At 40.1% G+C, this 71,317-nt stretch overlaps 5 protein-coding genes and 2 long non-coding RNA genes across 13 annotated transcripts in view; all 7 read right to left on the minus strand.

Annotated features, from left to right (window-relative positions):
* enam (enamelin) overlaps positions 1–729 on the minus strand; it is a 2,955-nt gene extending 2,226 nt beyond the window's left edge. Inside the window, exons 1-2 of one of the 2 annotated variants that reach the window (XM_035789058.2) lie at positions 651–729; positions 1–58 (exon numbers count right to left, since the gene is read on the minus strand). The exon at positions 1–58 is cut by the window's left edge and continues 3 nt beyond it. In XM_035789058.2, coding sequence (XP_035644951.1) covers positions 1–51 — 51 coding nt within the window. In that variant the 5' untranslated portion in view covers positions 52–58; positions 651–729. The remainder of the gene's footprint in view (positions 59–650) is intronic. The other variant, XM_035789059.2, reaches the window with a different exon arrangement.
* Positions 730–8,875: 8,146 nt separating this feature from the next.
* Positions 8,876–13,758, minus strand: LOC118395331 (uncharacterized). 3 transcript variants are annotated; one of them, XM_035789061.2, is made up of 12 exons: positions 13,615–13,758; positions 13,179–13,246; positions 12,609–12,674; positions 12,360–12,434; positions 12,031–12,084; positions 11,855–11,926; positions 11,494–11,523; positions 10,602–10,640; positions 10,427–10,477; positions 9,614–9,703; positions 9,299–9,333; positions 8,876–9,208 (listed from the first exon to the last, which is right to left on the minus strand). In XM_035789061.2, exons 2-11 carry the CDS (start codon positions 13,230–13,232, stop codon positions 9,313–9,315), a joined length of 552 nt encoding a protein of 183 aa, XP_035644954.2. In that variant the 5' UTR covers positions 13,233–13,246; positions 13,615–13,758; the 3' UTR covers positions 8,876–9,208; positions 9,299–9,312. The 3 variants fall into 3 exon arrangements, with proteins under 3 accessions (XP_035644954.2, XP_035644955.2, XP_035644953.2); XM_035789062.2 differs by having other exon boundaries at positions 9,614–9,661; positions 13,161–13,246; XM_035789060.2 differs by having other exon boundaries at positions 13,161–13,246.
* A 7,489-nt stretch (positions 13,759–21,247) lies between these two features.
* Positions 21,248–26,330, minus strand: LOC118395332 (uncharacterized). 2 transcript variants are annotated; one of them, XM_052464381.1, is made up of 12 exons: positions 26,220–26,330; positions 25,733–25,800; positions 25,163–25,228; positions 24,914–24,988; positions 24,576–24,629; positions 24,400–24,471; positions 24,044–24,073; positions 23,166–23,204; positions 23,001–23,051; positions 22,216–22,263; positions 21,901–21,935; positions 21,248–21,810 (listed from the first exon to the last, which is right to left on the minus strand). In XM_052464381.1, exons 2-11 carry the CDS (start codon positions 25,784–25,786, stop codon positions 21,915–21,917), a joined length of 510 nt encoding a protein of 169 aa, XP_052320341.1. In that variant the 5' UTR covers positions 25,787–25,800; positions 26,220–26,330; the 3' UTR covers positions 21,248–21,810; positions 21,901–21,914. The 2 variants fall into 2 exon arrangements, with proteins under 2 accessions (XP_052320341.1, XP_052320340.1); XM_052464380.1 differs by having other exon boundaries at positions 22,216–22,305.
* A 6,576-nt stretch (positions 26,331–32,906) lies between these two features.
* On the minus strand, positions 32,907–35,925 carry scpp7 (secretory calcium-binding phosphoprotein 7). Of its 2 annotated transcripts, XR_004828010.1 has the most exons (10): positions 35,768–35,925; positions 35,566–35,630; positions 35,095–35,139; positions 34,762–34,800; positions 34,623–34,649; positions 34,255–34,314; positions 33,888–33,941; positions 33,479–33,512; positions 33,328–33,385; positions 32,907–33,146 (listed from the first exon to the last, which is right to left on the minus strand). XR_004828010.1 is itself a non-coding variant. In XM_035789532.1 (9 exons), the coding sequence occupies exons 1-8, from the start codon at positions 35,910–35,912 to the stop codon at positions 33,483–33,485; spliced, it is 465 nt and encodes a 154-aa protein (XP_035645425.1). In that variant the 5' UTR covers positions 35,913–35,925; the 3' UTR covers positions 32,907–33,146; positions 33,479–33,482. The 2 variants fall into 2 exon arrangements, 1 of the variants encoding a protein (XP_035645425.1); XM_035789532.1 differs by lacking the exon at positions 33,328–33,385.
* Positions 35,926–42,976: 7,051 nt separating this feature from the next.
* LOC118395661 (uncharacterized) lies at positions 42,977–46,778 on the minus strand. 2 transcript variants are annotated; one of them, XR_004828012.2, is made up of 5 exons: positions 46,633–46,778; positions 45,957–46,089; positions 45,502–45,573; positions 45,275–45,319; positions 42,977–45,137 (listed from the first exon to the last, which is right to left on the minus strand). It is a non-coding gene; the product is annotated as an uncharacterized LOC118395661 (long non-coding RNA). The 2 variants fall into 2 exon arrangements; XR_004828011.2 differs by lacking the exon at positions 46,633–46,778 and having other exon boundaries at positions 45,957–46,214.
* Positions 46,779–51,479: 4,701 nt separating this feature from the next.
* Positions 51,480–53,702, minus strand: LOC127907910 (uncharacterized). The gene is made up of 4 exons (XR_008065496.1): positions 53,650–53,702; positions 53,498–53,566; positions 53,249–53,293; positions 51,480–52,753 (listed from the first exon to the last, which is right to left on the minus strand). It is a non-coding gene; the product is annotated as an uncharacterized LOC127907910 (long non-coding RNA).
* Positions 53,703–63,153: 9,451 nt separating this feature from the next.
* si:dkey-22i16.7 (E3 ubiquitin-protein ligase TRIM33) overlaps positions 63,154–71,317 on the minus strand; it is a 76,633-nt gene continuing 68,469 nt past the window's right edge. The window contains exon 5 of the mRNA XM_052464387.1: positions 63,154–63,298. Coding sequence (XP_052320347.1) covers positions 63,271–63,298 — 28 coding nt within the window. The 3' untranslated portion in view covers positions 63,154–63,270. The remainder of the gene's footprint in view (positions 63,299–71,317) is intronic.

Consider the following 71,317-nt stretch of genomic DNA (forward strand, 5'->3'; position numbering starts at 1 on the left):
AGCAGCAAGGGAGAAGCCCAGCAGGCACATCAATAGCATCACAGATATCATCTTGATCCTTAAACAGAGAAAGAGGATATACGGTCAGGTCCAAAATGATTGGCACCCTTGATAAAAAATGAGCAGAAAAGACTGTGTAAAATGAATACAAATATTGTATGCTCCAAAACCCAAAAAAATGGGAAATGATATTCTTTCATACTCATACAATTGCTCAGAGTTAACAAGTAATATTGTTTTCTTGCAAAAAAGTAGCCCCATAATTAAGTGGTAATGCCCTCGAAGCCGGTGCAACAAAATCGAGGGGAAATGAATGATCTGGAAAGATTCTGTATGGAGAAATTGTAAAAAGATCCCTACCAATATGTTCTCCAATCTAAAAAAAAACATTTTAGAAAAAGGCGCCCTCATCCTCACAAGGTGAGGCATTGAAAGGTATTGAAACAAGGGTGCATTTTAATTTGAGAAAAATATTACTTGCTGAACAACATTCATTTTCAGCAGCAGTTTCTTAAATATATGCTTAAAAGTAGTCAATAATGCAACGTAAGTAGTCTGTGATATAATAATACAGCAAAACAAAAGCTTTCTCCCAAACTGTAAACGGTATACTTTTTTGTATACTGTGAAATGGAAATCTAGAATCTCACCTTTGTCTTGGTATCAGGAGCAAGTGAAGCAGTGGTCTTGATGTGGGAAAGAATGAACTACATCATTTATACTCTGGAACCACCTGCGACAACCAATCAGGTCTTTGCACCAAATGTGCATGCCACTGTTCTTTGATGAAATCTCCTTTCTCTTCAAAACTCAAGTAAGACGTGGAGTCTTAATGCCCCTATTATCTTTAATTACACACCGTGCAATTATGCTTACCACACCACACATCCCCCCCACCCCCTCCCAAGTAAACCCCAAACTTGAAAAGATTCTCAAACTAAAGTAGAGGGCATCAATCGAGTGTATCTCTCATGGTTACATTAATAAAATATCTCTTTTGGGACTTAAAAGTTCTCACAGTCGGTTAGCAATAGGGCAATTATCTCCATAAAGGCATAAGGAGTAGTGCCAAGTCAATCAAACTCAGAACAAAGGCCTTGATAGATATTGGAGCTCAAAAGCGTACACTCCTTTAACATTTTTAATTAACAGTCTGTCAACACACTGACTCGAACACACTGATGGTGCAGAGAGATATTAAACATCAATCCTTCTCTTTTGTCGTTGTTGTGAACACAGTGATATTTTTAACAGGTTTTTCCCCTCTTCATTGGTTAGGGCATGTCTGATTCACATCACAGATGCACAAGGGTATTTTGAATGTTGGATGTAAAGGTTAGGTTATCCGTGATGGTGGTGTGGACCAAATCAGATAAGAGGAGTTACATCAATGTGTGATAATCAGGTACAGTATTCTAAACATTCCACAATCCAGAACATACACACGTGCCACTTAAAGAATATGCTGAGCTGTGAGACTTCATGGAGATACGATAAGAATCTTGGCAACTTGTTGCTTTCTGCTTTTGTCTAGAGCTGAAAAATGCTATTGTGCTGAAGGAAGAGGGAGGTTGTGAAAGGGGGTGCCTTGTAGTCAAATTAAGAGGACTGCCACAGCATGTCTATAACTTTGTATCTTACTAAACATAACAGTTCTCTTCCACTTCACTGTATTTTCACACCTGGTCACAATACTCTATTTGTGGTAGGTTTTATTGGTTTCTTGCAGTCATAGACTGAATTGTACACCAATTTACAATCATATCATTAATGATAAATAATTATCAAATAGTAAAATCCTAAAATAGCAAAACACTTCTAATATAATACAGCGTTAAAATGCGCAATATGTATAACAAATACTACAAAAGCCAAGGTTTGGGGTGGCAGCTTTAGAAAATACATTGTTGAAGTTCTTACGTAGACATTTCTAAGGCCCCTGGGCTATAGAGTATGGGGTGTGCATTAATCAGTTTTGTGAAGTATGGAACGGGAGAGTTCTGATATCAATCAATCATTCAAATGTATTTATAAAGCCCTTTTTACATCAGTCGATGTCACACAGTGCTGTACAGAAACCCAACCCAAGATGTTCAAATGTTTATAGATGACCAGCAGTGTCGAATAATAATAATCACAGTAGTTGTAGAGGGTGCAACAGGTAAGCACCTCATGAGTAAATGTCAGTTGACTTTTCACAGTCGAGCATTCAGACTTAGAGACAGCAGGTGCGGTAGAAAGAGAGAATCAAAAACAGCAGGTCCGGGACAAGGTAGCACATCCGGTGAACAGGTTAGGGTTCCATAGCCGCAGGCAGAACAGTTGAAACTGGAGCAGCAGCACGACCAGGTGGACTGGGCAAGGAGTCATCAGGCCAGGTAGTCATGTGGCATGGTCCCAGGACTCAGGTCCTCCTGGAGGGGAGGGAGAGGGAGAGGGAGGGAGAGAGAGAGAATTTAGAGGGAGCATACTTAAGTTCACACAGGTGAAATACTCCAGATATAACAGACTGACTAGCCCCCGACACATAAACTGTTGCAGCATGGCCAACCAGGCAGGATATGACCCCACCCACTTTGCCAAAGCACAGCCTCCACACCACTAGAGGGATATCTTCAACTACCAACTTACTACCCTGAGACAAGGCCGAGTATAGCCCACGCAGATCTCCCCCACAGCATGAACCCGAGAGAGAGCCAAACCTGGACAGGAAGATCACGTCAGTGACTCAACCTTTCTCAAGTGACGCACCCCTCCTAGGGACGGGATGGAAGAGCACCAGTAAGCCAGTGACTCAGCCCCCATAATAAGGTTAGAGGCAGAGAATCCCGGTGGAGAGAGGGGAACCAGCCAGGCAGAGAGAGCAAGGGTGGTTCGTCGCTCCAGTGCCTTTCCATTCACCTTCACACCCCTGGGCCAGACTACACTCAATAATAGGAACGACTGAAGAGATGATTCTTCAATAAAGACTTAAAGGTCAAGACCGAGTCTACGTCTCTCACATGGCTAGGCAGACCATTCCATAAAAATTATAGGCAGACCATTCCATAAAAATTGAGCTCTATAGGAGAAAGCCCTTCCTCCAGCTGTTTGCTTGAAATTCTAGAGACAATAAGGAAGCCTGCATCTTGGGACCGTAATTGTGTGTATGGCAGGACCAAATCGGAGAGATAGGTAGGAGCAAGCCCATGTAATGCTTTGTAGGTTAGCAGAAAAACCTTGCAATCAGCCCTAGCCTTAACAGAGGGTCACCATTGATGAAGAAGGATGGTGCAGGGAGTGGGGTTTTAGAGGTGACATGCATCACTACACATTTCTTCTCCTTGAGGAGCATGTCATTGGAAGCGGTCCAGGTAATGTGCTCATCCAGTGCATTTGCATTGATGCTGGTTTCCTGGTTTCAAGAAGATTCATGTCATCAAGATATTTCCACACATGTGCAGCATTATTGATGAGGGCAAGGAAAAGGATTGGGCCAAGGGTGATCCCATGTGCGACCCCACATGTGAGGGACTCTCATTCAGATCGGGCAGCACGATTGCACACCTGTTGTCTCCTATCGGATAAAGTCACAAATCCATGGGGCTATTTCAGGCCTCACCCCCATTGACATGATCTTTTTGATGACAATAGTGTGGTTAACCCCGTCAAATCAAATCAAATCAAAGTTTATTTGTTACGTGCGACAAAAAAGGTATTAGGTGAACAATAGGTAGGTAAAGAAATAAAACAACAGTAAAAAGACAGGCTATATACAGTAGCGAGGCTATAAAAGTAGCGAGGCTACATACAGACACTGGTTAGGCAGGCTGATTGATGTAGTATGTACAGTACATGTGGATAGGATAAGTAATCCTTCTCACCCCCCCCTAAAAGATTTAGATGCACTATTGTAAAGTGGCTGTTCCACTGGATGTCATAAGGTGAATGCACCAATTTGTAAGTCGCTCTGGATAAGAGCGTCTGCTAAATGACTTAAATGTAAATGTAAATGTAAATATGTTTAAACTATGTGACTATGCATATATGATGAACAGAGAGTAGCAGTAGCGTAAAAGAGGGGATTGGCAGGTGGTGGGTGAGACACAATGCAGATAGCCCGGTTAGCCAATGTGCGGGAGCACTGGTTGGTTGGCCCAATTGAGTTAGTATGTACATGAATGTATAGTTAAAGTGACTATGCATATATGATAAACATAGAGTAGCAGCAGTGTAAAAAAGAATGGTTGGGAGGAGGCACACAATGCAAGTAGGCATTTGATTAAATGCTTTGCTGAAATCTGTGGTTATCAATAAGCAGGTCATGGGGTGGTTGACTTAGGGCTAGGGTCCTTTTTTCTCAATTTCTGCCTGACTGACATGCCCAAAGTATAATGTCTGTTGCTCAGGCCCTGAAGCCAGGATATGAATATAAGTGATACCATTGGAACGAAAACACTTTGAAGTTCATAGAAATGTTAAAAATAGTGTAGGAGCCTATAACACAATAGATATGGTAGGAGAAAATCCAAAGAAAAACCTACCAGAATTTTTTTCTTTTGAGAGCCCATGCTCTTACAATGGAAAGTATAGGGAAATAATGAAATCTGGCTCCCAGTATGCAATTCCTATGGCTTCCACAGGGTGTCTGCACTCTATGTTCAAGGTTTCAGGCTTGTTTCTTCCAAAACGAATGAGAAAGAACAGTTTTAGTACAAGGACACAGTCTTGGAAATTCGTGTTTGGGCGCGCGATTAAGACAAGATGCACCTGCTAATATCGGTTTCCTATTGAACATACTTCTTTCCGTATAAAATATTATAGTTTGATTACATTTTAGGGTGTCTGAGGAGTCAATCGAAACATATTTTGACTTGTTTTAACAAAGTTTAGCGGTAAATTCTTGGATTCCTTTCTATGCATGTTGAATGAGTGGATTACTCAAATCGATGGCGCCAACTAAACAGACTTTTTGGGATATAAAGAAGGGTTTTATCTAACAAAATAACACTACATGTTATAGCTGGGACCCTTTGGATGACAAAGCAGAGGAAGATTTTTTTTTTAAGTAAGTGAATATTTAATCACTATTTGTGAATTTATGAAACCTGTGCCGGTGGAAAAATATTTGAATGTGGGGTGCCATCCTCAAACAATCGCATGGCAGATCATGTAATGGCTACTGTAAATCGGACAGTGCAGTAAGATTAATAGGAATTTAAGCTTTCAACTGATATAAGACACTTCTATCTACCTAAATGTTTAATATCCATCATTTTAATGATTTTGTTATTTGAATTGCGCGCCCTCCAGCTTCACCGGAAGTTGTCCCATTGGCGGGACGCATAGCCCTAAGATTAAGACTTCCAAACTGTCTGTGGTCAATGTCGTTGAGTATCAGATGTCATGGGGGATTTCCATTGGAGAGCAAAGCCTTCATCAATCTTTGCAAACTGGGATGTCAGAGAGATTTGTCTTAGTTGTTTTACATGGGCAGGTCGGGATAGGGGTGAACACTACTTCTTTCCAATGCTTACGAACTAGGCCCTCCTTGAAGAGTAGTTGTGTGACATAGGGGAGTACTGATCTCGCAGGCAAAATCTTAAAACAGTTTCTGGGGGTATTAGGTCTGGGATGGGTGCTTTGCAGACCTTGATTGCTTGAAGACTTTTGTAGATATCCCACCATAATTTGCAAATAAATTTATTAAAAATCCTACAATGTGATTTTCTGGATTTTTTCCCCCTCATTTTGTCTGTCATAGTTGAAGTGTACCCATGATGAAAATTACAGGCCTCTCTCATCTTTTTTAAGTTGGAGAACTTGCACAATTGGTGGCTGACAATACTTTTTTGCCCCACTGTAAACACTTTGCAGATAATAAGATGCTATGTATCGCATAACATTTGTATATAAAAGTTGATAGAAGCATATTCTCTGAACGTTATAATTAATCGAAATCAAACCTTTGATTTGTCAATCGTGATGATCACTATAAAACTGTTGTACAAAAATGCAGTTGTATTATGACACAACAGTGGTAGGTAGGCCTGATCACCGACAACAACGAGACAGCCTATAAGGAGAAGGTCAGAGATCTGGCCGTGTGGTGCCATGACAACAACCTCTCCCTCAACGTGATCAAGACAAAGAGATGATTGTGGACCGTCATCGATGAGGCTGTAGTGGAGCAGGTTGAGAGCTTCAAGCTCCTTGGTGTCCACATCACCAACAGACTAACATGTTCCAAGCACACCAAGACAGTTGTGAAAAGGGCACGACTCAACCTATTCCCCCTCAGGAGAAATTTGGCATGGGTCCTCAGATCCTCAAAAGGTTCTACAGCAGCACCATCAAGAGATTCCTGACTGGCTGCGTCGCTGCCTGGTATGGCAACTGCTCAGCCTGCGGCCACAAGGCACTACAGAGGGTAGTGTGTACGGCCCAGTACGTCACTGGGGCCAAGCTTCCTGCCATCCAGGACCTCTATACCAGGCGGTATCAGAGGAAGAAGCTAAAAATTGTCAAAGACTCCAGCCACCCTAGTCATAGACTGTTCTCTCTGCTGACGCACTGCAAGTGGTACCGGAGCGCCAAGTCTAGGTCCGAGAGGCTTCTAAAACAGCTTCTACCCCCAAGCCTCAAGACTCCTGAACATCTAATCAAATGGCTACCCAGTTTATTTGCATTACCCCCCACCTCTTTTACGCCGCTGCTACTCTCTGTTATTATCTATGCATTGTCACTTGAATAACTCTAACTACATGTACATATTACCTCAATTACCTTGACTAACCGGTACCCCCTGTATGTGGTCTTGCTATTGTTATTTTACTGCTGCCCTTTAACTACGTGTTACTTTTATTTCTTATTCTTATTTTTTAAACTGCATTGTTGGTTAGGGGCTTGTAAGTAAGCATTTTACTGTAAGGTCTACATGCATGTGACGAATAAAATTGGATTTGATTTGTTTAGACTCAATTTCCCCACAGAGAAGAGAGAGAACCCTAGCGAGGCATGTCTCTCTTTAAGTTAGTTACCTTGACACTGTTCTTCCTTGGGTTTCAGAAAATCCCTCTAGGAGCCCAGCAGAAGCCTGGAATGTTAAGTTGTTTTATTCAGAAATCTTATTCAGTTAATTAAGGAAAATGTTCAATAGAGATGTCATTGAGACACATTTGATCAGTTTCAGTCAACAGCACTTACCATCGTCTAGTAAGTAGCCAGGCAGTGCCAGCCAACAAAAAAACCCTGTAAGTAGCGAATGTTGAATGCTACATAATGCAATAGTTTAAACCTACAGTGGGAAAATGGGAACCTGTGGATATTATGGACGTTTAGAATGTGGTCTCAGCTGCGGAACACCAGCCTCTGTTATGTTTACTCTATCTACATACTGTATGAGCAATTCTACACACATTAACAAAGTCTCAATAGATATAAATGGAATGTAAAGATTGATGTGTTCCTGTTCTGTCCCACAGCTCTTCCCATCTTAAGGCTTCATCAAGCGTGACATCCCTCAGGGTCCCGGTAAAAGCTAGTCTCAAGGTGGTGAGTAAACACTGAACTCTGACCCTTCTCGGAACATGCTGTATCAACCTTTGACTTCTCCATGAGTAGGTTTTCCTCAGAAGGGATGGAAATAGAGATGGGCTTTCCTAAACATTACCTTCTGTCTTGTCCTCCAGTTCTACCCATTCAGTTTTGAACAGGCAGCCCCTGCCGCAAGTCCGATAAGATACCATGTGATAAAAATGGTAAAACTAGGCTTATCTGCTTTTTTGGTGCATAGAGAGCAGAATTGTAGAAACTGTAGACACGCTGTTTCTTTAACTGCTTGAGCATTCAATGAATTATGTCTGATTTTTATCAGTTTGTGATAGTATCGAGTTGGTATGTAGGGAGTTTTTACCATTCAATGTGAACTCTGATAGGCTGAACAGTTGGTGGCCTGCCTGAAAGAAAGTGTTAAGTGATTGTAGTATAGTGGGTGCTGTAAACAATCCAAGACTGTAGGCAACGACTTGTGAGGTGAACAGCCATAAAGGAGTTCAAAAGATGGGGCCTGTCTCTCCTTCTATTTTGAGGAGTGGAGTGTGTTCTCACAATATACCTGTTCTTACTTGTAAGGCCCCTGGAGGGGAGGATGAGGAGAAGGATGACTAGACCAGAAAGACAATAATTATTTGTCTGCTGAGGTAAAGGGAAGGGAAATCTTAACGCTACAGCATACAAGGACATTCTAGACGATTCTGTGCTTCCAACTTTGTGACAACAGTTTGCGGAAGGCCCTTTCCTGTTTCAGCATGACAATCTCCTTGTGCAGAAAGCGAGGTCCAGAAGAGCAGGTGTCCACATACTTTTGGTCATGTTGTGCATTTGTTGGTAATGTTTCTCTTATTTGTTTATTTTGCACGATCATCTGATTGAACCTGGCTGGTAGGACCCAGAAGACCTACTTATAGTTTGCTTTTCTTACTCTACAATACACCATACATTTATGTTGATTTGGAGGACTATGCAGTGAAATGTATTTTGGAGTGACATTCTTTGCTTATTCTACAGTCAAAAAAGGCTATTATAAAGCTTAGTCCCCGCAAAAATAATGCTGGGAAATAGAATTCATTCCCTGTGATATGACTGTTCAAATTCAAAACTTTATTATATATTTTAGACTTTTATGGCCATGAAGAATAACAGTCACTGGTAACCCTTGCAGTAAAGTAAGAGGGAACTATAAACAAATGGACATTGATTGTTATTATCAACAGATGTCCATCGATCGATACTGTTCAACTGAAATGAACATGAATAAAATGAACTGTTTAATCAAATAACTTATTCTCCTCTTTAAATTCACACAATGACATTTAACAGGGAAACAACTCAATAATTGCTTGTAAAACATACTTTAATTGCCTTTACTAAAATACATGGCTTAAATTAAATGTAGCAAAGAAAAGATTGTAAGCCAGATAATGTCCACCCATACTCTCTATTGCCCACTGTAATATCAATGATGCATGCTTATTATACTAATTACAATAGCCTCCGCTAGAAACTTCAAGGGGAAAAACTCTAAAGGACAGTAGATTAACACTCTACATTGATACTCATAACCATACTACTGTAAATACCCCAATTAATATCAATAGGCCATATTGAAGTAGCAAATCATCTGGTCTTCTCTGGGTCGGCAGACTTTGTACTTCCTTCAAGCTGGTAACTAAGGGAACAGCAGGAATAATGTAATGAACAAAATATATTGTGTCTTCATTTTGTTGTCAAAGGACTTTACAGCATAATTAAGACTTACATTCAGTTTCCATTCTATGGTTGCACATGAGGTACCTGTGGACAAAGAAAAATGTCACTGTCATTCTTGGATTCCCGCTAAGCTATAGATGACATCTTGTAAAAGAGCAGGTATAAAAAATCTGAATCACTTAAACAATATGTTCAGGAAAGGAGTTGTATTTCAGTCAAAAGTTCACTGTCATTGTTGTATTTCTTATACTACAGATGACATATAGTAAAAAAGTATGTGAAAAGAAGGTAAATCTTTTCCAAATGATGTTCAGTGAAGAAGTTGTACATATAGTTATGATAGATAGAGTTCTAGCTTTCCAACCTGGCCTGTCTGCATTGGCTGCTCCTGCTCAGCTGGCTGCAAAGGATCCTGGGAATGAGGAAGTTGAGAGTTGTATGGTGGGAATGGGATCTGCAGAAAAAAGAGCACCTGTTGTCTTGGACACCAAAGCAGGGATTTCCAAACTTTGTGTCTGGGACACCTTTTGTGATAACAAATTCATGAGGGACCCTCTCATAACATCAGAACACAACTCTTACTTTAGAGTTCAATAAAAATAGCATACAAGCAGTTGTATTATGACTTCTGTAGTGCATGGCCGGACTAATCAAGTCTCAGGACCCTGGAAATAACATTTTAAAATCCCCCACTTTGCATGTTGCAGTTTTAAAGTTAATTTCCTGCAATTCTGAAAATGTTGCCTTGGGGCAGAAATAACATTTAGCAGTTTTAAAGCTTAAATTATAGTGAATTATGTTCAAAACAAACATTTAGGGGAATATAATAATTGATCACTACTGTGGATACCAATATCCCTGTGAGCCTCCCAGGCCCATATTGTGCATATAAGGCCCAAGAACATAAATTGTAGTGTAATAATATTACATTGCATTGTATTGCACCCTCTAAACTCTTTCCATTGAGAATTTGTCCAAAATGTGTTTAATCCGTTTTTGCGAGCCATATTCATTTAAAAAAATGTACTAAATAAAAATCGTATATATTTTGAGATTTGGCAGCGGACCCCCTGCAATACCCCACATTGCCCCCTGTTCAAAACCATCTGTCGTCAAGGAAACGCGTACATCTTTGCACCCATTACAATAACTAAAGGTCAAGAAAGGGATGTCCTACATTGGGTCTTTGCTGTGGCACAGTTTGTGGTTGGTATTCATTCGGGAACAGCTGTGAAAGATAAAACAAAAATATTGCAAAAATAAAGCAATTAAATACATACGTTCCAAAATCATTCCAAAAATTAATAAAACGTTTTATGACAGTTTTTTGATTGATAAATCTTTGTACTCACGTTTGGAATCTGTGGCATCTGAGGGATATTTGGCATCATCTAAAACAAAAACAAATAACTCAAACTTCCTTTAAAGACAGAATTGCTGAAATAAGATACAAATGTTTAAAACAGATTAAACACATTATTGATATTTAATCAGAGTATGATATATCCATTTCAGATGGTGTATATGTATGCTGTTTATATGTATTTATGAGTGTGTACTTAAACCATTCATTTTTGCACATGCTAAAAGTAAGGTGGGAGGTGAGTAGAAAACTAAGTGTATCATTGCAGCAAAGTATTTTTAAACTACAAATCAGATCTCTTAAACGTTCAAGAAATGTTCAAGGAGCTTTTTCATTTTGATTGGGTTTTTCCTAAAAACCTTTAGGATGACCTAAAGAAAAAGTGTGCAAGTTTAGAGAGGATATTCTCTGCTACTGGCCTGCTCTCCGTGCACCATTGCATGAGCCTGAAGCCACAGACTGGCCAAACTTGTGTTTCTGGCTTTTGACCTATTTACAGTGTTTATATGCTGTTTAATATGACATGTGGCCTATTTTAAATGATGTGCACTTCTTACATTCACCTTTTCATGTTAATTCAAATCGTTTTTATTACAATCATTTGATTGTGTTTCAATACAAATGGTAGGTCCAGGTAGTCACAAAAATGAATGCGTTTTGGTTCAAATTGGAGCAGCATTTTTTTTTTTTGTGAGTGCAGAGCGGATTTTAGCAGAGAGAGTGTTGGAAAGGACGTGGAGAGCAGGAGTTGTGCCCGAGCACCGCTCCATGAGCTATGCCCTGGATTTCAAATGGTTCAATTCTGCTCACCTACTCTGATCCAGGTCCCACTGAAATAAAATGATTGGTTGTAAAAACAAGTAAATGATATCAGGATTTACCTTTTGCTGCGCAAAGTCATAGGGGTAGTACTTTAATATGGGGGGAAAGGAAACAGAGAAACAATCATTAAACTACTGCAGTATATAGATAAAATACATTCAATGTGATCTGTGCTTGAGTAAGATATTATATGGATGGGTTCTCTTACAAAACACATACAGTATAACAACACTCATTTCCTGCTGTGCAACTTGGAACGTACCATGTCCTATCTTTAGCCACTTAAAGTCATGAGTCACCTGAACTTAAATAGAGCCTATCAAATTTCATTTAGCTGTAATTGAAGAGAGATTTCTTCACATACTACAACACCTATAATTCTGAGGAGGGATAAGTAACTCAACTTGAGACAACACTTACAATTTCTACACTCTTTCTTCCTGGGGCCTTAGGTAGGGAATATTTGATGAAGGCTTGAGAGGGATAGGACTGCTGAAAGAAAAGAAAGGGGAAAGTTAAAAGGAATGTTCAATGTGGAGGATGGTTGATATATTCAAGAAGGTGATGTATGTTTTAGTGGTATTTATAGTATTTACTGGTCCATTGATCTGGCCACCAGTAGACCATCCAGGGAATCTCTGTGGAAACACCTGTAATATAAAGTAAAACGAACAAAACACATTAGAAATAAATAAAATGACTCTACTATGTAATTAAGACAAAACTCCAGTGTAACTGCTAAAGTTCAAGATGATTACTCATCACAGTCTGAATTAAATAGACAAGTGATACGTCTAATGAAGTAAGTAATAACTTAAAGTATTGCTAAGTAGGTCATTAAGTCACTAAAGACACAATTATTTGATCATATCATTTTAGAGAGGTCTAATAGAGGTCTCATAGTGAAGATGATGTAAGAGCGTACTATTTCCATGCTGACAGGGCCGTTGAGTCCAGGCTGAGGGTAAGGATAGCCTGCTGGGTAGAGGCCTTCATTCACCTGGGGATGAAACACTTGGGTCAAAGGTCAAACAAACAAAAGTGTCCTCATAAATTCATTTCAGTACTTAATCTTCTCATGTTATGTATTGTTTCATACTATGTTGAACCACACCTAAGAAAGAAGGTGACCAACAGAATGCAGTAGAATATTACAATATGCATTTGTTCTTACTTGTGTGGGTGGTCCTGATTGCCTTGGATCCCCATAGTGGGGCAAGTAATTGAAGAAAGGTTGACGCTGTGAATATTGAACAAATACTAAATAATCACAATTTTGACGAAGCCATAGTCAATTTAAAGAAATTACAGACTGTTGACAGACACTCAGTGGAAGATGAGACGTGAATAATGTGCTCTGGACTCTTAACACCCAAATAAGTTCTTTTAATTATAGATTCTGGAAATAGATCATGATACGCTTGGAAAGTGAAGATGTCATAGAATATCAAAAGGTAATTAAATAATAGGCTAAGTGAATTGTTTTGCCTCACAGTTAGTCAAGACGATTAGCTAGCCAGTTCAAAGGATTAACAGGTAGTTAACAATTGATTATAAACTAGTTACCGTAGCGATGCCATGTCAATAACCTGTCTCCGAAAATGAAGAGGGTGTCTCCTGTTGCGTTTACATTTTTTTCCATTGTAACGCGCACCCTTGCGTGTCCACTTTCAATGTGTATTCAAATTCCTACTCTTAAGAAATACAGTAGTAAAGTTTTCCTTGCCTGTTTTTTCAAACTTACTGGAGCAGCAGATATTGAGCTGAGCAAACAAAGGCACATAATGGTGATCTTCATTTTCAAAGTAGAACCTTGCACATGAAAGAGAGGTATAATGTTAAGTTAACACCCTCCAGTGTCAAAAAGTAGTCATCTCTATTACATTAGACACATTTTAACACTGAACACCAGTGTTGAATGACTGCAACAATAACCAGTGTTGGTCTGTGTTCATTTTTAACATATTGCTTACAGAAATTCTGTGAAAGTCTTAAAAGCATAACACTTATAAAAGTCTAACAATAACTCTATAGAGACACTTTGATTGTTTCATTTATCTCTATTAAAGTTAACACTCAAAGCATTCTGTAAATTCACAAGAATAAAGAATCCCATACCATTACTTTCTACAACATCAAGAGAAAATGCATTTTGTATAAACAAGTTCTAGCCACATTACCTTTGGTGATACCAGTATAGATGAGGAATATGGAGGGTCATACAGTGCAGAGATCTATCTCTGCTTTTAAACCGTGTCAGTTGAGATTTCAGCCAACCAACATTGACCTGCTGTGACACTACATAGCGAATGAGAATGTGGCTGTCTAGTCGTGAGCTTTGGTAAATGACAGTGGTCAGATATAGTATAGTAATCATAATAGCAGAGCATGGACAATTACACTGTCTGCAATGGTGCACACTTCAGCACATTTACTTGAAAGCACATCATATCTTATCGCAAACAGAGAATATTATTTGGTACGTTTGAATTCAATCCAAATGCTGTCAGTGAATTTGATGTATCCAATGATATTGTATGATGATATTGCTTTATCCAATGATATTGTATGATGATATTGCTTTATCCAATGATATTGTATGATATTGTATAGTCTTTAAGTGTAATCTGCTTTGTTGCTGTACTCTTTGACCTTCTTTCAAAGCGTCAACTGTCGTGTTTTAATACTTTGAGAGTGTATGTAACAAGCTTTTTCATTTCCCTGTGTGAAAGTATAGTAAACAAACCATATTCAACAACAATGAATCAAAGATTTTCTGAAACAACAACACAATGCATCATCAAGTGTACTGTAAATTGATCATGTTTATTACCAATCCAATTGATAACACCATGGTGTTCGTTAGAGTCTCATCTTTGCATAGAGTGGTCATAATAGTTTTTAGGCCAAACCTTGTCTCATGGACTGACAAGCACCGCTCTAGCTCTGTCACCTTTCACATCAGATGCATAAGTGTGACACCGGTGGATGCAGTTGACCGAGACGCATCCAAATCTGGTATCTCTAGCTTAAACGGACAGATTTGTACATAACCATGTTTTGTATGGCAAGTTTGTTCTCTGTTTTGCTTTCCCGCAAGCGCCTTGTGGCTTGTCTGAAGTCGGTACAGCCGATCTGCCAACTTCTGTCTGCAGCGTCCGAACAATTTGGGCTACACACCTCTGTGGAAAGGTGAGACTCTCACAAACACGTACATGTGGGTTGTTTTGCTCTAGAACGCCCACAGGCCTCACAAGACTAGTCGGAAGGTCCCCCAGTAGCAGTTGAGAAAATGAATGGAAGCACACTGTACATTAAGACTGTTGAGTGCCAGAAGGGGTCAAATACAAATACAAAATTGGGCCGACACTTCAGAACTAACTTCCTTTCGATTATTTGGGAGGGACTATCTGTTGTTCAATGTATTGAATCTGTTGTGCGTTTGTATGGGCTAATAGCAGTTGGGCCAAAAATAATCATAATAGTGGCTGGAACGGAATCAATGGAATGGTAGCGAACACATCAAACACGTTTTCCACTCCATTCTAGACATTATTAAGAGCCGTCCTCCCCTCAGCAGCCTGAGAAGCCTCCTGAGCTGTGAATGTTCAAGTGTATACTGTGGAGAAGTTTAACCTTGTGTAAGATGAACCGATACTGCTGTTTAATTAGTGTATAGTTGAGTCTACCTAAAGTGAAGGATGTATGTTATTTCTCCGCAAAACTAACAACACAGAGTCATAGTATTACACCTAATTGCCTTATCAAATCAAATCAAATTTATTTATATAGCCCTTCGTACATCAGCTGATATCTCAAAGTGCTGTACAGAAACCCAGCCTAAAACCCCAAACAGCAAACAATGCAGGTGTAAAAGCACGGTGGCTAGGAAAAACTCCCTAGAAAGGCCAAAACCTAGGAAGAAACCTAGAGAGGAACCGGGCTATGTGGGGTGGCCAGTCCTCTTCTGGCTGTGCCGGGTAGAGATTATAACAGAACATGACCAAGATGTTCAAATGTTCATAAATGACCAGCATGGTCGAATAATAATAAGGCAGAACAGTTGAAACTGGAGCAGCAGCACAGTCAGGTGGACTGGGGACAGCAAGGAGCCATCATGTCAGGTAGTCCTGGGGCACGGTCCTAGGGCTCAGGTCCTCCGAGAGAGAGAAAGAAAGAGAGAATTAGAGAGAGCATATGTGGGGTGGCCAGTCCTCTTCTGGCTGTGCCGGGTGGAGATTATAACAGAACGTGGCCAAGATGTTCAAATGTTCATAAATGACCAGCATGGTTATCCTCACTATATGATAACATTTGAAATCTGACTTTTGTTGATTTGTTTTATTTTTCTAAAATGACCTTATGATGATGATCTTACAGGCAACATATTCTCATAATTTATGTGGCCCTTAAGAATGTAGCATAAGCTCGCCCCACAGCTAGCTTGAAATGTCACGGGTGGAGCCATCCAATTGGTACATTTTTGGTTGGCTCGAACACTTAGAATGTTGTCAAGGAGGGTGGTCACTTGTGTAGCAAAGCAGAGGTCCCGAGTTCGAGCCAAGTGTGAGCTGAATCGGGGGGAAGTGGTACCCACTTAGCCAGCAGTGTGATGTCCGTAACATGGGTGTCACAGTAAACTTTTTTATTTATTTGTTATTTATTATTGTTATTCATTTTTTTTTACTACATTTTACTCCAGAATTTTGTGATATCCAATTAGTAGTTACAGTCTTGTCCCATCGCAGCAACTCCTGTGTGGACTCGGGAGCGGTGAAGGTCGAGAGCTATGCATCATCCAAAACACAAACCCCGCCAAACTTCAATGGGACAAGATAACCCAGCCGGCCAAACCCTCTTTTTCCCGGGACAACGCTTGGCCAATTGTGAGCTGCCTCATAGGGCTCCCGGTCGTGGACTGCTGCGACACAGGCTGGGATCGAACCCAGATCTGTAGTAATGCAGCTAGCACTGCGATGCATTGCCTTAGACCGCTGCACCACTCGGGAGGCCCAGGTCTCACAGACACAAAATCATAGTTTTAGCACATTCTCTACATGTCTGTCATTTCTAACCCAGGTTCTAACCCAGGTTCTAACCCAGGTTCTAACCCAGGTTCTACCCAGAGGGTTCATCGGGCCCCTGTGCTTCCGGCGCCGACAAAGATGGCTGCCTCACTTCGCGTTCCTAGGAAACTATGTAGTATTTTGTTTTTTTAAGTGTTATTTCTTACATTGGTACCCCAGGTAATCTTAGGTTTCATTACATACAATCGGGAGGAACTACTAAATATAAGAGCAACGTCAACTCACCATCATTACGACCAGGAATATGACTTTCCCGAAGCGGATCCTGGGTTTTGGCTTCCACCCAGGACAATGGATCAGATCCCAGCCGGCGACCCAAAACAACGACACCGTAAAAGGGGTAAACTAAGTGGTCTTCTGGTCAGGCTCCGGAGACGGGTACATCGCGCACCACTCCCTAACATATTACTCGCCAATGTCCAGTCTCTTGACAACAAGGTTGATGAAATCCGAGCAAGGGCAGCATTCCAGAGAGATATCAGAGACTGTAACGTTATTTGCTTCAAGTAAACATGGCTCACTCGAGAGACTGGTTTCTTCACGCATCACGCAGACAGAAACAAGCATCTTTCTGGCAAGAAGAGGGGCGGGGGGGGGTATGCCTTATGATTAACGAGACGTGGTGTGATCATAACAACATACAGGAACTCAAGTCCTTTTTATTTATTTTTTTTATTTCACCTTTATTTAACCAGGTAGGCTAGTTGAAAACAAGTTCTCATTTGCAACTGCGACCTGGCCAAGATAAAGCATAGCAGTGTGAACAGACAACACAGAGTTACACATGGAGTAAACAATTAGCAAGTCAATAACACAGTAGAAAAAATGGGCAGTCTATATACAATGTGTGCAAAAGGCATGAGGAGGTAGGCGAATAATACAATTTTGCAGATTAACACTGGAGTGATAAATGATCAGATGGGCATGTACAGGTAGAGATATTGGTGTGCAAAAGAGCAGAAGAGTAAATAAATAAAAACAGTATAAAAAACAGTATGGGGATGAGGTAGGTGAAAAAGGGTGAGCTATTTACCTATAGACTATGTACAGCTGCAGCGATCGGTTAGCTGCTCGGATAGCTGATGTTTGAAGTTGGTGAGGGAGATAAAAGTCTCCAACTTCAGCGATTTTTGCAATTCGTTCCAGTCACAGGCAGCAGAGTACTGGAACGAAAGGCGGCCAAATGAGGTGTTGGCTTTAGGGATGATCAGTGAGATACACCTGCTGGAGCGCGTGCTACGGATGGGTGTTGCCATCGTGACCAGTGAACTGAGATAAGGCGGAGCTTTACCTAGCATGGACTTGTAAATGACCTTCTGTGACCTTCTGTGCACCTGACTTAGAATTCCTCACAATCAAATCTCGACCGAATTATCTACCAAGGGAATTCTCTTCAATTAGAATCACAGCCGTGTTGTTATGGATCAAACCTCAGGAGGCTGAAGAAATTCGGCTCGTCACCAAAAGCACTCACAAACTTCTACAGATGCACAATCGAGAGCATCCTGTCGGGCTGTATCACCGCCTGGTACGGCAACTGCTCCGCCCACAACCGTAAGGCTCTCCAGAGGGTAGTGAGGTCTGTACAACGCATCACCGGGGGCAAACTACCTGCCCTCTAGGACACCTACACCACCCGATGTCACAGGAAGGCCATAAAGTTCAAGGACAACCACCCGAGCCACTGCCTGTTCACCCCGCTATCATCCAGAAGGCGAGGTCAGTACAGGTGCATCAAAGCAGGGACTGAGAGACTGAAAAACAGCTTCTATCTCAAGACCATCAGACTGTTAAACGGCCACCACTAACATTGAGTGGCTGCTGCCAACATACTGACTCAAATCTCTAGCCACTTTAATAATGATGGGAATGGATGTAAAAAAAAAAGTATCACTAGCCACTTTAAACAATGCCACTTAATATAATGTTTACATACCCTACATTACTCATCTCATATGTATATGTATATACTGTACTCTATATCTACTGCATCTTTATGTAATACATATACAGTGGGGCAAAGAAGTATTTACTCAGGCACCAATTGTGCACGTTCTCCCACTTAAAAGGATGAGACCTGTAATTTTCATCATTTGTGTGTCATAGGTTTCATCATATGACACAAAATTAGAAAAGAAATCCAGAAAATCACATTGTAGGATTTTTAAATAATGTATTTGCAAATTATGGTGGAAAATAAGTATTTGGTCTATAACAAAAGTTTATCTCAATACTTTATTATATACCCTTTGTTGGCAATGACAGAGGTCAAACGTCTTCTGTAAGTCTTCATAAGGTTTTCACACACTGTTGCTGGTATTTTGGCCCATTCCTCCATGCAGATCTCCTCTAGAGCAGTGATGTTTTGGGGCGGTTGCCCCCCCAAAAAATATCCTCTGTGTACAATGTAGAACACAAAATAATGCATGCAGAGCAGAATTAGGCCGATACCCACTAATGATCCAAATCCAGAAAAGAGCTGTTCAATTCTATAACCACCTAAAAGGACGCGATTCCCAAACCTTCCATTACAAAGCCATCACCTACAGAGAACCTGGAGAAGAGTCCCTTAAGCAAGGTGGTCCTGGGGCTCTGTTCACAAACACAAACACACCCCACAGAGCCCCAGAACAACAGCACAATTAGACCCAACCAAATCACGAGAAAACAAAAAGATAATTACTTGACACATTGGAAAGAATTAAGAAAAAACAGAGCAAGCTAGAATGCTATTTGGCTTAAATAGAGAATACACAGTGTCAGAATACCCAACCACTGTGACTGACCCAAACTTAAGGAAAGCTTTGACTATGTACAGACTCAGTGAGCATAGCCTTGCTATTGAGAAAGGCCGCCGTAGGCAGACATGGCTCTCAAGAGAAGACAGGCTATGTGCTCACTGCCCACAAAATGAGGTGGAAACTGAGCTGCACTTCCTAACCTCCTGCCCAATGTATGACCATATTAGAGAGACATATTTCCCTCAGATAACACAGATCCACAAAGAATTTGAAAATAAATCCAATTTTGATAAACTCCCATATCTACTGGGTGAAATTCCACAGTGTGCCATCACAGCAGCAAGATGTGTGACCTGTTGCCACAAGAAAAGGGCAACCAGTGAATGAACAAACACCATTGTAAATACAACCCATATTTATGCTTATTTTTTTCCCTTGTGTAATTTAAACATTTGTACATTGTTACAACACTGTATATTTTTTTTTAAAGAATAATGTGCAAATATTGTACAACCCAGGTGCTTAAAGCTCTTAGAGACTTACCCAGAAAGACTCACCGTTGTAATCACTGCAAAAGGTGATTCTAACATGTATTGACTCAGGAGTATAAATACTTATGTTAACGAGATATTTCTGAATTTCATTTTCAATACATTTGCAAACATTTCTAAAAACATAATTTCACTTTGTCATTATGAGATATTCTATGTGAACATATAAAATAAAAATATATATTTAATCCATTTTGAATTCAGGCTGTAAAATGTGGGTGTCACGGCTTTTGGAAAGAGTGGACCAAGGCGCAGCGTGCGTAGAGTTCCACATTATATTTAATAGTGGAACTTACAACAAAACACAAAGAATAACAAACGTGCTGTCACGGCACCCACAAAGCACTAACCAAAACAATATCCCACAAAGCAGGTAGGAGAAAGGGCTCCCTAAATATGATCCGCAATTCGAGGCAATGATTACCAGCTAGGTCCTCTAATTGGGAACCATACAAATCAGCCACTTAGAAAATAAATGACTAGAACACTCCCCCCCTAGTCACACTCTGACCTAAAATACCATAGAGAGCCGAGTGCCAGGGCGTGACAGTGGGGTGACTACTTTCTGAAGACACTGTATTAGGCCTGGTTTTAATACTTGTATCCTTTCTGACTCCCTTGAGTTAATCACTGGTCTGCAATTACTTGATAGGAAGCCTAAAAGCAAGAGCTCAGTGACTTTCAACTTGGCACCGTCATAGGATGCCACCTTTCCAACAAGTGAGTTCGTCAAATTTCTGCACAGTAAAAGCTGCACCGGCCAACTGTTCACGCTGTTATTGTGAAGTGGAAACCTCTAGGATTAGCAACGGCTCAGCCACGAAGTGGTAGGCCACACAAGCTCACAGAAAGGGACCACCGAGTGCTGAGGTGCGTAGAGAGTAAAAATCGTCTGTCCTCGGTTGCAAAACTCATTAATGAACTCCAAACTGCCTCCGGAAGCAACATCAGAATGGGTTTCCATGGCCAAAAAGCTGCACACAAGCCTAAGATCACCATACGCAATGCCAAGTGTCGTTTTGAGTTTTGTATAGCTCGTCGCCATTGGACTCTGGAGCAGTGGAAACACGCTTCCCCATCTGGCAGTCTGACGGACTAATCTGGGTTTGGCGAATGCCAGTACAACGTTACCTGCCCCAAAGCTAGGTCCAGATGAGCAGGTGTCCACATACTTCTGGTCATGTAGTGTACTTACTGGTAATGTTTCTCTTATTTGTTTATTTTGTAGGATCATCCCATTGAACCTGGCTGCTACTGTAGGACACAGAAGACTTTATTTTGGTTTGCAATTCATTTACTCTACAAGACACAATATACATTTATGTCGATTTGGAGGCCTATGCAGTGAAATGTATTTTGGAGTGACATTCAATGCTTATTCTATAGTCAAAATTGGCCAATATAAGGCTTAGCGAAAGAACTGTGATATGACTGTTTAAATTCAAAACTTTATTATCCATTTTATGGCCATGAAGCATTACAGTTACTGGTAACTCCTTTTGCAGTAAAGTAAGAGGGAACTATAAACTAATGGACGTTGATATTTATTATCAACAGATGTCCATCGATCGATACTGTTCAACTGAAATGAACATGAATAAAATGAACTGTTTAATCAAATAACTTATTCTACTCTTCAAATTCACACAAAGACATTATACAGGGAAAACACTCAATGATTTCTTGTAAAACATACTTTAATTGCCTTTACTAAAATACATGGCTTAAATTAAAATTGTAAGGCAGATAATGTCCACCCATACTCTCTATTGCCTACTGTAATATCAATGATGCATGCTTATTATACTAATTACAATAACCTTTGCTAGAAACTTCAAGGGGAAAAACTCTAAAGGACAGTAGATTGACACTATACATTGATACTCATAACCATACTACTGTAAATACCCCAATTAATATCAATAGGCCATATTGAAGTAGCAAATCATCTGGTCTTCTCTGGGTCGGCAGACTTTGTACTTCCTTCAAGCTGATAACTAAGGGAACAGCAGGAATAATGTAATGAACAAAATATATTGTGTCTTCATTTTGTTGTCAAAGGACTTTACAGCATAATTAAGACTTACATTCAGTTTCCATTCTATGGTTGCACATGAGGTACCTGTGGACAAAGAAAAATGTCACTGTCAGTCTTGGATTCCCGCTAAGCTATAGATGACATCTTGTAAAAGAGCAGGTAGAAAAAATATAAATCACTTGAACACTATGTTCAGGAAAGGAGTTGTATTTCAGTCAAAAGTTCACTGTCATTGTTGTATTTCTTATACTACAGATGACATATAGTAAAAGAGTACGTGAAAAGAAGGTACATCTTTTCCAAATGATGTTCAGTGAAGAAGTTGTACATATAGTTATGATAGATAGAGTTCTAGCTTTCCAACCTGGCCTGTCTGCATTGGCTGCTCCTGCTCAGCTGGCTGCAAAGGATCCTGGGAATGAGGAAGTTGAGAGTTGTATGGTGGGAATGGGATCTGCAGAAAAAAGAGCACCTGTTGTCTTGGACACCAAAGCAGGGATTTCCAAACTTTGTGTCTGGGACACCTTTTGTGATAACAAATTCATGAGGGACCCTCTCATAACATCAGAACACAACTCTTACTTTAGAGTTCAATAAAAATAGCATACCATCAGTTTTAGTCTTTGACACTGGAAATAACATTTTAAAGGCCTCCACTTTGCATGTTGCAGTTTTAAGTTAATTCCCAGCAACTAACAAAAAATGTTTATTTGGGTCAGGGATAACAATTAGCAATTGTAAAGCTTAAATTACAGTAAATTATGTTCAAAACATTTAGGCGAATACAAGAAGATTTTAGTTGAACATTTTTATAATTGATGACCACTGTGGATACCAATATCCCTGTGAGCCTCCCAGGCCCATGTTTTGCATATAAGCCCCAAGAACATCAATTGTGGCGTAATATTATTACATTGCATTGTATTTCACCCTCTAAACCTTTTCAACTGATCCTTTCTCCAAAGTCAGTTTAATTTGTTGTTGCTAGCAATATTCATAAAAATAAAAAATGTATTAAAATTGTATATATTTTGAGATTTGGCCGTAATACTCCACTTTGCCCTCTGCTCTATAGCATCTGTAGTCAAGGAAACATGTACATCTTTGCACCCATTACAATAACTAAAGGTCAAGAAAGGGATGTCCTACATCGGGTCTTTGCTGTGGCACAGTTTGTGGTTGATATTCATTCGGGAACAGCTGTGAAAAGATAAAACAAAAATAAGACAAAAAGATACAGAAATTCCAACATCAAGCCGAAAATTAATGAAATTACTTATTACATTTTTTTGACTGATTAAACGTTGTACTCACGTTTGGAATCTGTGGCATCTGAGGGTTATTTGGCATCATCTAAAACAAAAAAATATAGCTCAAACTTCCTTTAAAGATAGAATGGATTAACTAAGATACAAATGTTTAAAACAGATTAAACACATTATTGATATTTAATCGTGATATATCCATTTCAGAGTATATGTATGTGTTTATATGTATATGAGTGTGTACTTACCACGTGCACATGCTAAAAGTAAGGTGGGAGGTGAGTAGAAAACTAAGTGTATCATTGCAGCAAAGTATTTTTAAACTACAAATCAGATCTCTTAAACGTTCAAGAAATGTTCAAGGAGCTTTTTCATTTTGATTGGGTTTTTCCTAAAAACCTTTAGGATGACCTAAAGAAAAAGTGTGCAAGTTTAGAGAGGATATTCTCTGCTACTGGCCTGCTCTCCGTGCACCATTGCATGAGCCTGAAGCCACAGACTGGCCAAACTTGTGTTTCTGGCTATTGACCTATTTACAGTGTTTATATGCTGTTTAATATGACATGTGGCCTATTTTAAATGATGTGCACTTCTTACATTCACCTTTTCATGTTAATTCAAATTGTTTTTATTACAATCATTTGATTGTGTTTCAATACAAATGGTAGGTCCAGGTAGTCACAAAAATGAATGCGTTTTGGTTCAAATTGGAGCAGCATTTTTTTTTGTGAGTGCTATTAATTAAAAGAGCGGATTTTAGCAGAGAGTGTTGGAAAGGACGTGGAGAGCAGGAGTTGTGCCCGAGCACCGCTCCATGAGCTATGCCCTGGATTTCAAATGGTTCAATTCTGCTCCACCACTCTGAACCAGGTCCCACTGAAATAAAATGATTGGTTGTAAAAACAAGTAAATGATATCAGGATTTACCTTTTGCTGCGCAAAGTCATAGGGGTAGTACTTTAATATGGGGGGAAAAGAAACAGAGAAACAATCATTAAACTACTGCAGTATATAGATAAAATACATTCAATGTGATCTGTGCTTGAGTAAGATATTATATGGATGGGTTCTCTTACAAAACACATACAGTATAACAACACTCATTTCCTGCTGTGCAACTTGGAACGTACCATAACTTTACCCATTTAAAGTTATGAGTCACCTGCACTTAAATAGTGCCTATCAAATTTAATTTAGCTGTAATTGAAGAGAGATTTCTTCACATACTACAACACCTATAATTCTGAGGAGGGATAAGTAACTCAACTTGAGACAACACTTACAATTTCTACACTCTTTCTTCCTGGGGCCTTAGGTAGGGAATATTTGATGAAGGCTTGAGAGGGATAGGACTGCTGAAAGAAAAGAAAGGGGAAAGTTAAAACGAATGTTCAATGTGGAGGATGGTTGATATATTCAAGAAGGTGATGTATGTTTTAGTGGTATTTATAGTATTTACGGGTCCATTGATCTGGCCACCAGTAGACCATCCAGGGAATCTCTGTGGAAACACCTGTAATATAAAGTAAAACAAACAAAACACATTAGAAATAAATAAAAATGACTCTACTATGTAATTAAGACAAAACTCCAGTGTAACTGCTAAAGTTCAAGATGATTACTCATCACAGTCTGAAATAAATAGACAAGTGATAAGTCTAGTGAAAGTAAATAATGAAGTAAGTAATAAAGTATTGCTAAGTAGGTCATTAAGTCACTAAAGACACAATTCTTTGATCATATCATTTTAGAGAGGTCTAATAGAGGTCTCATAGTGAAGATGATGTAAGAGCGTACTATTTCCATGCTGACAGGGCCGTTGAGTCCAGGCTGAGGGTAAGGATAGCCTGCTGGGTAGAGGCCTTCATTCACCTGGGGATGAAACACTTGGGTCAAAGGTCAAACAAACAAAAGTGTCCTCATAAATTCATTTCAGTACTTAATCTTCTCATGTTATGTATTGTTTCATACTATGTTGAACCACACCTAAGAATGAAGGTGACCAACAGAATGCAGTAGAATATTACAATATGCATTTGTTCTTACTTGTGTGGGTGGTCCTGATTGCCTTGGATCCCCATAGTGGGGCATGTAATTGAAGTAATGTTGACGCTGTGAATATTGAACAAATACTAAACAATCACAATTTTGACAAAGCCATAGTCAATTTAAAGAAATGACAGACTGTTGACAGACACTCAGTGGAAAATGAGATGTGAATAATGTACGCTGGACTCTTAACACCCAACTAAGTTCTTTTAATTCTAGATTCTGGAAATAGATCATGATACGCTTGGAAAGTGAAGACGTCATAGAATATCAAAAGGTAATTAAATAATAGGCTAAGTGAATTGTTTTGCCTCACAGTTAGTCAAGACGATTAGCTAGCCAGTTCAAAGTGTTAACAGGTAGTTAACAATTGATTATAAACTAGCTACCGTAGCGATGCCATGTCAATAACCTGTCTCCAAAAACGACGAGGGAGTCTCCTGTTGCGTTTACATTTTTTCCATTGTAACGCGCACCCTTGCGTTATCCACTTTCTATGCGTATTCAAATTCCTACTCTTAAGAAATACAGTAGTAAAGTTTTCCTTGCCCATTTTTTCAAACTTACTGGAGCAGCAGATATTGAGCTGACCAAACAAAGGCACATAATGGTGATCTTCATTTTCAAAGTAGAACCTTGCACATGAAAGAGAGGTATAATGTTAAGTTAACACCCTCCAGTGTCAAAAGGTAGTCATCTCTATTACATTAGACACATTTTAACACTGAACACCAGTGTTGAATGACTGCAACAATAACCAGTGTTGGTCTGTGTTCATTTTTAACATATTGCTTACAGAAATTCTGTGAAAGTATTAAAAGCATAACACTTATAAAAGTCTAACAATAACTCTGTGTAGTGTGGGACACTATAGAGACACTTTGATTGTTAAACTTAACTCTATTAAAGATATTAACACTTGCAATGTTGTTGTGAGACTCGTTAGGCACTCAAAGCATTCTGTAAATTCATAAGAATAAAGAATCCCATACCATTGCGTTGTACAACATCCAGATAAAATGCATTTTAAATAGACAAGTTCTAGCCACATTACCTTTGGTGATACCAGTATAGATGAGGAATATGGAGGGTCATACAGTGCAGAGATCTATCTCTGCTTTTAAACCGTGTCAGTTGAGTTTTCAGCCAACCAACATTGACCTGCTGTGACATCACTTAGTGAATGAGAATGTGGCTGTCTAGTCGTGAGCTTTGGTAAATGACAGTGGTCAAAAAAGTATAGCAATCATAATAGCAGAGCATGGCTGATTACACTGTCTGCAATAGTGCAGACTTCAGCACATTTATTGGAAAGCACATATCTTATCACAAACCTGTGTGAATTTATAATAAACAAACCATATTCAACAACAATTAATTGAATATTTTCTTAAACAACAACACAATGCAACATCAAGCGTACTGTAAATTGGTCAAGTATATTAGCAATCCAATTGATAACACCGTCGTGTTCGTGAGAGTCTCATCTTTGCATAGAGTGGTCATAATAGTTTTTAGGCCAAACCTTGTCTCATGGACTGACAAGCACCGCTCTAGCTCTGTCCCCTTTCACCGCAGATGCAGAAGTGTGACTGGATTGAGACGCATCCAATGCAAGAATATATATCTCTAGCTTAAACTGACAGAATTTTATATAACCATGTTTTGTATGGCAAGTTTGTTCTCTGATTTGCTCCCCACAAGAGTTATAGGGCTTGTCTGTAGACGATCCGCCAACTTTTATGACCACTGTTATGACCCCTCTATAGAAAGATGAGACTCTTAGGAACACAATGGTGTTCTCCATTTTGCCCCCCACAAGCGTTTTGGGACTCGTCTGAAGTCGGTACAGCCGATCTACCAACTTCTGTCTGCAGCGTCGGAACATTTTGGGCTACATATCCCTGTGGAAAGGTGAGACTCTCACAAATACGTACATGTCGGTTGTTTTGCTCTAGAACGCCCACAGGCCTCACAAGACTCACCTGGTACAAGTTGAAAAAATTTGTGCAGGTATACTGTATTTTGAGACAGTTTAGTATCAAATATATGGGGTTAAATACATGTTAAAAAATCGATGAAAAATGTTCAGACACTTCAGAACAATCTTCCTTTCAATTTTTGGGGGGCGAGGACTAGCCATGAAGTCTGTAGCCATGAAGTGCTTTGAAATGCTGGTAGTGGCTCACTTCTACACCATTATCCCAGAAACCCTAGACACACTCCAATTTGCATACCGCCCAAACAGATCCGCAGATTATGCAATTTCAACACTGCGCTTTCCCAACCTGGACAAAAGGAACACCTATGTGAGAATGCTATTCATTGACTACAGCTCAGCGTTCAACACCATAGTACCTTCAAAGCTCATCAATAAGCTAAGGATCCTGGGACTAAACACATCCCTCTGCAACTGGATCCTGGACTTCCTGACGTGCCAACCCCAGGTGGTGAGGGTAGGTAGCAACACATCTGCCACGCTGATCTTCAACACTGGAGACCCTCAGGGGTGCGTGCTCAGTCCCCTCCTGTACTCCCTGTTCACCCACGACTGCGTGGCCAGGCACGACTCCAACACCATCATTATGTTTGCAGATGACACAACAGTGGTAGGCCTGATCACCGACAACGACGAGACAGCCTATAGGGAGGAGGTCAGAGACCTGGCTGGGTGATGCCAGAATAACAACCTCTCCCTCAACGTAACCAAGACTAAGGAGACGATTGTGGACTACAGGAAAATGAGGACAGAGCACGCCCCCATTCTCATCAATGGGGCTGTAGTGGAGCAGAATGGCAGAATGAGAGCTTTACGTTCCTTGGTGTCCACATCTCCAACAAACTAGAATGGTCCAAACACACCAAGACAGTCGTGAAGAGGGCACGACAAAGCCTATTCCCATTCAGGAAACTAAAAAGATTTGGCATGTGTCCTCAGACCCTCAAAAGGTTCTACAGTTCCAACATCGTGGTTGCATCACTGCCTGGTATGGCAACTGCTCGGCCTCCGACCGCATGGCACTACAGAGGGTAGTACGTACGGCCCAGTACATCACTGGGGCTAAGCTGCCAGCCATCCAGGACCTCAATACCAGGCTGTGTCAAAGGAAGGCCTTAAAGATTGTCAAAGACCCCAGCCACCCCAGTCATAGACTGTTCTCTCTACTCTACCGCATGGCAAGCAGTACCGAAGTGCCAAGTCTAGGACAAAAAGGCTTCTCAACAGTTTTTACCCCCAAGCCATAAGACTATTGAACAGGTAATCAAATGGCTACCCAGACTATTTGCATTGTTTGCCCCACCAACCTCTCTTTTACGCTGCTGCTATTCTCTGTTTATTAAATATTCCGTCTTACGGATGGGACGTTAAACGGGTGTCCTGACTCTCTGAGGTCATTAAAGATCCCATGGCACTTATCGTAAGAGTAGGGGTGTTAATCCAGGTGTCCTGGCTAAATTCCCAAGATGGTCCTCAAACCATCACGGTCACCTAATAATCCCCAGTTTACAATTGGATCATTCACCCCGCTTTTCTCCCCTGTAACTATTCCCCAGGTTGTTGCTGCAAATGAGAACGTGTTCCCAGTCAATTTACCTGGTAAAATAACGGATAAATAAAAAATTAAAAAATACATGCATAGTCACTTTAACAATATATTCATGTACATATTACCTCAATTAACCCGACCAACTGGTGCCCCCGCACATTGGCTATCTGCATTGTGTCCCGCCACCCACCACCCACCACCACCTGCCAACCCCTCTTTTTCTCTACTGCTGCTCTCTTTTTATCATATATGCATAGTCACTTTAACCATATCTACATGTACATACTACCTCAATCAGCCCAGCTAACCGGTGCCTGTATATAGCCTCGATAATGTTATAGCCTCGCCACTGTTATAGCCTCGCCACTGTTATAGCCTTGCTACTGTTATTTTCACTATCTTTTTACTGTTGTTTTTATTTCTTCACTGACCTAGCTCACCAAAATACTTTTTTTATTTTTTATTTTTAGAAATTGCACTGTTGGTTAGAGCCTGTAAGTAAGCATTTCACTGTAAGGTCAACACTTGTTGTATTCGGCGCACGAGACAAATAAACTCTGATTTGATTGGTTGCGCAAGTGGCTCCGATACTGTTGTTTACTTTGTATATAGATGAGTCTACCTTTAAATTGAAGGATGTATGTTATTTCTTCGCAAAACTAACAACAGAGTCATAGTGTTCCAGCTGATAGTCTTAACCTCACTATATGATAACATTTGAAAACTGACTTTAGTTGGATTTTATTTGTTTGTTGGTATTGTTTTAAAAAATGCAATGACTTGAAAATGAACTCCCTCCACAGCTGCAGAATCACTCATTGAATATCTATTGCTAAATGTGTTTTGTAGGACAAGGACTAACTTTTTGTGGATTCATTTCATCGTTGATAGTAAGATCGGCCTGCTTATTTTTACATTGTACTGGCAACCTTATTCAGTTGGCAATGCTATTTTCTTGCTTAGCATGCTTGCAACGCTATCCATCTATGTAGCTACGTTGAATTGTTTGGTGTCTATTGGCCACAAAATGACTTTATGATGATAGATTATATAGGCAACATATTCTCATCATTTATGTGGCCCTTATTTATTGTCAATGGTTGTTTTGTATTGCAGTTTTAAAATCTGAATGTGTAGCTACTTAGCTAGGCTGGCTAGCTAGCCTTCACACTGGCAATCCCAAAGTAATTTGCTAGTAGTACATTGGACAAGGCCTGACAATATATAGATCATATTTCTGTATTGACTATCAATTTGTTTGGTACCTGGGGAAGGCTAGAAGCACTCCACTAGATACCCTAAAGGGCTGGCTTTGCAAGGTAATATGTTAGAAATATTTATTAAATTATGGCTAAACTAGGAAAGTTAGAGAGAGAGAACTTGGTACTGGGATTTTGTTTACAATTATCAGTGTTATATAATTTTGAGGGTATTTAAATGTATATACAACCTCAATCAATATATATATATATATATATATATATATATATATATATATATATATAGTGTATTTGAAGTTTGTATTGTAATTTTTGGGATCGTCTTGAGGGTTGTTTCTGTGTTATGTAAAATTCTATGCTTTAGTTTGTGTGTTGCTTTTGTTTTTGATTCCATTTCTTGGTGAATACTCATGAATTTCAGTTTTAACAACTGCCTGTGGGTGTAACGGAGTTAAGAACATAGCTTAAGCTCACTCCATAGCTAACTTGAAATGTCACGGATGGAGCCATCCAATTCGTACCTTTTGGTTGGCTCAAACCGTTGGAATGTTGCCAAGGAGGGCGGTCACGCGTGTGTGTTAGAAAAGTTTGAGCCAAGTATGAGACCCGAATCGGGGGGGATGTGGTACTCGCTTAGCAAGCAGAGTGATTTCCGTAACATGGGTGTACATGTAAACTTTTTGACATTTTTGTATTTGTATTTTTTTTGTATTCTGGAGTTGCATTAAGTGATGGGACAAGGATAACCCGGCCAAACCTTCCATACCCCGGCCAAACCTTCCATACCCCATACCCAAATTGTACACCGCCTCATAGGTCTCCCGGTTGTGGCCGGCTGTGACACAGCCTGGGATTGAACCAGGATCTATAGTAATGCAGCTAGCACTGCGATGCATTGTCTTTGACAAAATGCGCAAGGTTCTTGTATATCTCTCTAATGAGTGATTTTGAAGGTGGTAACACCAATGACAAAAAACTTAGGGACACATTATATTTGGGAAAAAGTATATTTTAATAGCCTTCTTTGTTTTGATTGTTCTTTGATTGATCTATACATTATTGATCTATACATTATTACAATGTGTTAATTGTATTTTTGCTGTTTACACATTGTGGAAAATATATATCAGATAAGGCCAAAAATGGACAAATGTTTACAATGTGACTGCCTGTCAAACTCAAGTTTTAAGACACCTGTTTGCAAAACTATGAATACAAATTCACTGAAAAGTGTTTTGTTCCCAGACTATTAACTATACCATATTAGCAATATAACATCTGGTGGGAGTGAGCCAGATACTGTAGTTGCTGATTTTACAAGATTGTGTTTGCCTGCTAAGATAAAGGTGCAAATCCAATTCTTCAGGTATTAGCTAAGATTGCTTACTACATTACAATGGCAAACAATTACTCAATTGCCAGTGTTGAAATATTATTTGAAAACTTTCAAACATTTTGAGCATTTGTCTGAGCCTGCCTGGCGTTGCACTTTTGGGACAATGCCGTTGCGCCAGGCAAGTGCAATCAAGCACAGCTTGCTTTTGTATTTTCAATATACTACACTCAAGGCTGGTGCCATCCCCAATATGCCAATATGGCATTGATCAGAACATTTAACCCTAAACTGCTACAAGGTTAATGCTGTATGGCTGACCCTGAGCTTAACCCCACCTGTTGTGTGAATAGTGCCAGGACTTTGGGTGCTGTGACAGTAAAGATATGAATTTCCATTTTATTTGAGGGAACCTTCATTTTGAAAACTCTTGTGAATGATTTTGAATAAATGTGTTCGGAAGGTTGTTAGAAATGGTACTGCAACACTTACAAAGGTGTTATGTTTGGTTTCATAACGGTGTTAGGTATACCCCCTTCATATAAAAGGTTTCTGAGATACACTACATGACCAAAACTATGTTGACACCTGCTCTTCAAACATCTCATTCCAAAATCATGGGCGTTAAGATGGGGTTGGTCCCCCCTTTGCTGCTATAATAGCCTCCAACCTTCTGGGAAGGCTTTTGACTTGATGTTGGATCATTTCTGTGTGAACTTGCTTCAATTCAGCCACAAGACCGTTAGTGAGGTCAGGCACTGATGTTGGGCCACTAGGCCTGGCTTGCAGTCCATGTTCCAATTAATCCCAAAGGTGTTAGATGGTGAAGTCAGGGGGTTGAGGTCAGGGATCTGTGCAGGCCATTCAAGATCTTCCACACTGATCTTGACAAACAATGTCTGTATGGACCTCGCTTTGAGTACGGGGTCATTGTCATTCTAAAACAGGAAAGGGCCTTCTCCAAACTGTTGCCACAAGGTCGAAAGCACAGAATCTAATGTCTTGTTCTGTAAGCTTGTGTGGCCTACCGCTTCGTGGCTGAGCCGTTGTTGCTCCAAGATGTTTCCACTTCACAATAACAGCACTCACAGTTGACCAGAGCAGCTCTAGCAGGGCAGATATTTGAGAAACGGATTTGTTTGAAAGGTGGCATCCTTTCAACGATGCCACGTTGAAAGTCACTGAGCTCTTCAGTAAGGCCATTTTACTGCCAATGTTTGTTTATGGAGATTGCATGGCTGTGTGCTCGATTTTACACCTGTCAGCAGTGGTTGCGCATGAAAAAGCCAAATCCTCTCATTTGAAGGGGTGTCCACAGACTTTTGTATATATAGTGTATATATGGTTGTGTTCATGTTTTGCAGGCTGTGTTGTTTTTTTTATGGATGTATTTGCAGTTTTGAGGGTGTCCTATAGTTCCTATAGTATCATATAGTTTTTTTTATAGTGTGCTGTTTTGAGAAGGTAACAACATTTGGAAAATTTACTACACAGAGTTGTGTGTCTTGTGTACTGTCTAGAAAAATGACATTGTTACAAAAATGCGTACGCGATTGAGAAGAACTTAAATCATTTGAATTCAGAATGTCATCAATGCCACAGACTAACAAGCAGAGACAAGAAAGAAAATTGAGGCATGGTATGGAGAAGGTTGGCAAAACATTATGTTTTTTTTTTTATTAACATTCTTCTGCCAAGTACAAACAATTGCACACAGTTTTCATGCATCAAGCCATCGGTTAAGCACCATGTTACGCTATGTTTATTGCTGGGTTAAGCATTGCATTTACTGAATCAATCTAGGACACTAAAAGCAGCTGTGGAGTTGAAGGACATCGTTGTTCATCAAAGGGTATTGTAGATCTCCAAGTATTGGTAATCTGAAAAGAGTAAAAAAATACGGGATTGAAAAACAGATATACAGGTAAGTGCAAAGTCAACCGTCTTCTTACAAAGCAGACTTCTCTGAGTCTCTAAGATTTAACCAAAGGAGGTATGATAATGTAGGTATTATGAATTTAGAATGTACTATATATTTTACAGAATTAAAAAAAAACTGACCACAATCAAACACAGGTACTGTAGCACCAAACGACATTATCAAGCCTGTTGCATTGCTCTGTGACAGAACGGTTAAGCAATTCAGGAATGCACGAGCTTAAATATGGCAATACATGTTTGTGTCATATGGTAGAGCAAAGGTCTTACTCACATCTCTAATCGTCTTCCTCATCGGATGTATGAGTCTGCAATGACAGTGGTTGCCAATTAACCAATCAGCACCCCTATTCGAACAGTTGTTTCATTTCACATCACAATGGCTAAATGAACGGTTGAAGACACCGTTCACAGATTTTTTGACAGTATCTTTAAAGTAACCCACTATAACATACTGGAAATCAGTACATTTTCATTTGAAAATGACATGGACTTACTAGCGAAAGTCCATGATCAACAACCACCTCTGTATTACGCTATATATAGAATTTAAAAAGTAGCTCCTATATGGACGTAGGAACGGTGTCCATGTTAGTACAGCCTAAGTCTCATCAGCACTCCCTTCAAATATGTTCAAAATGCCACCTGATGTATGTTGCGGACATAAAGGCATTAGGTCTTACACGGGCAGGTGCAGCTGGCGGAGGTGGGGCAACCTGGATGCTGAAGGGGTGGTACTAGAGGAGAGGAGAGAGTCATATATATATATATATATATTTGAACCTTTATTTAACTAGGCAAGTCAGTTAAGAACAAATTCTGATTTACAATGAGTATTGGGGAACAGTGGGTTAATTGCCTTGTTCAGTGGCAGAACAACACATTTTGACCTTGTCAGCTCGGGGATTCAATCCAGCAACCATGCAGTTATATGCCCACCGCTCTAACCACTAGGCTACCTGCCACCCCAGATGCAATCAAGCAGACACACAATACATGTGGCATGCTGTGTACATGTACTGTGTATTAATAGGGGTCATGATCACTCACGATCTCAACGCTCTCCTGGCCGAGTGGCTGGGGGATCTCCTGTTTGATGAAACCACCTGACTATGTTTTGACACACACACACACACACACACACACACACACACACACACACACACACACACACACACACACACACACACACACACACACACACACACACACACACACACACACACACACACACACACACACGCACACACGCACACACGCACGCACACACACACACTTCCATCATGACTTTCTGAATTCTGATAAGTTAACACCTGTGATATTGACTGGATTGAACATTCACTCTATTAGTGTGAGATGCACTGGTGTAGCATCACTAACACGACAGCACATTTCACTATGTTGCTATGGTTACTTACAGGTACTCCACCACCAACAGGAAGGATCTGTAACATTGGAACACTCTGGTTACTATAGTAAAAGTAGAAGGTAGACTTCAATCTAGAATGGGAAATGTATTGTGATTAATTTGAACTATTTATTTTGTCAAACACCTACAATCTCTAGATCAGGTCTGGCTTGTCCAGCTTGGAGAGCCTACAAATAATTGGAAAACAAACATTTGTATTATGGAAAATTCAGTTCTTCAGTGTTCTATTCCCTTTTCAGGCACTTTTGTTCCTCATTTTATGATTTTGAAACTATTCATATTGTAACTATTATTCTTATTTTTTCATCAAATTACATCAGTTATGGTGCCCATATTGGGACAGCATCACATGTCCGTGGAAGAACACCCTCGAGTTATGTATGTCCTAATATGGACACCGTAACTATGTATCAAATCAAATGCATCGTAAACAACAGGTGTAGACTAGCAGTGTTTCTTACCTGAGCGTTGGCAGCCTGGAAGTCAAATTCCATGACCAGCCTTTGCTGTGAAGTACAGATGAATGTTAGATGAATGTTAGGTTCAGCACTTATAAAGACACTGTAATCACAGTAAATAATGACTAAATATATGAATAATGTTTGTAAATGTTTCCAATTCATTTATTTGTAAATTAAAGAAAAAAATATATATAATTTTAGAATGTACTTTATTTAATTATGCAAGTCAGTTAAAAACAAATTCTTATTTTCAATGACAGCAGATCAACTGCCTTGTTCAGGTGCAGAACAACAGAGTTGTACTTTGTCAGCTTGGGGATTTGATCTTAAAACCTTTCTTTTAGTAGTCCAATGCTCTAACCACTAGGGTACCTACCACCACGGGTATTTTGTACAGAATAACAGAGAGACATAAAATCGGAAAGACAACACAGTACGCTTATAAATAATACAACGGAGAATTGAACTCACAGGGCGGCCGAGAGCAGTCCCCAGGATGCAGGCGATCAGAATGAAGGTTTTCATCTTGAAGGATTCTGTTGACGAAAAAGATTTGACATTTTGAAAAATCCTTCATCACTTTCTGAAGTAGTTTCCTCAAGTTTATTTTCCCTTTTGCATTGACAAATACTTAAGCTAAAGGTTGAATCAGAGTTGATATCTAATAAATTACCTTTAGTAGTGCAGCACCACAAGATAATCAAAGGATTGCTGAAGAAGGATATGATGTCTGAGGGAGAGATCAGCTCCTTTTTATTCTCCCCAAAAGCAAAAGGAGGTCCAACTTCTGATGATGACTTGGTGATTAGCCAAGCCATTCTTTGATCATTAAAAAATATGCTTTGGCAGCTATTGTTTATCTATATGAACAATCTCCAAATATCCTTTTTTTGCTTTGATTGTAATTACAGATGCCCACCCCCATCCTGTATTTGATTGGCAGCCTTTAAGGGTAAACATTAATATATCATCCTATGATGTATATGAATATGACATAAGACGTTTTGCACACCTGGCTTCACCTCAGTGTTTATAGATTTCAATCTAGGCCTCCCAAGTGGTGCATTGGTCTAAGGCACTGCAGTGTAGTTGTCAACTCTTCTGCTAGAGATCCTGGTTCAAGTCCAAGCTCTGTTGCAGCCAGTTGTGACTGGGAGACCCATGGGGTGGTACAGCATTGTCTGATTTAGTGGAGGGTTTGACTGGCATTGATGTCCTTGTCCCATTGTGCTCTAGCAACTCCTGTGGCAGGCTGGGTGCTGACATGGTTGCCAAACATATGATTGTTTCCTCCGACACATTGGTGTGGTTGGCTTTGGTGTGAAGCAAGCATTGTGTCAAGAAGCAGTGCAGCTTGGTTGGGTAGTGTTTTGGAGGACGCATATGGCTCTTGACATTTGCCTCTCCCGAGTCTGTATGGGAGGTGCAGCAATGAGAGAAGACCAGTTGGATCCCATAAAACCAAAAAAATTTTTTTTAAATCTATTGGTAACTAGCTTTGTTATTTAATCAAAACATTTTGGTCTGTGACCTGTTTCAAGTAATTCACATTTTCTTGTGACCATCCATATAGTAAAAACAGTATTCCCAGTAGCAGGCCAGTCTTAACCCTAAAAGCACCAAAAGGGGTCAATTTTATCCTTCTGAAATTGTAGGACTTTGTCAAGAAACTATTTACCAACATAAAAACATAATTTATGACTATCTGTGTTAATATGGTTAAATGAAAAATTGTGATGCGATGCTAAGCTGAAAATGTGGACTCAAATCGAATCATATTGTATTTAGCAGATGTTATTGCGGGTGTAGTGAAATGCTTGTGTTCCAAGCTCCAACAGTGCAGTAGTATCTAACAATTCACATCAATGCACACAGATCTAAAAGTAGTAAACATTTTGATAAAGCAAGGAAGATTTGTTTTTGTCTACTTACATTATTACCAAACTTTTCAAATGAAGCCCTCAATAAAATATGGATTTAGTTAAATGTGTGATGTTATTAAAATGAAGGTCTACTAAAGCTAGGCCTACTGAAACTAAGACTTTGACATGCACAGCATGATGAACCCATTTTTTTTCAGATAAGCCCAATGTAAGATGATGCACGTACAGAGTATCAATCTGTGCATGTCCATTGGTACACATCACTCTGCAGCAACATAGCTGTCGAGACAACCACTGTGGAGAAGTTTAGCCTCGTGCTTCACTGTTGTCAGCTTGCTACTGCTGTTTGCTTTGAGAATTGCAGAGAATACCTATGATATCAATCCTAACACCATTCAAACTACCCTCAAACAACATTGGCACTCACTTTTTGAAATGCAAGAATTTGATTTTTTTCTGTGTTTTTAGCACCCTGTTCAGTGTGCTTTTTTGAATACATATTTACTTACATCCCCTATGCTTTAGTATCTGCATTGCTTATACCTTTGATTCTGTTCCCAGGTGAATAGACATGTATTTATCCTCTATCACCTAGACCTGTCATGAGGGTAAACATGACAAAAAACAACTGATGAATAGTTCGAGCCTCACTACCTGTCTATCATTTCAGTCACACTTCAATTGGACAGCCCATCTGTAGATGGTCTACAGACTATCAGTAACATTTCAAAAAAAGATCTACTAACCCTAGCCGTAGCCCTAACCCTAACCCTTATTCAAACCTAACCTTAACCGTAACCTGAGCAAGAATTTTCTTATCGAAAGGTACTGTAGTTGGCTAGTGTGACCGTCTGTAGAGCATTTACAGATGGACAATCTGGACTATCCGAATAATGTGTGACCATCATTTCTAATCCAGGTCCTATCTAGAGGCTTTACATGAGCCCTCCTGTGTTTAGATACATCTTGGCTGCCTTAAAAAAATGTCACCCTAATGGGCCCTGGTCAAAAGTAGTCCACTACAGCGTGCCATTTGTGTTGCAACCTAGGTTCAAGTGGAAAATGTGGGGGTTTCTCTATGTTTTCTGTCTGTCTTCGTCTCTGAGCGGGTCATTAAAGGCACATAGGTGAGGTGAAGGGAGTTAGTGCTGATTATCTGAACGATATGTATTTATATATTTGGGAGATAATGAATATGTCAACGGCCTGCAACATGAAGGTTTGTGATGGAAAAGCTCTCAGCTACCTTGGCAGCAGTTGTGTTTGGGTTTAATTAGATGTAGCCAATTAGATGTAGCCAATGCCACAGACAAACTGGTGGAGACAAGAAAGGAAATTGGGGCAACATATATATAGACAAGTGTTGCATCAAGATTGAAGATGACACCAGAGGTTGTCAAAATGCTGGTGTGGGGTTTTATTAGCATTTCATGAATGACTTTTTATACACAGAGACTCACAACACAGTCAAGAATTAACTTGCAACCCTGTTCATTCTAAATACATAGTAAAACACTGAAATATTATAGAACAAATACAACACATATAAATATAACTCCTACTCGCCAGTTCTACCTATGTTTTGCACCAACCCAGGATAGATGGCCTGTCTGCTGCGGAAACCCCCAGGAGAGAACCCCATGGTGGGTAGGAGGCCAGGTGAGGGCAGACTGAAGGAGGGAAGCTCTGGATTTTGGACCACAGTGCCGATGGGCAGACTGGCTGCGGGCATGCTTCCCCCTAGACCGGGCAAGTACTTCCCCAATGCGACCGATTCTACCTGCCATTTGTCAGACAAAGAGAGAGAGAGCGAGAGAGAGAGAGAGAGAGAGAGAGAGAGAGAGAGAGAGAGAGAGAGAGAGAGAGAGAGAGAGAGAGAGAGAGAAAGAGGAATGTGCAAAATTAATGCATTCTTTATACTGTATCAGATACATAATTTTCACTGAGTTCAATGACTTTCAAAATAAATGTAGATTGATAAGGATCTTTCTTACATTACCTCAAGCTCTTCAGAGCTTAGACCTCCAAATGGAGCATTCTAGAACAGAATTGGCACACTGTATAATGAGACAATTACGGAAAGTACAATAAAATTATTTATTTAAAAATAATGACAATTGTCTTACTGAATGTTTACCATTGGTTGTTGAAAATGTAGAAGAATTGGGGACTCTGTGGGCAATACACATTTTAAAAAAATGGTATTTCTGAACAAAACACAAAATTAAGCCATACTACACCTTTTCAGAAAAAAAAGACACAAGCATGTTGCTATTTTATATAAAATAGGTTTATTTAGACATGATTGTCATTTATTTTTATCTACCTGCTGTTGCTGCTGCTGCTGTTGGTCAGACTGTGGTACCTGTGCTGGTTGCACTGGTTGTGATGGTGGGGTGACTGCTGCCGCTGGGTTTACTGGGGAAGCCTTTGCCGGGAATTGTGGAAAATGTGGAACATGTGGGACTGCTGCTTGGAAAAACCATGGGTATTCATATTGGGAGAACTGTAAAGAGATTACATATTTACACAATACTTAAAACCTGTTTTGGAGACTGGTTTTTGTTCGGAATTTCAGATGACTAACGTGCCCAAAGTAAACTGCCTGTTACTCAGGCCCAGAAGCTAGGATACACATATACTTCGTAGCATTGGATAGGAAACACTCTGATGTTCCTGAAACTGTTACAATAATGTCTGTGAGTATAACATAACTGATATGGCAGGCAAAAACCCAAGGAAAATCCATCTAGAAATATTTTTTGGGGGGTCACAGGTCATTTCAATGCTAGCCTATGGGAAATACAAATAGATAGGACCCAGATTGCAGTTCCTATGGCTTCCACTAGATGTAACCAGTCTTTAGAAAGGGTTTCAGGCTTGTTTTCGAAAAATTAGCAGGTAGTTGGAAGAACTAACTACAAGATATCTCTCATTAGAAAAGTAGTCTTGTTGGCACGTGAATGAGGTGCGCGCTCTTCGTTATTTAAATATGATAGTTTATTTAGATATTAGAGTACCCGAGGATTAATTAGAAACATCGTTTGATTTGTTTTGACAAACTTTACTGGTAACTTTTTGGATTTGTTTGTATGCATGTTGAATGAGTGGATTATTGAGATCATTGGCGCCAACTAAAAATACTTTTGGGGATATAAAGAAGGACTTCATCGAACAAAACGACCATTCAATGTGCATCTGGGACCCTTGGGATTGCAAACAGAGGAAGATCTTCAAAGGTAAGTGATTTATTTAATCGCTATTTGTGATTTTGTGACGCCTGTGCTGGTTAAAAAAGTATTTTGGTGTGGGGCTCTGTCCTCAGATAATCGCATGGTATGCTTACGCCTTAAAGCCATTTTGAAATCTGACAATGCGGTTGGATTAAGAAGAAGTTAAGCTTTTAAATTATGTATGACACTGGTATTTTCATGAATGTTTATTATTACGATTTTTGTATTTTGAATTTCGCACTCTGCAATTTCACAAGATGTTGTCGTAGGTGTCCCGCTAGCGGTTCATGCGCCAAAAGAGGTAAGCATTTTAGTGTTCATTTACCAGGTAAGTGCTTCGGATCACCACCTCAAGCTGAACCTCAGCAAGACGGAGCTCCTCTTCCTCCCGGGGAAGGACTGCCCGTTCCATGATCTCGCCGCTCACGGTTGACAACTCCATTGTGTCCTCCTCCCAGAGCGCTAAGAACCAGCGTGATCCTGGACAACACCCTGACGTTCTCAACTAACATCAAGGCGGTGTCCCGTTCCTGTTTCCTTTAGCCTCTAGAGACAGATTAAAAGAGATCTAAACTACACTCCATGTCCTTACATGAACTGTATGGTGTACAAAGGCAGGCACCAAAATCCCATATTCTGTTGATAGTGTGTCAAACATCTACAATAAATCATTATTATTACCACCACTCTGCAGTGTAGTCATGAAGAGTCACCACTCTTCTGGAGTCATGAATTAAATATTGGTTAGATTGCGTGAGAGGGCAGTTGTCTGGGCCTGGGCAGCAGACCCCTGCAGGGTCCAGGTCTGGGGCTGAGATCCAGCCTGGGGCCCCACTGCTCAGGGACACTGGGTTGGGGTTGCTTCACACTGGACTGGGTCTGAAGCTGAGGCCTCCGCTGATGGGCCTCTCTGCACTAGGTCTCCTCTTAGCTCTGCTTGTGGTAGAGCTGTGTCAGGATTTATATGGTGAAATATAGTCAAATGCTTTATAAGCTCTCACATCCATTACAGGTGTAGTATTTTAATTGTATCACCCTGTTGTCGCTGAGAATGTTCCTGCACTTGTGGTGGTTAATATCTGTATTACTAAATGAGGAGAGTATAACTTCACAAACCAGTCAGAGTTTTACTTAAACTACATCTTTAATAATAAGAGCTTTGCATTAGCAGTGACTTTCAACGATTCACCATTTCTAATGAACCGTTGAGAGTGCCAACATAATGGAAAATTAATCCATGCTTTTGTCACTTCTAGATTAGACTACTGCAGTGCTCTACTTTCCGGCTACCCGGATAAAGCACTAAATAAACTTCAGTTAGTGCTAAACACGGCTGCTAGAACCTTGACTAAAACCAAAACATTTGATCATATTCCTCCAGTGCTCGCCTCACTACACCGGCTTCCTGTTAAGGCAAGGGCTGATTTCAAGGTTTTACTTCTAACCTATAAAGCATTACATGGGCTGGCTCCTTACCTATCTTTCCGATTTGGTCCTGCCGTACATACCTAGACGTACGCTACGATCACAAGATGCAGGCCTCCTAACTGTCCCTAGAATTTCCAAGCAAACAGCTGGAGGCAGGGCTTTCTCCTATAGAGCTACATTTTTATCGAATGTTCTGCCTACCCATGTGAGAGACGCAGACTCGGTCTCAACCTTTAAGTCTTTATTGAAGACTTCAGGCCTGTCAGCACTTGTTATTGTAGCATTTTGTTAGTTTGTTAAGTTTTCTTTGTTTACATTAAAAGAAGAATGTATTCTTATCACGCTACGCCTTGGTCTCCTCATTATGACAGACATGACAATACTGCCCCTGCAGCCATAAGAAGTTAATTAAAAATGTGTACCACACAAAGCTACTCACAACAAACAACTTTGATTACAGGGTACATGTATGATATCATCTAAATGTTATTATTCCGCTTGAAGACAGATTTGCCACAATAAATCCTGACCACAATCTGGGGAAGTGTGTTTGTGTGCGTCTGTGACCCAGAAGTTGAGACAAACAGGGTAGGGCCATGCTAGGATCTAGTCATGAAGAACAGATAAATGTCTTTGTGTCTGACTGTGTTTGAACCCATGTGATCTGCATGCTACGCTAGAGAGATTAACCTTAAGAAATGGTTTATGGGCAAAATCCTTTAAAACTGCATAAGCTTAGAGAAAGTATAATTGTTTTCAATTAATGTTACATGGTAATCTATTTTATTCATTTTTTATGAATTCCTCCTTACTGATGAGATGTATATATAGATTTTGTTTTCATGTTATAATCTTGTGTATATTTAGTTTTCATGTATTTTCATGAAGACCACAATGGAAATATCTATATTTATTTTTTTTAAAAACTTTTTTCGTGTCATCCTCAATGATTCTAATGGCATTGTAATGTGTCCATATATGTGGTTGTATTGTGTTTTAAAATTGAAATATATATATATATAAAATTACACAGCCAAATCTGTCTGCCTGCCTGTAGCATATTCCTGGTTCCATTTGAATTGGACCATGCTGGTCTGAACAGCATCTTGGTCAGGATATGCATATTCCTGGTTCCATTTGAATTGAAACATTGTTTGCGTTTGAAGTTTGTGGAAATGTGAAACACGTTGAAGTTTGTGGAAATGTGAAATCAACATAGGGGAATATAACACATTAGATCTGGTAAAAAAATCATACAAAAGAAACAGGCCTTTTCTTTGTTTTTGTTCCATCGTCTTTGAAATGCAAGAGAAAGGCCATACAATAAGGTAGGTGTGATTTAGATTTTGTCCACAAGATGTGTCAATTTATACATTTTCAATGACATAAATATAGAAAACATACAATAATGCGATGGTAATAAAACATTTACCATTTACCTTTTTACCACGTTACCTTTCCCTCCCAATCATTTTCCCCAATGCAACAGTACACATTTTTTCCAGAGGAAACACTGGTCCAGTTTGTAACATTCTCTATGAAATGGGCTTTGAAATTATATCTAATTCAAATTATTTATGTAAAAAAAATTAAGTGGCAAAAATTCTAAAAACTTTGATGACGGGAGTACATTAAACTAAAGAAGATATACATTTTCATCAAGTTTTTGACACTTTTATATTTACTTTTCGGACCCCAAAAAACCCATCTAGGTAAATGCAAAAATGTAATTTCAGCCTGTGGTGCCTGGCCTTCATAAGATATAAAGTCACTATATTGTCAGTTTCTGAACATGGTATTGATTACACTTGATCATACTTTGATTTAACATACGGACATCACTGAAAGTCATAAGCAAGAAAGAGGCTAGTCTGCACTCCTTACATAGTTTCAGGTGCATGGAGGAAAAACGTACAGTATATACAGTAGTTGACAAGCAACTCTAGGACACTGGTATTTCTAGAATTCTCTAAAAACAATTCATTAGATCTTATCACGTTTCTGTCAAGATGTTCATCAGGGTTAAACAGAGTTATGAGTCTATTTAAGATCCTTTAGCCTAAATTGATTGTGGAGTATTTTAAACGTCCAATGCAGGCATTGTTATCTCAATATCAAATCATTTATGGATAACAATTAAGGACTTTACTTTTCTTTCAATAAAAATTGCTTCCTCGCAAAGAGCAATTTCTCCAGAAAGAATTTAGCTAGGACTGTCTTGGAGTGGTCTGAGCGGGGAGGAGAACCTGAAAACTAGCTGTTATTGGCAGAGACGTATGGAACTCTCTTTCTTATTTTCTATTAAGTAATTTACCACCTGCTGATGTCACCAGGCAGGACAAACCTCTATCCCACCAAAACAGGCAGAAATTTCAGGTGGTCTTTTCAAACAGCTCTTTCACTAAAAGGGCATCGTCATCATTTTCACAATTTCACAGTATTATTCCAAAATCATAGAGTGGAAATATAAAACACAGTAAAATTGAGTTTTTGACTGCACTGCGCCTTTAAGATTGTTGTTGTTGATATTCTAGAATACCAGTGTGCTTGAGTTTACTGTAAGAAGAATGATTAGCATTTAATGCTGACTAAGGTGTAGGCTATCTTGCTTCTGCCATCAGCCATTGCAGAACGAGACATCTGAGTCATGACAAGAAGGTATTACAGCATCAACAGTGAGTTTAGACCTAATCTCTGTTAATCCTATGATATTGGTGTGTGTCCATGCTGTAGGTCTAATCCAGGGGTGTTGCCAACACACAGGTGTATAATCCTGTGTGAGATCAGACAAAACACCAGACCCACCCAGTAGCCTTTAAGCTTATGATTACCTTGTCTCATATAGTCCACACCTTTATGGCTGTCACAAAATAAAATGTTGATGTGAAATTGAAATGATCGTAGGAAAATATAAAAATGATACAGTGTATAAAAAGATACCATTATATACATTGAGATGTACACATATTAAGAAAAGCAGATCTTCAACATGAATCCACACAAAGACAATAAGATGCACCAGAAAATCATATTCCAGTGAACAAAATAGCAAATATATAGAAATGCACAAATAATAAAGTATGATTAATACAGCTGAATGAAATTCAATAAACAAAAATGAACATTAAACAAAACACGAAACAAAAAGATACCCCATTTCACCCAGAATCTTTTATGAATAAAGTATAATACGTTGTTATTGAATGTACCATTGTGATTTTAGAATAAAAACATATAGTCTAAAAGAAGATCCATTAGGTTGGTATTGGTCCGGTTCTGAGATGGGTCCTGTTTATCCGTTATCTCCCCTTTTACTAGTTGTGGCAGGGGCAGTGGTGGTCTGGCCCGGACTTGGTCCAGGCCTTGGTGCTGGGATAGGAGCAGGGGCCGGCTGGGGCAGTAACCCAGGGAAGAAGGGCCAGAGAGGGAACTGAAGTCGGGGTGGCACTGGCCTCGGTTGATACCAGTGAAATGTTGGGATCTGGGCAAGATAGAATCTCTAACAAAAACACAAGATAGAGTTACTGTATCACCATATAACAAAAAAATATATATACAAATTTGATCACACAAAAAAACACAACATACAGGATATACTAAAATAGCTATGTTTAAGACATATAAATAAACCCTTACCTCATCACTGTCGGAGTAGCTTCCATGATAGTGACGGCCAGAGTGCTGTAAAAAGTCATCAAACTCATCAAACATATCAATGTATCAATTTATTATTCAGGTTGAAACTCACATTTGTAATTGCTTAAATTGATCATACCACTGAAAGGGTTCTGAACAAAATGTTGGTGTACTTTGAAATTACAAAAATATACTTGGATATTATGATGAGTTAATTTTGCACTTACAGTTTCAGGCACAGTAACCAAAAGCATTACGGCAAGTACAGCAAATGTCATCATGAAAGCAGACTTCCAGACCTACAAATTAATAAATGAATCAATGTCCTTATTTCTTAGTGTATCGTTAACATATAACCATACACTTTTGTATAATTTTATACAATGTATTCTTTATATTTTCACATGATAATTTCAATTTGACATTAAAAAAAGAACCAACACTCGCACTTAACTCCCCCCTTGCTAACTCTGACTTTGCTCATAGCTGCTTTACTGAGGAAAAATGTACACACTATGACTGTGATATGTGGTTGTCCTACACAGCTATCATAAGGCGAATGCACTAACTGTACGTAGCTCTGTATAAGAGCATCTGCTAAATTACTCAAATGTCAATCTAAATAAGTTTTCCATGAACAGTTGTGGAATTGAATTCACCTTTACAATTGAATTGACTTTACCTTGACTCCTCGAAACAGGTACTTTAGGGAAATTCCATTAGCGATAGAACAGGCATGTCTTCATTATTAATTGTTGTGTTCCTGTAACTTCACTCTTGGCTCATTTCGGATGTAGTTTGTCTCATGGCAACCTCTACATAAATACGCAGATTAGCAATGAGAACAATCATGATCTACTTATTAGACTCATTAATCAACATTAGCCTTTTGTTGATCTTGACGAGACTGAGAAGGTTAATACTGTGTCTGGGTGTCATACAAATGATTTCCCAATATCACTGTCTCAATATTATTACTCTGGCATTATATGCTTAATCCATTGTAATGGGCTCTGAATTAAGAAAGAACGAATAGATGACACACAGGGTCATACTCTGTCAAAAGGTTTACACACACGTATGTACACACACACACACACACACACACACACACACACACACACACACACACACACACACACACACACACACACACACACACACACACACACACACACACACACACACACACACACACACACACACACACACACACACAAGGTGAGGTATTACCTTCAACCACATGGTGTCACTCATGGCTTGAAATTGAAATTCATTCAATACCTATTCATCACACAGTAGTGGCTTGATTTAGTGCTCAAGTACAGTATCAGCTGCATAGTTAGACTACCACTTACCTGTGGTGGAACAGACATATTGGACCCTTTGATTTTCTTATATTGTTCTTCAAATCTATCTTTTATTTGTCTCTATGTTTTCTTTGTCGACGTGCTGGTAACTTTGAGGGTAAAATCTCCTGAAGAAGAACAATCTTACTTTCAGTATAACCAAGCACCTCCTGCAAGAACAAGTGCAGAACGAGTGTTAATTTGATGAAGACACTGACTGTGAGTCTGTGTCTTCATTGAGAGATTACGGCAACACTCACGTGGGCCACTTGCAACACTTCAGTATCCATGTACAGACTGAAACAGAAATATGTTTTTAATCTTGCCTTGATGCAATCCTTGCCTTGTCCTTGTATGAATATGTCCTGTACTGTATCCAGGTACAGTAACTGTAACCCAGTGACTTATTTACTTGCTCATAATAAGCTACCCAGTAAAATAAGCAGTGGAGTAACATTATACTATATTATGTCAAAGCTTTTATTGATTTCAACCATTGAATGATTTTAATGTTTGACCATTGAATTTGGCCTTTGGATCTTTATCCTATTTTACTCATCACAATGTGACTGTGATTTCGAACATGTTTAAATGTTTAAAACAACTCGAATATTGTTCACAAGTGTTGTTCACAGTCACCAAATATATTGAGAAACATCAACAGACAAAACAAGATGCTCGTCCTCAGATTTAAATCATTTGTTACTCATTTTCTCTCAAGCCCCACCCCTTTCTCTCTCACGCACACTGCCCCGCTTTTTATCTCCTCCATTTAGCTAGACGTCCAGTGATGCATATATATTCAGGGGTGAACGTAAGGATGTACGGCCCAGTAATACGTACCGGCAAAATAAGTCATGAGGGTACTCCATACTGGTAAAACTTAAGCCTAGAAAAAGGAGCCCTTTGAAGTGATTGTTTGACAGCACAGGTGGCAGCTTAATTGGGGAGAACGGGCTCATGGTAATGACTGGGGTGGAATTTGTGGAACGGTAAATACATCAAACACATGGTTTCCTGGTGTTTGATGCCATTCCGTTTGCCCCGTTCCAGACATTATTTGAAGCCGTTCTCCCCTCAGCAGCCTCCTGTGTTTGACAGTCAGATGAAAACATAATGTTCGTTTGCGTTTACGCCACAATTAAAGTTAATACATTTAAGAAGAAAAATGGCTAATCTGTATGACTAGGTCCACAGAGATGCTATTGAATTAATAGGAATTCTAAATATAATTCTATGATTAGGCCCCACAGCCGGCCCGCAAATTAAGCAGGATTAGCCAGCTGCCTAGAGCGGTAGTTTGATGAGAGCAGCATTTTCCGAGGTAAACTGACCAAGATGCACCTCCAACAATACATAACACCACATTATTTTGCTCCAAAACAATGATAACTTCTCTCACTCGGGGGCATGAGGGATATTTAGGTGAGAGACGATGCCGCCCCATGATAAGCAGTGTCAACTTTGCCAAAGGCTTGTCCATGCCCAGCACGCCTCTCCAGGGTGCTGTTGGAGAGACACAGTGCAGCTGCGCTCCACCAACACTCCATCAAATTCATTTCACATAAATGATGTAGCCTACGGTAGAAAGAGTAGTAGCGCATGTGGTTTTCTGTAGCCCATAGACTGGAGACCAAATGTATTACAATGTCAGGAGACAGACATTTTTTTTTATCATTAACTTTAACATTAATGAGGAGAGAGAGTGAAGGAGAAAGTCAACTAAAAAGGCAAGTGGGCAGACATCAGCTTTGGAGCTGCTGCAGCATAATCAAAGCAGAGGTTTTTATTATTGTAACCTTTATTTATGAAGGTAAGTCAATTAAGAACAGATTCTTGTTTGTAAAAGTAAAAAACACACCACATATGTTCAAACAACCAGCTCTGACTGAACAAATTCCCTAACTGCATTATGTTTTGTATTCAAAATTAAATTTCTCAGGCAAAAGAAAGTGTGCAGGGGGGGACATATGCCATTTCAAATCCTCTTTATTGCATTACAGATAGACAGACAGCAGGTCAATTAAAGGGAAACTCAAGCAAAATGCTGAAGACAGCTATTACAGTACTTATTGTCAGTTAATGTTCTGGTCATTTCATCAACCATAGCTTGCTCTTGTTGAGTTGAAGTTTCTGATTCATGTCCTTTCTCAGCGACCAGCTGGAGCTGGAGCTGGGACTGGTGCTGGGGCTGGAGCTGGGGCTGGAGCTGGGACTGGTGCTGGGGCTGGAGCTGGGACTGGTGCTGCAGATACCGGTGCTACAGGGGCCAGTGCTGCAGGTACCGGTGATACAGGGGCCAGTGCTGCAGGTACCAGTGCTACAGGGGCCAGTGCTGCAGGGGCTGGTGCTGGAGGGACTGGTGCTGCAGGTACCGGTGCTGCATTGACCGGAGCTGCAGGGACCAGTGCTACAGGGGCCAGTGCTGCAGGGGCTGGGTCCCGACCAAGTCTTTGCAGAAGCAGAAGGTGCAGGTACAGAAGCATAACTGTACATTGTTTATAACTGTACATATATAACTGTATATAACAAGGGCCATGCAGATAGTGATACTATAGGTAATTGGTTTGAATGTCAAGTTATTTGAAAGAAAAATCGTTAAACCATTTAAAGTTAAGTTTCTGTCCGTGTTGATACTGTCTTTGGCAACTTTTTATGTGTAAACGTGGGCTGAGGTGCTCTAGTGGTTAAGGCTGCTAACTTTAGCGCACACATATACCGTGTCAGAGTGGGTTTGAATGTTAGCCCATGCTCTTCTTAAACAAACTGCCTTTCCTGTCATTTTCTCAATGTCTCTATCCCCCAATAAAGAAACAACTATTCAAAGATATGTGTCATGCATACTCCTCATCTCCTCACTTGAAGAGCGCTTCTCAATGACATGCTGATGGCCATGCTCATGCTCAGCCTTCAAAAGTAAACAATAAGAAAATAAAGTACATATGGATGAAATACACTAACTTTAAGTATATTCTACATCTAAAATAATAACATTTGTACCAGCATTTCATGTACATACTATATGCATGGCTTACCAAAGCAATAGAGAGAAGCATCACAAATCCAAGTAGAACAACAATCTTCATGCTGAAATTCTTCATCTAAATAGAATATAAACATAAACATCATCACTTTATTAATCCATCTATTCCCTACAAGTTACAGATTATATTACATGTATAATCTACTACATAGTTCATGAGCATTTAAGAATGATTTTAATCTGAACGTGTTAGAGTTATTAGAATGTCCATAACTTAACGTATCTCAGGGTTAAAATAATTCTCAGTGCCTCTGTATGCACTAGCACACTCATCAATACACAGACAATATATAGTGTTTCTCAGCCAATCGCAAAGCCCTGATGAAGCCTACATGTGTTACAATGAAGGATGTTATATGTTGTCTGGGTGTTCCTTGCAATGTTGGGCAAACAAATTAGCGTCTTGCCACTGCTATTTATCAAATGCGTAAATTCTGGGTCGTCTGCTGTTAATCCTAGAACAATATCTATTATTCCACATGTATATTTATTGCAATAACAATCTCTGTGTGTAACCTTATTACCTTATGACCTCTGACCGGGTAGTGTCAGTGAGTCACAGACCAGCAAATAGGGGTCTCCCTCACAAAGGGGCCTTTGAGCCAAACTATACAGTGCATCAGAAAAGTATTCAGACCCCTTCATCATCAATCTACACACAATACCCCATTATAACAAAGTAAAACCGTTTTTTAGACATTTTTGCAAACTTATTACGAATAAAAAACATTAATAGCTTATTCACATAAGTATTCAGACCCTTTGCTATGAGACTCAAAATTGAGCTCAGGTGCATCCTGTTTCCATTGATCATCCTTGAGATGTTTCTTCAACTTGATTGGAGTCCACCTGTGGTTAATCAAATTGATTGGATATCATTTGGAAAGACACACACCGGTCTATATAAGGTCCTACAGTTGACAGTGTATGCCAGAGTAAAAAACAAAGCCTTGAGGTTGAAGGAATTGTCCGTGGAGTTCAGAGACAGGATTGTGTTGAGGCACAGATCGGGGGTAGGGTACCAACACATTGCTGCAGTGCTGAAGGTCCTCAAGAACACAGTGGACTCTATCATTATTAAATGGAAGAAGTTTGGAACCACCAAGACTCTTCCAAGAGCTGGCCGCCCGGCAAAACTGGGCAATCGTGGAGAAGGGCCTTGGTCAAAGAGGTGACCAGGAACCCGATGGTCACTCTGACACAGCTCCTGAATTCCTCTGTGGAGATGGGAGAACCTTCCAGAAGGACAACCATCTCTTCAGCAATCCACCAATCAGGCCGTTATGGTAGTGGCCAGACGGAAGCCACTCCTCAGTAAAAGGCACATGACAGCCCACTTAGAGTTTGCCAAAAAGCACCTAAATGACTCTCAGACCATGAGAAACAATGTCCTCTGGTCTGATGAAACCAAGATTGAACTCTTTGCACCATCTCTAAGGTGAAGCATGGTAGAGGCATGCTTTTCAGCGGAAGGGACTGGGAGACTAGTCAGGATCAAGGGAAACATGAACGGAGTACAGTACAGAGAGATCCTTGATGAAAACCTGCTCCAGAGCGGTCAGGACATCAGACTGGGGGCGAAGGTTCATCTTCAAGCAGGACAACGATCCTAAGCACACAGCCAAGACAACTCAGGAGTGGCTCGGGACAATGAATGTCTCTGAATATCTGTGAGTGGCCCAGCCAGAGTCCGAACCTGAACCCTATCAAACAAATCTGAAGAGACCTGAAAATAGCTGTGCAGTGACGCTCCCCATCCAACCTGACATAACTTGAGCGGATCTGCAGAGAAGAATGGGAGAAACCCCCCAAATACAAGTGTGCCAAGCTTGTAGCGTCATACCCAAGAAGATTCAAGGCTGTAATCACTGCCAAAGGTGCTTCAACAAGGTACTGAACAAATTGATGTTTCACTTCTTCTTTTTTTATAAATTTGCAAAAAATTCTATAAACTGGTTTTTGCTTTTTCATATGGGGTGTTGTGTGTAGATTTTATTTTATTTTTTAATCCATTTTAGATTAAGGCTGTAATTTAACAAAATGTGGAAAAATTCAGGGCTTCTGAATACTTTCCGAATGCTCTGTATATACATTCCAATGGCATAAAAAGTGTTTATTGCAACTGTCAGAAAGCATGCAACCAAGTTAGATTTTAGTCTAGCATTGCAAGACATTTGAGTGGGTTTTTATATCAAATCACAATATTTTAGGGATTTACTGTAGAACGTCGGATATTGATTCAATTCAAATCAGAAACGATACAAAAATCAACGTGTTAAAGGCTTGTTAAAAGCGGGGAAATTGTATACTAGGCTAATATTAAATGTTGTTACTTTCTCAGTGCTAGAGAAAGACATCTACAGTACCTGACTTCATACTGAAGTTAAAGAGTTGAGGTTCACAAACGTTTTTTTGTTGTAACCCATTTTCAAAGTGTCTTTCAAAATGGTATTGTTATTAGCTACCAAATAGACAACAACATATTTTGTTATCTGCAATGCAAGACAATTTGGTGGTGGGTTATGACCCCTTTTTGGAAACACCAAATACCCTGCAATTGATAATGACTTTGGCGTTTTGGGGATTTCATACTTGTATTTGGACTTGTAGAGCCTTCCACCTTATGTCAGAGTAGTTTCACTCCTGTTTTGAAAGCATCACAAATAGAATTGCCCCTCTCTGTAAATTAAACAGAACACAACAGACAAACATATACATAATGACGGATCTTAAAACTTAATAAATGTATTGATAATGTAATAATCAGCTTTGAACAGCAGCTAATATCAACATAATTTAAGTAAACAAGGTGGAGACATGGGAGTCAGAGTTCTCTCTCTGGTTCCTCTGGCGACGCCCATCTCATTTCCCTCCAGCTGCTGGGGCCGGTGTGGCAGCGGCAGCTGGGGCGGGAGCTGCAGCAGGAGTTGCTACAAGAGTGGCAGAGAGTCTGGCAAATAGGAAGGGCAGGAAGGCCATCAGGGCGGAGTTACTTTGGGGAGGCTGGGCATAAGGGAAGTATGATGGGTACTGTGGTGGCTGATAGTGGTAAAACCCTCCCAAACCACGCCCATTAACCCTGAACATCTGTGTAGAGAGAGAGAGAGAGAGAGAGAGAGAGAGAGAGAGAGAGAGAGAGAGAGAGAGAGAGACAGAGACAGAGAGACAGAGAGAGAGAGAGAGAGAGAGAGAGAGACACAGAGAGAGAGAGAGAGAGAGAGAGAGAGAGAGAGAGACAGAGACAGAGACAGAGAGAGAGAGAGAGAGAGAGAGAGAGAGAGAGAGAGAGACAGAGAGAGAGAGAGAGAGAGACAGAGACAGAGACAGAGACAGAGACAGAGACAGAGACAGAGACAGAGAGACAGAGACAGAGACAGAGAGAGAGAGAGAGAGAGAGAGAGAGAGAGAGAGAGAGAGAGAGAGAGAGAGAGAGATGGATGGATGGATGGATAGTCAGTGTTACAGGGAAGTTCTGGATTCAAATATACTAGTAATCATATTCAAATAGTAGCCCATACTATAGTACTCTAATAGATAGAATACCTAAGGGATACCAATAGATGGTGCTAAATATTACTATACCTCATCACTAGCTGAGCGCTCCTCTCGATCATGTTCCTCAGACACCTGCACACAAAAACAAAATCACAGGATGAATGATATTACAGTATAAAGTAATCAACACTCAAAGTGTGAACTTAAGCTCATCATATTGGGGGAAAAAATCTGATTTTTACTCATTCTATTGCAATACAATCGGTGGAAGGAGCAATCTCTTGATGTATTGATGTGTAAATTGCAGGATTGATGTTGTATTTCAAGAATTCTTACAAGAATGGAAGAACAAAGTCCAATCAGGCACATCACTAGGACTAGTAGTTTCATGGTCACCATGGAGTTCTTGAAATGAAAAAGATGTATAGTGAATTCAAAGCTAGGCACGCCTGACTAAACTCCACTACAGTATTCTTTGAAGCTCTTACCTGTTCAAGTGATGTAAAAAGGTTAGAAAGTTGGTATTAAAGATGAGACACTGATGCTGTATTGCAACTGAACAGCTAGAATGTGCTTTTTATAGACCGTTTTAGTTCACAGTCAACCACTGAGCATTCAGTCAACCAATGAGCTTTAAGGGATAGTGCTGTCATCCAATGCGTGTCCTAAAGATGTCAAATGTGATGAAAATAGGCATTTGGTGGGTAATCCTAAAAATACATATATCCACAGTCCCCACAAACAACGATGTCTCAACAGTATTAAGAAACTTTGGCTGTTCAAAAGTTTTGAAACTGTAAATGATTAATTCACCTGGTTTTTGGGGGATTGCGGAGGCTAAATTAACACATCATGCAACGTACGTTGTGTATTCACTAGGTTTAACGAATGTTACATTTATTGATAACATATTGTTTCAAATTGTAATGTACAACTTGATTTTATGCAACATAGCTAACGTACCACACTTCATTTACATTTCTCAGTTATGCAATGCAATGTACACAACACTTAATTTAAATTTCCACAAACATTATTAGCATTCTTCAGAGGAATGGAGGGACATACAATTGAGCTTGAAATGCAAATGTGTTGATTGAACAGAAATGCATAAAGGAATTACAAATCATGGTGTAAAGTGTAGATTTCCACAGAGTGCTGAATGGTGGCGTGGGTGAACATTCTGTGTGATGCGGGATATCAAGCGACGTACTTTTTCTGATAGACAGAAAAGTACATTAATTAATATAAAGATCCATTTGATCTTATGTAGTGGGAGTTTAATATGCAATACATTCGAAAAGTACTCAGACCCTTAACTTTTTCCACATTTGTTTTTACGTTACAGCCTTATTCTAAACATGTTTTTTTGTTTATCCCTCATCAGTCTACACACATTACCCCATAATGACAAAGCAAAAACCTTTTTTTCAACACTTTTCATTGGACATGATTTTGAAAGGCACACACCTGTCTATAAGGTCCCATAGGCCGGATTTGAACCCAATCAAACATCTCTGGAGAGACCTGAAAATAGCTACAGTGGGGCAAAAAAGTATTTAGTCAGCCACCAATTGTGCAGGTTCTCCCACTTAAAAAGATAAGAGAGGCCTGTAATTTTCATCATAGGTACACTTCAACTATGATCCAGAAAATCACATAGTAGGATTTGTAATGAATTTATTTGCAAATTATGGTGGAAAATAAGTATTTGGTCAATAACAAAAGTTTTATCTAAATACTTTGTTATATACCCTTTGTTGGCAATGGCAGAGGTAAAACGTTTTCTGTAAGTCTTCACAAGGTTTTCACACACTGTTGCTGGTATTTTGGTCCATTCCTCCATGCAGATCTCCTCTAGAGCAGTGATGTTTTGGAGCTCTTGCTGGGCAACATGGACTTTCAACTCCCTCCAAAGATTTTCTATGGGGTTGAGATCTGGAGACTGGCTTGGCCACTCCAGGACCTTGAAATGCTTCTTACGAAGCCACTCCTTCGTTTCCCGGGCGGTGTGTTTGGGATCATTGTCATGCTGAAAGACCCAGCCACGTTTCATCTTCAATGCCCTTGCTGATGGAAGGAGGTTTTCACTCAAAATCTCACGATACATGGCCCCATTCATTCTTTCCTTTACACGGATCAGTCGTCCTGGTCCCTTTGCAGAAAAACAGCCCCAAAGCATGATGTTTCCACCCCCATGCTTCACAGTAGGTATGGTGTTCTTTGGATGCAACTCAGCATTCTTTGTCCTCCAAACACAACGAGTTGTGTTTTGTTATATTTATATTTATATTATATTTATAAGTTATATTTTGGTTTCATCTGACCATATGACATTCTCCCAATATCCTACACACAGTATGCCATAATGTCAAAGTGGAATTATGTTTGTAAAAAAAATGAAAATCTGAAATGTCTTGAGTCAATAACTATTCAACCCCTTTGTTATGGCAAGCCTAAATAAGTTCAGGAGTAAAAATATGCTTAACATCATGAGTTGCATGGACTGCAAAAATAGTGTTTAATATTATTTTTTAATGATTACCTCATCTCTGTACCCAACGCATGCAATTGTCTGTAAGGTCCCTCAGTCAATTTCAAACCGGAGAGGAAGGAGACCACTCGGCGATTTTTCCACGAGTCCAATGATGTAACGTCGAAATGAGTGGACCAAAGCGCAGCGTGAAAAGTGTTCATGATTTTATTGATTAAAAAAACACCCGAACAAAGTAACAAAACAAAAGCAAACAGTTCTGTCAGGTAACAGAGACTAAACAGAAAATAACTACCCACAAACACAGGTGGAAAAAAGACTACCTAAGTATGATTCCCAATCACAGACAACGATAGACTCTGATTGGAAACCACACTCGGCCAAAAACAAAGAAATAGAAAACATAGAATGCCCACCCCAAATCACACCCTGACCTAACCAAATAGAGAAATAAAACTGCTCTCTAAGGTGACAAATGGTGACTTAAAAACAGTTATGTATCAGCAACATTGTAGTTACTCCACAATACTAACCTAAATGACAGAGTGAAAAGAAGTAAACCTGTACAGAACAGAAATTCCCTGAATAGAAAGCGTTATGTTCGGGGCAAGACCAACACAACACATCACTGCATACCACTCTTCATATTTTCAAGCATGGTGGTGGCTGCAACATGTTATGGGTATGCTTGTCATCGGCAATGAATAATACATTTTTAGGATTAAAAGAAATGGAGCTGGAAATGGAAAAGCACAGGCAAAGAGGAAAATCTGGTTCAGTCTGGGAGATAAATTCCCCTTTCAGCAGGACAATAATCTAAAACACAAAGCCACGTATACATTGGAGTCACTTACAAAGACTACATTGAATGTTCCAGAGTGGCCTAGTTACAGTTGACATAAATCTGCTTGAGAATCCATGACAAGACAAGAAAATTGATGTCTAGCAATGATGAACTACCAACTTGACAGAGCTTGAATATTTTTTAAGAATAATGTGCTAATATTGTGCAAACCAGGTGCTTACTGACTTACCGAGAAAGACTCACAGCTGTCTATTTGAAAACTTATGTAATCAAGATATATTTGTTTTCTTTTTCATATTTTCTTTACAAATGTTAGAATTTTTCTTCCACTTTGACAATAAAGAGTGTTTCGATCGTGACAAAAAAATTGTGGAAAAAAATGACAGAAAATGTAAATGTAATCAATTTTATTCCCACCTTACAAACTGCAGCACCCTTCATTCCTATAACACGGTCTGTAAAGATGGGCCCTCACTGGATCAAAGTATTGTATGATGGACATGGTCCTGAGCGTAGTCAGGACTAGCTGACACAATCCCACACTAGAGGGGGTCAGGAGATGGTAGAGTACAGTCCTACGACACTGGACAACATAAGGTGCATAGAGGAAACTTTTTCACACTAGGTGCAGGACAACGATCCTGTCCCCCTGAGTAAGGCGGACGTATCAAATATCTCAGATGAAATGACTGAACGTGAGACTGAGGTTGAAGAGGATAATTCCTTGCCTCCCAAGGACAAAGACGGAGTGAATGAAACATTGGAGTTGGTACCTGTTGAGTCGGAGTCTGCAAGAGTAACCTCTCATTCCAAGAAAAAGAAGAAGAATAAGAGGAAAAATACTCAAATGAAGCTGGGCAAGTGGTTACTGAGACTAGTGACAATCATAACCCAATAGAAAACCTTGAGGTTCATAAGAGAACCCGAAGGCGGTGCAACTCTGGGGAATACAAAAGAAGGCAGACAGACATCAATGCTGGCCTTCATTCAAACAATCCGGAATCAACATACATCCAAGCGTCCCAGGGTACCAAGCTCCCCATCAGAGTCTGGCGTTAAGTCACATGCAGAAAAAAGGCTGATATGTAGGATGTAATTCTGGGAGAAGTGGAGAGTGGAGTCCCCCTTATTAGCCATCCAGACTGAAATCATTAATGAAGGATTGAAATAATGTATATTTGAGTAACCTATACTATCTGGTTCAGAGAAGGACATTCTGTGTATGTGAGCATAACTTCTGTAGCTAACATGACTTTTCAAGAGAATGAGCAATCTGCTAATAATTACATTTCAATGCCAACTCTTGATACGTGTCCCAAACAAAACCCGCTTTCGAGACAGAAACTCAGTTTCCTTAAAACCTGTTAGTCCTATAGGGGCAGTATTTCATTTTTGGATAAAAAGACGTGCCCGTTTTAAGCGCAATATTTTGTCACGAAAAGATGCTCGACTATGCTTGGAATTGATAGTTTTGGAAAGAAGACACTCTGACGTTTCCAGAACTGCAAAGATTTTCACTGTGAGTGCCATAGAACAAAATCTACAGGCAAAACCAATATGTTTGAGTGACCAGGAAATCAACAGGATTTCTGGAGGCACGTTTTCCATGATCTCCTTATATGGCTGTGAATGCGACAGGAATGAACGGACACTTCCTATCGTTTCCCCAGGTGTCTGCAGCATTGTGACGTATTTGTAGGCATATCATTGGAAGATTGACCATAAGAGCCTACAATTACCAAGTGTCCCGCACGGTGTCTGCGTGGAAATTGGTGCGCAAAAGTCAGGTACCAGTATTTTTCCATCCGAATCAGAGAAGAATGCACGCTTCCAGGGAAGGCATTTCAATGAAGAGATATGACAAAACACCTTGAGGATTGATTCAAACAACGTTTTCCATGTTTCAGTCGATATTATGGAGTTAATTCGGAAAAAAAGTTCGACGTTTAGGTGACTGAATTTTCGGTTAGCATCTTTCAGGAAAAACTGGACATCTGCTATGTAACTGAGAGTCTCCTCATTGAAACATCTGAAGTTCTTCAAAGGTAAATTATTTTATTTGATCCCTTTGCTGGTTTTTGTGAATGTTGCGTGCTAAATGCTAACGCTAAATGCTAAGCTAGCTATCACCACTCTTACACAAATTATTGATTTTCTCTGGTTCTAAAGCATATTTTGAAAATCTGAGACGACAGGATTGTTAAGAAAAGGATAAGCTTGAGGGCAGGCATATTTATTTCATTTCATTTGCAATTTTCAGAAATCGCTAATGTTGCGTTATGGTAATGAGCTTGAGGCTGTAGTCATGATCCCGCATGCGGGATGGGGCGGCCCAGGTATTAGAAAACATTGTACCATGAAACTTTTTCAAACTGTCAATCAGGCTAAAATACTCTGGGACCCTCATGCAAGCCTAGAAGAATATTGGGAGGTCATCTGAATATTCATAGTATTATTTATAAGAGTGAACAGGTAGAACATTTTTTATGTTTCTCTGAGACATGCCTGAATAAACCTTCTCCTGTTTTTCCCTTTATTGTCCCTGGATATTCAATATTCAGGAGGGACAGGGGAGAGGGCAGAGGGGGGTGGATTGCGTATGTCCATGAAACTTTAAATGTAATTGTATCATATGGAAACACGCCAATGACATTGAATGTATGGTGCTGAATGTCTTCCTCTCCCTCATATGTCTTTCATTGTTATTGGATTATATCGACCACCAACATCTGATATCTCCTTGAGCCTGTTGTCCAGACCCCGTGCCTGCACCCCCTCCCAGACCACTTCTGAGATGCCCACTACAGGCGCCGGACTCCCTGCCTTTCTGACCTCCTCGTACAGGTGCCTGTGATCTAAACCTACTCGGGCAACTTCAACCTCAGGGTGCGCACGCAGCCACTTGGCCGCATGACCAAAGTGCCAGGGCAGCTGTTCCGCCGGATGACCCGTGTTAGACCACACCATTACGCTTCTCGCCTGATACGAGAAGAACACCCGCAGGAGGTAACCGGACGGGTGTATCACTGGATGAGCAAGCTCCGTTAACAAGAAAGAAACAAAAATTGCATCCTTGAGGGGGAAATGTGGTACCCCCTACCTCCCTCCCCTATGGGACAGAGCATGTGTGCCCCGGCGACCCACTCGCACCTGCCACTCCACATGAACTGAAACACAAGCCTCACTGGAGGCCTCCTCAGACAAGCCGGCAATGGGTAGATGTACGCCAAATACAAAAGAGACGGCAACACATCCACCTTTAGTACCAGAACATTGCCCATAAAGGACAAATACCTAGCCTTCCACATTGCTAGCTTCCTCTGTACCACTGCGATACGCATATTCCAGTTTAGCGTCGCTGAGCCGGAGGTCTAAAAATGGACCCGGAGAATCCTCAGGGCCCCCTCACAGAGAGATAAACCCCGGGCACATCCGTTCTACCGCACCATCTTCCGAAAAACTTGACGGAAGATTTTGCATGGTTCAGAACCGCTCCCGACGCTCGGGTGAAATCCCCAAAGATGGCAAGGGACCTTGTCAGGCACGAGTCCTTGCACAGCAGCAAGGAAGTGTTGTCGGCGTACTGCGTCATCTTAACACGCAGCCCACCACTTCCAGGGATCAACAAGCCTTCCACCCCTGTGTCTGCCCTAATGGCAGCCCTCAGAGGCTCCATGTACAGAACGAAGAGGAGAGCCGAGAGTGGGCACCCCTGCCTTACCCCAGACGAGAGGTCAAAAATGTTACCCAAGTGACTATTTACACTAACTCGGCACCCCGCTCCAACATATAATGTACGAATCCATCCTATGAACTAATCGACCGAACACTCTGAATAAAAATGATCTATTCACGCGATCGAAGGCTTTCACCTGATCTAGTGCTGCTACCATTAAAGGCAAACCCAAGGGAGTCTTTGAGGTGCCTTGCTGAGGAGACGTTATCCATGTATCTCCCCAGAAAGGCCCTCACCTCTTCGTCCTTAACGTATGGGTTGTACATTTTGACAGTTACAACCCTAAAGTTGCTCATCAGCTTCTCACCTCCCACTGATCTTGCCCTTCTCAGGATATCATCGTGTTTCTCCTCTGTATGTAGTGCCACGTCGTATGCTCCCTCCAACGAGTTGCCTTGGAAACAAAACACGTCCTTCACCGTCAGCTTTAGAATCCCCATCAAGATTGTCCTTCCAAATGTTTCCCGTCCTAAAGGCTCCAACTCCTTTTCCTTCCAAGCAAACCGAATCGTGTTGGCCAGCCCAATCCCAGGGACCGACCGTGTTGATGTATTCTGCACCATCTCCGCAATGAGAATGGCGCACCCGGCTCACGTTCTCTTCTCTTCCAAAACAAGGAAAAAATAAAAACCAAAGTGACTGAGCCTATCTGGTGACAACAAACACAGAGACAGGAACAATCACCCACGAAACACTCAAAGAATATGGCTGCCTAAATATGGTTCCCAATCAGAGACAACGATAATCACCTGCCTCTGATTGAGAACCAATTCAGACAACCATAGACTATGCTAGACAACCCAACTAAGCCACAATCCCAATGCCTACTAAAACCCCAATACAAAAACACACCACAAAATAAACCCATGTCACACCCTGGCCTAACCAAAATAATAAAGAAAACACAGAATACTAAGACCAGGGCATGACAGAACCCCCCCAAGGTACGGACTCCTGGCCGCACACCTAAACCCATAGGGGAGGGTCCGGGTGGGCGTCTGTCCACGGTGGCGGCTCCGGCACGGGACGTGGACCCCACTCCAACAAAGTCTTAGTCCCCTTGCATCGCGTCCTTAGATTGGCGACCCTCGCCGCTGACCTAGGCCTAATAACCCTCACCAAGGACCCCAATGGACTGAGGGGCAGCTCGGGACTGAGGTAGCTCGGGACTGAGGGGAAGCTCAGTACTGAGAGGAAGCTCAGGACTGAGGGGAAGCTCAGGACTGAGGGGTAGCTCGGGACTGAGGGGCAGCTCGGGACTGAGGGGCAGCTCATCACTGAGAGGAAGCTCAGCACTGATAGGAAGCTCAGTACTGAGAGGAAGCTCAGTACTGAGAGGAAGCTCAGGCAGGTAGTTGGATCTGGCAGATCCTGGCTAGCTGGTGGTTCTGGCAGATCCTGGCTGACTGGCGGTTCCGGCAGATCCTGGCTGACTGGCGGATCCTGGCTGACTGGATCCTGGCTGACTCCACTCCAGGTGGTGAAGTCGGCATAGTCTTTTGGATCATGAAGTCATTAGTTGGATGTATTCCTTTCTGATAAACAGAAGTGAAAGGGTTTGTTTGGGGGACACTCAGCCGGACGCTCTTTACTATACCATTGGTGTCCCACAAGGGTCAATATTAGGCCTCCTTTACTATCTATATCAATTATCTCTCGCTTGCCCACAAGTTAAAATGCAGATGATACAGTTCTGTATGTGCACTCATAAAATAGGCAATTGGTTGTAAACAAGTTAACTTCAGCTATGTTTCTAAATGGATTACTAATTCTTCCCTGCATTTAAATATCGACAAGACTCTTTGTATGTACTTCTCTAAGAAATCCATTGATTCTTCCCAATGAGCTGTTGTTGTTAATGGGGAGAATCAGAAAGTAGTGCTTAACTTCAGGTATCTTGGTGTCATTTTGGACTCCAACTTGACATTTAAGACACATGTGAAGAAGGTGGTTTGCACGGTTAAGTTTGGATTAACCAATTTTAGGTTTATAAGACCTTTCCTTCCTCTGGAGGCCGCCAAACTATATATGCATGCAATGATCTTCTCACATCTGAGATATTATCTCACATGCTGGTCACACTCAATTGAAACCAATTGAATCACTCTACAAACACTTAAGATTTTTGATAATAAACCAAACAGATACCACCATTGTCACATAATTTAGAAACACAGTTAATTTAGTCTGGATAGCTTTAAGCAGTATGTAGATGCAAGCCTTGTCTTTAAGATCCTGCATGGTCTTGCACCTCCACCTCTATGCCGGCATATCATGCTCAAGGAAAGCACATATCAATACACAAACAATATATAGTGTTTCTCAGCCAATCACAAAGACCTAATGAAGCCTAAATGTGTTGCAATGAAGGATGTTGTATGATGTCTGGGTGTTCCATGTAACGCTGGGCATTGCAAAACAGGCAAACTAATTAGCCTCCTGCCACTGCTATTACTCAAATGTGCTAACTGAAAATGTCAGTATAGGCCTACTGTATCATTGTTTCCCATCTGCTGTTAATTCCAGAACAATATTTATTCCACATCTACATTCTGTGTGATTCTCTGTGTGAGTTTCCATTTTATCTCTGACTGGGTAGAGACAGACTGACCAGCAAATAAGTGTCTCCCTCACAATGTGGTGGGACCAATCCATATTAATGCCCATGATATTGGAATGAGATGTTCAATGAGCAGGGGTTTTTTGGGCCATGGAGTGTATTTGGTTATCTGCAACCCAAGAAGAACTGCTAGTGGGTCTTGACCCCTTTTTGGAAACAACACATTCTCTGTAACTGATTATGAATTCAGAAGTTTTGTTGATTTCATACTTGTTTACAATTGTTTTAGGACTTGTAGAGCCTTCCACCTTATATCAGAGAGGTTTCACACTTGTTTTGAAAGGATCTCAAATAGTTTGTCAAACAAACAGAACACAACAGACTAAGACATACACAATGACGGATCTTAACTTATTTAATTTATTAATGATGGAATAATCAGCTCTGAACAGGAGCTAATGTCAACATATTTGATTTAAACAAGTTATTTCTCCTTCCCCTATCAACGCCCGTCTCATTTTCCACCCGCTGCCGGGGCTGGAGCTGGAGCTGGAGCTGGAGCTGGGGCAGGAGCAGAGGCGAGGCTGGCCAATAGGAAGGGCAGGAGGGCCATCAAGGCAGAGTTACCTTGAGATGGCTGTGCATAAGGGAAGTAGGATGGGTACTGAGGCTGCCGATAGGGGTAAAACCCTCCCGAACCACGGCCATAACCCCTGTACCTCTGTAGAGAGAGAGAGAGAGAGCGAGAGCGAGAGCGAGAGCGAGAGCGAGAGCGAGAGCTGGATAAATTGTTCTGAGCTCAAACAAACTAGTAATCATATTCAAATAGTAGACCGTACTATAGTACTCTAATAGACAGAATACCTAATCGATAGTACTAAATATTACTGCACCTCATTGCTAGCTGAGCGCTCCTCTCGATCATGTTCCTCAGACACCTGCACACACAAACAAAATCCCAGGATGAATGATATGGTATAAAGTAATCAACACTCAAAGTGTGAACTTAAGTCCATCATATTGTAATAATTCAGATATTGTCATATTCCAATGCAATGCAATCTATGGAAACGGCAATCTCTTGTTGTATTGATGTGTAAATTGAAGGCTTGATGTTGTATTTCAAGAATTCTTACAGGAATGGAAGAACAAAGTCCAATCAGGCACATCACTAGAAATAGTAGTTTCATGGTCACCACGGAGTTCTTGAAATGAAAAAGACATACAGTGAATTCAAAGCTAGACACGCCTGACTAAACTCCACTACAGTATTCTTTGAAACTCTTACCTGTTCAAGTGAAGATGTCAAATTCTTTAAAAGTATTCAACTTGAGACTGATGCTGTATTGTAACTTAAAAGCAAAATATGCTTTTATAGACCATTTCATTCCACTGTCAACCAATGAGCTTTCAGTCCCATGATCAATGGTGTGTCCTGGAGATGTGAAATGTGATGAAATTAGACATTTGGTGTGTCATTCTACAAATCTGTATATATCCATAGTGCCAACAAAGAACAATGGCCCATCAGTATTAGGAAACCTTTGCTAAGTTGACAGGTTTTGAAACTGTTGATGATTTATACCCTTGTTTTTTGGGCATTGCGGAGGATAAATTAACTCATTTAATTGTAATGTACATTTTTAATTTCTCAATTTATACAGCATAGCTCAAGTACCAGACTTTATTTTGATTTCTCCTATCATGCAATATAATGTACCACACTTTGTATAGATTTCTCACAATTTCCATAAACTTAATGAGCATTCATCAGAGGACTGGATAGACATACAATTCAGCTTGAAATATAAATGTGTTTATTAACCAGAAATGCATAAAGGAATCACACTTCATAGTCAATGTCTGGGAGTTCCATGAAATACCTGATTGACAGAAAAGCAAATTAATGAATTTATAGGATATACATTGTACTTATGATGTTTGGGGAATCCAGTGTTGGGAAAAGTGCCAAATTGTCATACTTGAGTAAAAGTAAAGATACTTAAAATGGCTCAATTTTAAGTGAAAGTCACTCAGTAAAATACTGCTGGAGTAAAAGTCTAAAAGTATTTTGCTTTACAAATACTTAAGTATTAAAATAATTGTAATTGCTGTAATTGTGTTTTGTGAGTCCACCTTATTCTGAAAACACATGCAGTACCAATGTTTTACAGAAAATACAAAATGTCAACTGCATCCAGCTAGTCGCTGAAATCATTTTTGAATGTGTGATAGAAATGGATTTTCCTTGTTCTGAAAACACATGCAGTACCATTGTTTTGCAAACAAACACCCACTTCACTCCCCACCTATGAACGTTGCCAAATCATCATGGGAAGGACTTGATTGTAGAATTAAGTAGGCTTATGATTACAAGTTAAACTGAGTCACCAGCTTAAACAGTATAATATGCAACTCAATCCCCACCTTGCCACGACAAATGTCCAACTTTTGTAACTTATTGAATGTATATGTTGCCCCAAGCAAAAATGTTTATTTCAGATCCTTTTTATAAGTTCAGACATTTTACTTTGGAGAAGTAAACTAATATTCATTATACAATATACATTTCCCATCACTCATGGGAACACTCATCCGAGTTCCTGTCAAACTGCCATTGTAGGGCTCTTTCTGTTGACAAACTGGCATTGCGGAACTCAAGGTCAATTAACCCACTACAGTCTAAGCCCTGTCTAAGCTGGGAGTGTGGTGTGGGGAGGGAGGGCTCTTCTAAGCTATTCATGTGTGGCATGTTTCGTCACAGTATTGTCTTTTGAACATTTGTTTTGGACTGATGCCCGACAGCATTCTACTAAATGTATCGACTATGAGCGCTGATGAATATTTCATCAAAAGTGCATTACATTGGTATGGAAATAAAATGACATTCAAATGTCACCAGTTTGACTTTAAATGCGGTATAATGTTAGCTAGCTAGCTAGGATTGAGGGGAGGGTTGCTACTTTAGCAATGTCATCAAATATTCAGGCACCTAATTGAAATGTAGACTTAACATTAGTTAGCCTCTGTCCAGAATGACTGGGTTTATCAGAACTTTAGGGCACCACTATGGCGCTGCCGATAGAGGGCGGCTTGAGAACATTCATAACAGTGGCATGACGTGACTGAGTGACGGAGGTGCTACCTATGAATTTGGGAATGTTTTAAGAAGGATCATTTTGCTATTTGATATTGATTTTTAAGGCCCCTTGAAGGATCAAAAAACTTTTTTTTAAATTATTTGATGAAAAAATGTATATGGTCTTACTGCTATTAGCCCATAAAAAGTCAATGAATAACAGATTTACTACATGGAACAACAGATAGTCCCCCCATAAAAATCAAAAGGAAGTTTGTTCTGAAGAGTCTATCCTATAAACTGAGAGAAATAAGAAGGATCGGAAAACTTTTTTTTAACATGTATTTAAACCCTTATTTTTGGCCTTAAACATTCTCCATGTACAGTGGCAAGACAAGGTATGTGAATCCTTTGGAAATACCTGGACATCTGCATAAATTGGTCATAAAATGTGATCTGAGCTTCATCTCGGTCACAACAATAGACAAACACAGTCTGTTAAACTAATAACACACAAACAATGATATGATTTCATGTCTTTATTGAACACATTGTGTGAAGATTCACTGTGCAGGGTGGGAAAAGTATGTGAAACCTTGGATTTAATAACTGGTTGGCCCTCATTTGGCAGCAATAACCTCAACCAAACGTGTTCTGTAGTTGCGGATCAGACCTGCACAACGGTCAGGAGGAATTTTGGACTATTCCTCTGTACAAAACTGTTTCAGTTCAGCAATCGGGTTGAAGTCAGGACTCTGACTGGGCCAGTCCAGAATGCGTATTTTCTTCTGTTGAAGTCATTCTGTTGTCCATTTACTTCTGTGTTTTGGGTCGCTGTCCTGTTGCATCACTCAACTTCTATTGATCTTCACTTGGCAGACAGATAGCCTGACATTCTCCTGCAAAATGTCTTGATGAAGTTGGAAATTAATTTTTCCATCGATGATCGCAAGCTGTCCAGGCCCTGAGGCAGCAAAGCAGCCCCAAACCATGATGCTCTCTCCACCGTACTTTACATTTGGGATGAGGTTTTGATGTTGTTCTGTGACTTTTTTTCTCCAGACAGTGTTGTGTGTTCCTTCCAAACAACTCAAATGAAGTTTAATCTGTCCATAGAATATTTTGCCAGTAGTGCTATGGAACATCCAGGTGCATTTTTGCAAACTCCAGACGTGTGGCAATGTTTTCTTGGACAGCAGTGGCTTCTTCCGTGGTGTCCTCCCATGAACACCATTCTTGTTAATTGTTTTACGTACCGTAGACTCGTCAACAGACATGTTCGCATGTTCCAGAGATTTCTGTAAGTCTTTATCTGACACTCTAGGATTATTCTTTATCTCATTCAGCATTCTGCTCTGTGCTCTTACAGTCATCTTTGCAAGATGGCCACTCATAGGGAGAGTAGCAACAGTTCTGAACTTTCTCCATTTATAGACAATTTGTCTTAATCATGGACTGATGAACATCAAGGCTTTTAGACATGCTTTTGTAACCCTTTCCAGCTTTTTGCAAGTCAACAATTCTTAGTCTTAGGTCTGAGATCTCTTTTGTTCAAGGCATGGTTCACATCAGGCAATGCTTCTTGTGGATAGCAAACTCATATTTTGTGAGTGTTTTTATAGGGCAAGGCAGCTCGAACCAGCATTTCCAATTGATTGGACTTTTGGATCGCTTTTGGAGAAGTCATTAATTAGCCTAGGGGTTCACATACCTTTTCCAACCTATACAGTGAATGTTTAAATGATGACACTTTTTCAGTGCATTTGGAAAGTATTCATACCTCTTGACTTTTTCCACATTTTGTTATGTTACAGCCTTATTGTAAAATGTATTACATTTTTTTAAATTCCTCATCACAACACCCCATAATGACCAAGTGCATAAAGGTTTTTAAAAAAAAAACATTTAAAAACAAATATATCTTAATTACATAAGTATTCAACCCTTTCCATGAGACTCGAAACTGGTCTAAGTTGCATCCTGTTTCCATTGATCATCCTATAGATGTTTCAACAACTTGATTGGAGTCGACCTGTTGTAAATTCAATTGATTGAACATGATTTGGAAAGGCACACAGCTGTCTATATATGGTCCCACAGTTGACAATGCATGTCAGAGCAAAAACAAAGCCTTGAGGTCAAAGGAATTGTCTTTAGAGCACAGGGTTCCCAAGAACACAGTGGACTCCATCATTCTTAAATGAAAGAAGTTTGGAACCACCAAGACTCTTCCAAGAGCTGTCTGCCCAGCCAAACTGAGAAATTGGCCTTCATCAGGGAGGTGACCAAGAACCTGAGTTTATTTGTGGAGATGGGAAAACCTTTCAGAAGGACAACCATCTCTGCAGCACTCCACCAATTAGGCCTTTATGGTAGAGTGGCAAGACGGAAGCCACTCCTCAGTAAAAGCCACATGACAGCCCACTTGGAGTTTGCCAAAAGGCACCTAAAGGACTCTCAGACCATGAGCAACAAGATTCTCTAGTCTGATGAAACCAAGATTGAACACTTTGGCTTGAATGTCAAGTGACACATCTAGAGGAAACCAGGCACCATCCCTTCGGTGAAGCATGGTGGTGGCAGCATCAAGCTGTGGCAGGGATTGCGAGACTAGTCAGGATCAAGGGAAAGATGAAAGGAGTAAAGTACAGAGAGAGATTCTTGATGAGAGAGATCCTTGATGAAAACCTGCTCCAGAGCGCTCGGGACCTCAGACTGTGGCTGAGGTTCACCTCCCTACAGGCCAACGACCCTAAGCACACAGCCAAGACAACACAGGAGAGGCATCGGGACAAGTCTCTGAATGTCCTTGAGTGGCCTAGCCAAAGCTCAGACTTGAACACGATCGAACATGTCTGGAGAGACCTGAAAATAGCTGTGTAGCAAAACTCCCCATCAAACATGACAGAGCTTGAGAGGATCTGCATTGAAAAATAGAAGAATCAAGCTTGTAGCATCATATCCAAGAAGAGTCGAGGCTGTAATCACTGTCAAAGTTGCTTGAAAACAGTACTGAGTACAAGGTCTGAACACTTCTGTAAATGTGATTGTTCAGTTTTTTTATTTTTAATACATTTGCAAAAAATTCTAAAACCTGTTTTTTTCTTTTTCATCGTGGGGTATTGTGTGTAGATTGATGAGGGGGAAAACACTATATTATCAATTTTAGAATAAGGCTGTAATGTAACAAAATGTGGAATAAGTCAAGGGGTCTGAATACCTCCCCGAATGCACCGTATACAGTACTTCCACACATTTTTTCAACTGGCACTGGGTGACATTCAGACACGTTTTGTGAGGCCTGTGAGTGTCCTGCAAATCAACCGTCAGTGTCTCAACGCAAAGGAGTCTGTTTGGACGCTACAGATAGAAGTTGGCAGATCGTCTGTACCGACTTCAGACGAGTCCCAAGACACTTGTGGGGGTCATAGAGCAAAACGGGTCTCATCTATCCATAGAGGCATAGGAACGTTTGTAGGACCGTTTGTTACAGAGAGTTTTTCTAGCTGATATCTCTAGCTTAAACTGACCGACTATTTTGGAGAAAAAAAATATGCTAATTCGATGTCCATGTGGGTGCGGACATCTACTCTGAGGGGGAACCTCATTAGCAAAGCCTGACTGATAATTGCCCTTCTGCACACATCACACAGAGGCTGTGTTTTCTCAAACTGTGTAGAGATTGCACAACACTTGTGGTCTAATAAAAGTGTCCATAGGATGAAGCTTAGAGCTCAAAGATTCTGACCAGGTGAAGAGACTGGCAAGCCTAAATTCACATGTGGTTTGTCTCATGTCAACCGCTAAATAAATATGTCAATTAGCAATGAAAACAATTATTATCTACTTATCAGATTTAACAATCAACATTAGCTCTTTGTTGATCTTGCAGAGACTGAGGAATAATACTATGTCTGGATTGTCATACAAATTGTTCCCAAATATCACTGTCTCAATATTTTTGCTCAGGCATAACCCCCTAGAGTTGATTGATGCACCGGCGCATCAATCTGAATTACATAACAAGAAAATCCTCATCATAATCTGTCAGTTTACAAAAGAGAAATCTGCATTGGATGCGTCTCAATCCACCACATCCACCAGTGTTGCACTTCCACATCTGCAGTGAAAGGTGTCAGAGTTTGAGCGGTATATGTCAGACCATGAGAGATTCCGAACATTTGGTGTTCTCCGTTATTCTCCACGTCTCTCACAATTGTCAGTAGAGTCGTTTGAAGTTCTGTTTGGTACCACCCGTTTCGGCGACAATCTTATGGGACCCCACTGTGAAAAGGGCAGATTTTGCTACACGGCACAGACAAGTGGCACGGGACTTGTCTGAGGTAATCGTTACAGGTTTCAAAAAACTAATGGAAGCATGAAGGTAGTTTGATGCCTACCCCAAAAAAAGGGGTTAAATATGTGTCAAAAAAATAAGTATATATACATAAGCAGTACATTTCCTCCTAGATTTAGGACAGACACTTCAATACTATTATATACTATTACAATACTCAATATTATTATAAAAATGTTAAAAAATAATTTTTGCATTTATGAATGTGTTATTCAATGCATTTCTATGAGATTTAGTAGTAAAGTCTAAAATCAGTCATTTACATATTTTTTGATGACTGAAAGCGGTCCTCTAATTCAAAATCAAATAGCTAAATTATCAAAAGTATGACCATCTTAAAACAACTCCACATCTCAGCTTAGCACCCAAAGTCTTTTAATATTTGACATTTTTTGTTATTAGGATCCCCATTAGCCAATGGCGACAGCTTGTCTTACTGGGGTCCGACACATAACGAAGAAGACATTACAAAGAAAACGACATTACTAAGACAGAAATAAAGAAAGATCTAAAGAAATACTATGCTTAATCTATTATAATGGACTCTGAATGAATAAATTATCAATAGATGAGACATGGTCATTCTGTCAAAATGTCTTCACACGCACGCACGCATGCACCACACACACACACAGGCAAACACACACACGCACACACACACACACACACACACACACACACACACACACACACACACACACACACACACACACACACACACACACACACACACACTGGAAATGCACACACACTGCAGGAGAGGTATTACCTTTAACCACATGGTGTCACTAATGGATTGAATTTGAAGTAGCTTCCATAACAATTCAGTACTACAGTAGTGTCTTGATTCATTTATTTTTCATTAAATCTGTCTTTTTGTTTCTCTTTTTTTTTTTCTTTGTCGATATGATGGTAACTTTGAGAGTAATTCTCCTGAAAGTAGAACAATCTTACCTTCAGTATAGCCAAGCACCTTGCCTTGTCCTTTTATGATTTCATTTGTATTTTATTTATTTTTTTATTTCACCTTTATTTATTCAAGTAGGCCAGTTGAGAATAAGTTCTCATTTACAACTGCAACGTGGCCAAGATAAAGCAAGCAGTGCAACACAAACAACAACACAC

This window comes from Oncorhynchus keta, chromosome 16, assembly GCF_023373465.1.
Source record: "Oncorhynchus keta strain PuntledgeMale-10-30-2019 chromosome 16, Oket_V2, whole genome shotgun sequence".
Taxonomy (NCBI): Eukaryota; Metazoa; Chordata; class Actinopteri; order Salmoniformes; family Salmonidae; genus Oncorhynchus; species Oncorhynchus keta.

Excerpts from the sequence above, each read along its gene's own strand:
- scpp7 (XM_035789532.1), bottom strand. The coding sequence starts at position 35,912 with ATGGCTTGGCTAATCACCAAGTCATCATCAGAAGTTGGACCTCCTTTT. Across the intron at positions 35,631-35,767 it reads GTGGTGCTGCACTACTAAAG|AATCCTTCAAGATGAAAACC; the intron begins GTAATTTATTAG and ends TTTCGTCAACAG. Across the intron at positions 34,801-35,094 it reads TCCAGGCTGCCAACGCTCAG|GCTCTCCAAGCTGGACAAGC; the intron begins GTAAGAAACACT and ends AATTATTTGTAG.
- LOC118395332 (XM_052464380.1), bottom strand. The coding sequence starts at position 25,786 with ATGAAGATCACCATTATGTGCCTTTGTTTGGTCAGCTCAATATCTGCT. Across the intron at positions 25,229-25,732 it reads GCTCAATATCTGCTGCTCCA|CGTCAACATTACTTCAATTA; the intron begins GTAAGTTTGAAA and ends CAATATTCACAG. Across the intron at positions 23,205-24,043 it reads ATGACTTTGCGCAGCAAAAG|ATGATGCCAAATAACCCTCA; the intron begins GTAAATCCTGAT and ends TTTTTGTTTTAG.
- LOC118395331 (XM_035789060.2), bottom strand. The coding sequence starts at position 13,232 with ATGAAGATCACCATTATGTGCCTTTGTTTGCTCAGCTCAATATCTGCT. Across the intron at positions 12,085-12,359 it reads GCCCTGTCAGCATGGAAATA|GTGTTTCCACAGAGATTCCC; the intron begins GTACGCTCTTAC and ends TTTATATTACAG. Across the intron at positions 10,478-10,601 it reads AGATGCCACAGATTCCAAAC|CTGTTCCCGAATGAATACCA; the intron begins GTGAGTACAAAG and ends TATCTTTCACAG.